The sequence below is a fragment of the Triticum aestivum genome, chromosome 7A, assembly GCF_018294505.1.
Source record: "Triticum aestivum cultivar Chinese Spring chromosome 7A, IWGSC CS RefSeq v2.1, whole genome shotgun sequence".
In the NCBI taxonomy this organism is placed as follows: domain Eukaryota; kingdom Viridiplantae; phylum Streptophyta; class Magnoliopsida; order Poales; family Poaceae; genus Triticum; species Triticum aestivum.
In genome coordinates this window covers 598208989-598281077 of record NC_057812.1, presented here as the reverse complement: position 1 = coordinate 598281077, position 72089 = coordinate 598208989, and the positions used below count along the sequence as shown (strand labels likewise).

At 45.2% G+C, this 72089-nt stretch overlaps 2 protein-coding genes, 1 long non-coding RNA gene and 1 pseudogene across 12 annotated transcripts; 2 read left to right on the top strand and 2 right to left on the bottom strand.

Annotated features, from left to right (window-relative positions):
- Positions 1-18119: 18119 nt before the first annotated feature.
- On the top strand, positions 18120-26875 carry LOC123148522 (uncharacterized). 9 transcript variants are annotated; one of them, XM_044567954.1, is made up of 9 exons: positions 18120-19068; positions 20987-21070; positions 21168-21274; positions 21394-23829; positions 24080-24191; positions 24974-25256; positions 25408-26159; positions 26244-26396; positions 26491-26875. In XM_044567954.1, the coding sequence occupies exons 4-9, from the start codon at positions 23732-23734 to the stop codon at positions 26668-26670; spliced, it is 1578 nt and encodes a 525-aa protein (XP_044423889.1). In that variant the 5' UTR covers positions 18120-19068; positions 20987-21070; positions 21168-21274; positions 21394-23731; the 3' UTR covers positions 26671-26875. The 9 variants fall into 9 exon arrangements, with proteins under 9 accessions (XP_044423889.1, XP_044423888.1, XP_044423887.1 ...); XM_044567953.1 differs by having other exon boundaries at positions 18120-19111; XM_044567952.1 differs by having other exon boundaries at positions 18120-19532.
- A 1231-nt stretch (positions 26876-28106) lies between these two features.
- Positions 28107-31350, bottom strand: LOC123148520 (uncharacterized). 2 transcript variants are annotated; one of them, XM_044567946.1, is made up of 4 exons: positions 30841-31350; positions 28512-30385; positions 28288-28405; positions 28107-28196 (listed from the first exon to the last, which is right to left on the bottom strand). In XM_044567946.1, the coding sequence occupies exons 2-4, from the start codon at positions 30364-30366 to the stop codon at positions 28154-28156; spliced, it is 2016 nt and encodes a 671-aa protein (XP_044423881.1). In that variant the 5' UTR covers positions 30367-30385; positions 30841-31350; the 3' UTR covers positions 28107-28153. The 2 variants fall into 2 exon arrangements, with proteins under 2 accessions (XP_044423881.1, XP_044423882.1); XM_044567947.1 differs by lacking the exon at positions 30841-31350 and having other exon boundaries at positions 28512-30446.
- A 91-nt stretch (positions 31351-31441) lies between these two features.
- On the bottom strand, positions 31442-33402 carry LOC123148521 (receptor-like protein 2; annotated as a pseudogene).
- Positions 33403-35286: 1884 nt separating this feature from the next.
- On the top strand, positions 35287-35982 carry LOC123148519 (uncharacterized). The gene is made up of 2 exons (XR_006473968.1): positions 35287-35682; positions 35779-35982. It is a non-coding gene; the product is annotated as an uncharacterized lncRNA (long non-coding RNA).
- Positions 35983-72089: the final 36107 nt, after the last annotated feature.

Genomic DNA, 72089 nt, shown 5'->3' with positions numbered 1-72089 from the left:
CCTCTAGGGCATATTTCCTTCAAGATCGACATGGCTTCGCCAAAGAGGTTGTACACTTGTTGCATCTCTTTTTTACTCTACATGTTATATATATTGTCCACTAAGCACACGGATTTGTTCCTTTAGTGTCTCCTTTAAAGAAAAAACGTAGGAATTTTAATTTTCACTTGTCCTCCTTTTCAACTTCCTATTCATGAAGCACAAGACTAAGAGATAGTAGCATAATAGCATTATAACCGTACATTTTCTTGTGGTTTGACTTAATCTCACCGTGCTTCTTTGCATCCTGTGATCATCCAATTGTTGTGAATCAAACACCCAGACTGGCAGAAATCCTATGTTTTTAAATTCTCTGTTTTGCATGTGCATTCCTATCCTATTCCTGTCTATTTCCTATCCCTACATTGTTAGAATCCTCTAATTCAAATGAGCCCTTACAGAATTACTTCTCTTATAGATAGTTGTCAAAGAAAACCTTGCGTGGTTTGTCCCGCTCCTGTTGCGCTGTCGTCCAGCCCAGCTCAGCTGCTCCAACGACAGAAGGGTCGAACACAGCAGGGATCCGGCCTCCAGACTGTCTTTCGCCACCTCAGATCTTCTTCCCCGCCGTTGGCAGCCATGAAAACTGCACTACCATCATCAATCGAGCAGATGACCTCGAGGACTACACTGGTCCGCAAGAGAGGTCGCACTCTTTCGTGTTTGCTTACATTATGCATCGCTTAATATTACATGCTACTTTATCATCCTGTTCACCGATTAGACTCTAAGTCAGCTCCAAACTAATGGTCAAACTTGAGTTTTTAAATGGTTGTGGGGTACATATCGGGGCCGCTACCAATAGTATCTATCTACTATCTGTCGGGGAACGTAGCAGAATTTTAAAATTTTCTACGCATCACCAAGATCAATCTATGGAGTCATCTAGCAATGAGGGAGACAGGAGTGCATCTACATATCATTGTAGATCGCGCACGGAAGCGTTCAAGAGAACGGGGTTGATGGAGTCGTACTCGTCGTGATCCAAATCACCGATGACAAAGTGCCGAACGGACGGCACCTCCGCGTTCAACACACGTACGGTTGGGAAGACGTCTCCTCCAACTTGATCCAGCAAGGGGGAAGGAGAGGTTGATGAAGATCCAGCAGCACGACGGCGTGGTGGTGGAAGCAACGGTGATCTCGGCAGGGCTTCGCCAAGCGCAGGGAGACGGAGGAGTGTCACGGGAGGGAGAGGGAGAGGCCAGGGGCTTGGGTGCGGCTGCCCTCCCTCCCCCCCACTATATATAGGGTCCCTAGGGGGGCGCCGGCCCTAGGAGATCCAATCTCCTAGGGGGGCGGCGGCCAAGGGGGGTGGCTTGCCCCCCAAGGCAAGGGTGGCGCCCCCCATCCCTAGGGTTTCCAACCCTAGGCGCAGGGGGAGGCCCAAGGGGGGTGCACCAGCCCACTAGGGGCTGGTTCCCCTCCCCACTTCAGCCCACGGGGCCCTCCGGGATGGGTGGCCCCACCCGGTGTACCCCCGGGACCCATCCGGTGGTCCCGGTACAATACCGGTGACCCCGAATCTTTCCCAATGACCGAAACTGCACTTCATATATATAATTCTTCACCTCCGGACCATTCTGGAACTCCTCGTGACATCCGGGATCTCATCCGGGACTCCGAACAACTTTTGGGTTACCATATACTAATATCTCAACAACCCTAGTGTCACCGAACCTTAAGTGTGTAGACCCTACGGGTTCGGGAGACATGCAGACATGACCGAGACGACTCTCCGGTCAATGACCAACAGCGGGATCTGGATACCCATGTTGGCTCCCACATGCTCCTCAATGATCTCATCGGATGAACCACGATGTCGAGGATTCAATCAATCCGTATACAATTCCCTTTGTCAATCGGTACGTTACTTGCCCGAGACTCGATCGTTGGTATCCCAATACCTCGTTCAATCTCGTTATCGGCAAGTCAATTTACTTGTATCGTAATGCATGATCCCGTGATCAACCACTTGATCACATTGAGCTCATTATGATGATGCATAACCGAGTGGGCCCAGAGATACCTCTCCGTCATGCGGAGTGACAAATCCCAGTCTCGATTCGTGCCAACCCAACAGACACTTTCGGAGATACCTGTAGTGTACCTTTATAGCCACCCACTTACGTTGTGACGTTTGGCACACCCAAAGCACTCCTACGGTATCCGGGAGTTGCACAATCTCATGGGCTAAGGAATGATACTTGACATTCGGAAAAGCTACAACAAACGAACTACACTATCTTTGAGCTATGCTTAGGATTGGGTCTTGTCCATCACATCATTCTCCTAGTGATGTTATCCCGTTATCAATGACATCCAATGTCCATAGTCAGGAAACCATGACTATCTTTTGATCAACGAGCTAGTCAACTAGAGGCTCACTAGGGACGTGTTGTGGTCTATGTATTCACACATGTATTATGATTTTCGGATAACACAATTATAGCATGAATAATAGACAATTATCATGAACAAAGAAATATAATAATAACCATTTTATTATTGCCTCTAGGGCATATTTCCAATAGTGTCCCACTTACACTAGAGTCAATAGTCTAGTTACATTGTGATGAATCGAACACCCATGCAGTTCTGGTGTTGATCATGTTTTGCTCCAGGGAGAGGTTTAGTCAACGGATCTACCACATTCAGGTCCGTATGTACTTTACAAATCTCTATGTCTCCATTTTGAACACTTTCATGAATGGAGTTGAAGCGACGCTTGATATGCCTGGTCTTCCTGTGAAACCTGGGCTCCTTGGCAAGGGTAATAGCTCTAGTGTTGTCACAGAAGAGAGTCATCGGGCCCGACGCATTGGGTATGACTCCTAGGTCGGTAATGAACTCCTTCACCCAGACTGCTTCTTGTGCTGCCTCCGAGGCTGCCATGTACTCCGCTTCACATGTAGATCCCGCCACAATGCTTTGCTTGCAACTGCACCAGCTTACTGCCCAACCATTCAAAATATACACGTATCCGGTTTGTGACTTAGAGTCATCCAGATCTGTATCGAAGCTAGCATCGACGTAACCCTTTACGATGAGCTCTTCGTCACCTCCATAAACGAGAAACATATCCTTAGTCCTTTTCAGGTATTTCAGGATATTCTTGACCACTGTCTAGTGTTCCATGCCGGGATTACTTTGGTACCTTCCTACCAAACTTACGGCAAGGTTTACATCAGGTCTGGTACACAGCATAGCATACATGATAGACCCTATGGCCGAGGCATAGGGGACGACACTCATCTTTTCTCTATCTTCTGTCGTGGTCGGGCATTGAGCCATGCTCAATCTCGTACCTTGCAATACAGGCAAGAACCCCTTCTTTGACTGATCAACTTCTTCAATATCTTGTCAAGGTACGTACTCTGTGAAAGACCAATGAGGCGTCTCGATCTATCTCTATAGATCTTGATGCCTAATATATAAGCAGCTTCTCCAAGATCCTTCATTGAAAAACACTTGTTCAAGTAGGCCTTTATGCTTTCCAAGAATTCTATATCATTTCCCATTAATAGTATGTCATCCACATACAATATGAGAAATGCTACAGAGCTCCCACTCACTTTCTTGTAAATGCAGGCTTCTCCATAAGTCTGCGTAAACCCAAACGCTTTGATCATCTCATCAAAACGAATGTTCCAACTCCGAGATGCTTGCACCAGCCCATAAATCGAGCGTTGGAGCTTGCACACCTTGTCAGCATTCTTAGGATCGACAAAACCTTCCGGCTGCATCATATACAATTCTTCCTTAAGGAAACCATTAAGGAATGCCGTTTTGACATCCATTTGCCATATCTCATAATCATAGAATGCGGCAATTGCTAACATGATTCGGACGGACTTCAGCTTCGCTACGGGTGAGAAAGTCTCATCGTAGTCAACCCCTTGAACTTGTCGATAACCCTTAGCGACAAGCTGAGCTTTATAGATGGTTACATTACCATCCGCGTCTGTCTTCTTCTTAAAGATCCATTTATTTTCTATGGCTCGCCGTTTAACGGGCAAGTCAGTCAAAGTCCATACTTCGTTTTCATACATGGATCCTATCTCGGATTTCATGGCTTCCAGCCATTTATCGGAATCCGGGCCCGCCATCGCTTCTTCATAGTTCGAAGGTTCACCGTTGTCTAACAACATGATTTCCAAGACAGGGTTGCCTTACCACTCTGGTGCGGAACGTGTCCTCGTGGACCTACAAAGTTCAGTAGCAACTTGATCTGAAATTTCATGATCATCATCATCAACTTCCCCTCTAGTCGGTGCTGGCACCTCAGGAACATTTTCTTGAGCTGCGCCACTTACCGGTTCAAGAGGTAATACTTCATCAAGTTCTACTTTCCTCCCACTTATTTCTTTCGAGAGAAACTCTTTCTCTAGAAAGGACCCATTCTTGGCAACAAAGATCTTGCCTTCGGATCTAAGGTAGAAGGTATACCCAATAGTTTCTTTAGGGTATCTTATGAAGACGCATTTTTCCGATTTGGGTTCGAGCTTTTCAGGTTGAAGTTTCTTGACATAAGCATTGCATCCCCAAACTTTTAGAAACGACAGCTTAGGTTTCTTCCCAAACCATAATTCATACGGTGTCGTCTCAACGGATTTCTATGGAGCCCTATTTAAAGTGAATGCGGCAGTCTCTAAAGCATAGCCCCAAAATGACAGCGGTAAATCGGTAAGAGACATCATAGATCACACCATATCCAATAGAGTGCGATTACGATGTTCGGACACACCATTACGCTGAGGTGTTCCAGGCGGCGTGAGTTGTGAAACTATTCCACATTTTCTTAAGTGTGTGCCAAATTCGTGACTCAAGTATTCTCCCCCACGATCTGATCGCAAGAACTTGATTTTCCTGTCACGTTGATTCTCAACCTCACTCTGAAATTCCTTGAACTTTTCAAAGGTCTCAGACTTGTGTTTCATTAAGTAGACATACCCATATCTACTCAAGTCATCAGTGAGGGTGAGAACATAATGATAGCCACCGCGAGCCTCAACACTCATTGGACCGCACACATCAGTATGTATGATTTCCAGTAAGTTGGTTGCTCGCTCCATTGTTCCTAAGAACGGAGTCTTGGTCATTTTCCCCATGAGGCATGGTTCGCATGTGTCAAATGATTCGTAATCAAGAGACTCCAAAAGTCCATCTGCATGGAGCTTCTTCATGCGTTTGACACCTATGTGACCAAGGCGGCAGTGCCACAAGTATGTGGGACTATCATTATCAACCTTACATCTTTTGGTATTCACACTATGAATATGTGTAACATTATGCTCGAGATTCATTAAGAATAAACCATTCACCATCGGAGCATGACCATAAAACATATCTCTCATATAAATAGAACAACCATTATTCTCGAATTTAAATGAGTAGCCATCTCGAATTAAACGAGATCCTGATACAATGTTCATGCTCAAAGCTGGCACTAAATAATAATTATTGAGGTTTAAAACTAATCTCGTAGGTAAATGTAGAGGCACCGTGCCGACAGCGATCACATCGACCTTGGAACCATTCCCGACGCGCATCGTCACCTCGTCCTTCGCCAGTCTCCGCTTATTCCGCAGCTCCTGCTTTGAGTTACAAATGTGAGCAACCGCACCGGTATCAAATACCCAAGAGCTACTACGAGTACTGGTAAGGTACACATCAATTACATGTATATCACATATACCTTTAGTGTTGCTGGCCTTCTAATCCGCCAAGTATTTGGGGCAGTTCCGCTTCTAGTGACCACTTCCCTTGCAATAAAAACACTCAGTCTCGGGCTTGGGTCCATTCTTTGGCTTCTTCCCGGTAGCTTGCTTACCGGGCGCGACAACTCCCTTGCCGTCCTTCTTGAAGTTCTTCTCACCCTTGCCTTTCTTGAACTTAGTGGTTTTATTCACCATCAACACTTGATGTTCCTTTTTGATTTCCACCTCTGCTGATTTCAGCATTGAATATACCTCAGGAATGGTCTTTTCCATCCCCTGCATATTGAAGTTCATCACAAAGCTCTTATAGCTCGGTGGAAGCGACTGAAGGATTCTGACAATGACCGCGTCATCCGGGAGATTAGCTCCCAGCTGAGTCAAGCGGTTATGCAACCCAGACATTTTGAGTATGTGCTCACTGACAGAACTATTTTCCTCCATCTTACAGCTGAAGAACTTGTCGGAGACTTCATATCTCTCGATCCGGGCATGAGCTTGGAAAACCATTTTCAGATCCTCGAACATCTCATATGCTCCGTGTCTCTCAAAACGCTTTTGGAGCCTCGGTTCTAAGCTGTAAAGCATGCCGCACTGAACGAGGGAGTAATCATCAGCACGTGACTGCCAAGCATTCATAACGTCTTGGTTCTCTGGGATGGGTGTGTCACCTAGCGGTGCTTCTAGGACATAATCTTTCTTGGCAGCTATGAGGATGATCCTTCCGAACCCAGTCCGTATAGTTGCTGCCATCATCTTTCAGCTTGATTTTCTCTAGGAACGCGTTGAAGTTGAGGACAACGTGGGCCATTTGATCTACAATACATATTGTAAAGATTTTAGACTAAGTTCATGATAATTAAGTTCATCTTATTACTTAATGAACTCCCACTCAGATAGACATCCCTCTAGTCATCTAAGTGAAACATGATCCGAGTTAACGGCCGTGTCCGATCATCACGTGAGACGGACTAGCCAACATCGGTGAACATCTTCATGTTGATCATATCTTCTATACGACTCATGCTCGACCTTTCGGTCTTCTGTGTTCCGAGGCCATGTCTGTACATGCTAGGCTCGTCAAGTCAACCTAAGTGTATTGCGTGTGTAAATCTAGCTTACACCCATTGTATTCGAACGTTAGAATCTATCACACCCGATCATCACGTGGTGCTTCGAAACAACGAACCTTCGCAATGGTGCACAGTTAGGGGGAACACTTTCTTGAAATTATTATGAGGGATCATCTTATTTAAGCTACCGTCGTTCTAAGAAAATAAGATGTAAAACATGATAAACATCACATGCAATCAAATAGTGACATGATATGGCCAATATCATTTGCTCCTTTTGATCTCCATCTTCGGGGCTCCATGATCATCGTTGTCACCGGCATGACACCATGATGTCCATCATCATGATCTCCATCATCGTGTCTTCTTGAAGTTGTCTCGTCATCTATTACTTCTACTACTATAGCTAACGCTTTAGCAATAACGTAAAGTAATTACATGATGTTTATGTTGACACACAGGTCATAAATAAATAAAGACAACGCCTATGGCTCCTGCCGGTTGTCATACTCATCGACATGCAAGTCGTGATTCCTATTACAAGAACATGATCATCTCATACATCACATATATCATTCATCACATCCTTTGGCCATATCACATCACAAAACACTTGCTGCAAAAACAAGTTAGACATCCTCTAATTGTTGTTGCAAGTTTTTACGTGGCTGCTATAGGTTTCTAGCAAGAACGTTTCTTACCTACGCCAAAACCACAACGTGAATTGCCAATTTCTATTTACCCTTCATAAGGACCCTGTTCATCAAATCCGATCCGACTAAAGTGGGAGAGACGGACACCCGCCAGCCACCTTATGCAACTAGTGCATGTCAGTCGGTGGAACCAGTCTCACGTAAGCGTATGTGTAAGGTCAGTCCGTGCCGCTTCATCCCACAATGCCGCCGAATCAAGATAAGACTAGTAACGACAAGATAATTGACAATATCGACGCCCACAACTGCTTTGTGTTCTACTCGTGCATAGAAACTACGCATAGACCTAGCTCATGATGCCACTGTTGGGGAACGTAGCAGAATTTTAAAATTTTCTACGCATCACCAAGATCAATCTATGGAGTCATCTAGCAACGAGGGAGAGAGGAGTGCATCTACATACCGCGCACGGAAGCGTTCAAGAGAACGGGGTTGATGGAGTCGTACTCGTCGTGATCCAAATCACCGATGACCAAGTGCCGAACGGACGGCACCTCCGCGTTCAACACACGTACGGTTGGGAAGACGTCCCCTCCAACTTGATCCAGCAAGGGGAAGGAGAGGTTGATGAAGATCCGGCAGCACGACGGCGTGGTGGTGGAAGCAACGGTGATCTCGGCAGGGCTTCGCCAAGCGCAGGGAGACAGAGGAGTGTCACGGGAGGGAGAGGGAGAGGCCAGTGGCTTGGGTGCGGCTGCCCTCCCTCCCCCCCACTATATATAGGGTCCCTAGGGGGGCGCCGGCCCTAGGAGATCCAATCTCCTAGGGGGGCCGGTGGCCAAGGGGGGTGGCTTGCCCCCCAAGGCAAGGGTGGCGCCCCCACCCCTAGGGTTTCCAACCCTAGGCGCAGGGGGAGGCCCAAGGGGGGCGCACCAGCCCACTAGGGGCTGGTTCCCCTCCCACTTCAGCCCATGGGGCCCTCCGGGATAGGTGGCCCCACCCGGTGGACCCCCAGGACCCTTCCGGTGGTCTCGGTACAAAACCGATTACCACCGAAACTTTCCCGATGGCCGAAACTTGACTTCCTATATATAAATCTTCACCTTCGGACCATTCCGGAACTCCTCATGACGTCCGGGATCTCATCCAGGACTCTGAACAACTTTTGGGTTACCGTATACTAATATCTCAACAACCCTAGCGTCACCGAACCTTAAGTGTGTAGACCCTACGGGTTCGGGAGACATGCAGACATGACCGAGATGACTCTCCGGTCAATAACCAACAGCGGGATCTGGATACCCATGTTGGCTCCCACATGCTCCTCGATGATCTCATTGGATGAACCACGATGTCGAGGATTCAATCAATCCGTATACAATTCCCTTTGTCAATCGGTACGTTACTTGCCCGAGACTCGATCGTCGGTATCCCAATACCTCGTTCAATCTCGTTACCGGCAAGTCACTTTACTCGTACCGTAATGCATGATCCCGTGATCAACCACTTGATCACATTGAGCTCATTATGATGATGCATTACCGAGTGGGCCCAGAGATACCTCTCCGTCATGCGGAGTGACAAATCCCAGTCTCGATTCGTGCCAACCCAACAGACACTTTCGGAGATACCTGTAGTGTACCTTTATAGTCACCCAGTTACGTTCTAACGTTTGGCACACCCAAAGAACTCCTACGGTATCCGGGAGTTGCACAATCTCATGGTCTAAGGAATGATACTTGACATTCGGAAAAGCTACAGCAAACGAACTACACAATCTTTGAGCTATGCTTAGGATTGGGTCTTGTCCATCACATCATTCTCTTAATGATGTGATCCCATTATCAATGACATCCAATGTCCATAGTCAGGAAACCATGACTATCTTTTGATCAACGAGCTAGTCAACTAGAGGCTCACTAGGGACATGTTGTGGTCTATGTATTCACACATGTATTACGATTTCCGGATAACACAATTATAGCATGAATAATAGACAATTATCATGAACAAAGAAATATAATAATAACCATTTTATTATTGCCTCTAGGGCATATTTCCAACACTATCTGGTTAATCTCCGGTGTCTACTATGAGTTTCATGTTGGGTGGGAAACAAACAGTAAAGAAGCCATTATATGTGTTTTTTAACTAAAGCCATTATATGCCTGCTATTATTGGTTTTGGGTCTATCCACAGGTTGCTACCATAACTCTAGATTTCTGCATGCACTCCTTACATAATCTCACTATGTTTTATTCCTATACATGACAGTTATTGTAAACATTGGAACTGAACATGTAGAGCAAAAGAGACGAGCCTTGTGTGGCAATAAATTTTCATGCAGAAGTCGCTCCATGGTAGGCGCAAAGGCAGCCCCCTCCACACATTTCGGATTGTAATTGAGAGGAAGATATCTGTTCTGAGGGGGATTCAGAAGGAGAAGACAACTCCTATTTACCCCCTGAGGTCTTCGCTCTAACTTGGCATGCTGATGTTGGTTATATTATGCATATGGTGTCTTGCATTGCTTACTTTATACATCAAATATGTCATCTTCTTAGTTTAGACATCCTTTGTGCGAATGTCATCTGTTTAGTTTATTCATCGTTTATGTGAATTATGCAACGCCATCTTGTTTAGCCAGGCATCATATAAGTGAATTTTGCAGTGCCATCCTGCTTAGCCAGTCATCTTATACGTAAATTATATCAGGCCATCCTTTTTTTCGTTACATATTACATTTGTCAATAATGTTATTACATTCATCCGCTCGTCGTGTGCATCAGCCATTTGACACGGTGATGGCAAATTCTGGAGTGAAAACAAGATCTTCAGAGCAGACTATGCTATCTAACGAAGCGCATATCTCGCTGGTTACGGATAGCTCCTCAGAGGAGGATTCAGAGACAGATGACCAGTCCTATTCCCCCCCCCCCCCGCGAGGTGTATGCTCTAACTTGGCAGGGTTATGTTGCTCATATCGTGCGTATGGTGTCTCGCATTGCTATGTCATTTGATTAGTTTAGACATGCTTTGTGTGAATGCCACATGTTCAGTATCTAGTTACCATATATGTGAATTATGCATTGCCATCTTGTTGCAAGACATTATATATGTGAATTATACAATGCTACCTTGTTGCAAAGGCATTATATATGTGAATTATGCAATGTCATGCTGTTTAGCCAATCATCATGTATGTGAATTATATCATGCTATCGTTTTTTGTATTACATGTTCCATTTGTCGACAACCTTTGTATATTCAACTACTCTTCCTGTGCATCAGCCATTTGAAGCGGTGATGGAAGTATCTGGAGTGAAAACAAGGTATTTAGAGCAGACAATGCTACCTGCTGAAGCAGACATCTTGCTGGTTACAGAGAGCTCCTCAGAGGAGGATTCAGAGACTGATGACCAGTCCTATTTTCCCCTTAAGGTCTATGCTCAAACTTGGTAGGGTTATATTACCCATGTCATACATGTTGTCTTGCATTGATTAGTTTTTACATCATATATGGATTGCCATCTGCTTACTTGCTTACTATACAAATTATATATTTGAATTATATCATGCCATCATGTTTACATAGTACATACACATCATCTATCTGAATTATGGCATGGCAACCCATTTAATAAAGACATCATATAGTTATATCATCTCATCCTGTTTAGTGTTTACAGTCATCATATTTTGAATTATGGCATTCTATCCGTGAATGTATGTGAATTATGGCATGCCAACCTATTTAATAAACACATTATATAGTTATGTCATGTCATCCTGTTTACATAGTCTCATATTTTGAACTATGTCTTTCCATCTTTTTTAGTTAGCCATCATAATGTGAAATTGTGTCATGCTATCCTATTTAGTTAGCCATCATATATGTGAAATTGTGTCATGCTATCCTGTTTGGTTAGACAACATAAATATGAATTATTTCATGCCCTCTTTTATTCCCCACTATCCATTGCACCTGTCTATCATACAATGTCTATACTTTCAATTACTTTTCTTGTTTATCAGCCATTTGAATTGGAGAGCATGATGGCAGTATCTAAGGGAGTAACAACACGGTCCTCAGAAAAGATAGTTCTACCAGTTGATGCAGATAGAACCACAGTTGTACTTGCCCAAGGACCAGATCCATCACACATAACTCAGACTCTCGCAGATTGTACCCCTACCCAGTTGGACAGAGAACCAGCTACACCCCTTCTAACCCCAACCCCGACAAATAGTAACCCAGTTCCAGTTGACACATCACCGTCTCCACCACAGAGCACCCAAACACGAGCATTTAGTAAGGGAACTGCAGTGCCCAAAGCACGAGGACCACCACTCCGAATCCCAACTCAACGCTTAAAGGAGAAGAAGATTTGTTCTCAGGTCAGGTTCTGTAGCTATGGTTCATACTCCTTTGCTCTTGCATGACTGTATTTACTCATACCAACTATTTTCAAATTTGAAGGATGGAATTGAAACTCCAATGACGCAACAGGTATGTTTTAAACCCGTTTCTTTAACTGGTTTGCTGTTGTAACCTGCTCTATGTTGATTTCAATTTCAATTGAATAAACAGTTATATTCTCATGTCATGCACTACAAGTGTTGTTATTTCTCTATAGTTACCCACACTTATATTCTGTCTATTCTGCTTTGTCTTGAACAAATATTATTTGAACTGTGTCTCTATCTTGATTTGGCAACAAAAACTAGAATGATATAGACCATAAAGTGACCATGGTACATAGATATATGTTTGTTTCATGCTGTTATCCTGTCCACTTTACTACTGAACTCATTTACCAAAATGAGTTTAGTATACAACATGGTAAACATGTGATGTGTCTTCTTGGTTTTCTTTTAGAATGCGGACAAAATATTGGAGAACAGTACCGCATTATCCAATTGTAAAGGAAGTAATGCAGATAAGGTTCAAGATAGTGAGACATCCCTGTTGGTCTCCAAGAAAGCTAATAAAAACTATCTTGACGACAGTGAGGGAACCCAAAAGTCTTGTCTTGATGTATGTTCGAGTTACTGGCCACTACTGCTGGCACAAGCTCTTCGAACTCGCTACCTGAATCAGTTCGTCTTCTTGAGTCTCAACTTCAAGTTCAAAGACATCGATCAGATGTGCTGCGACAGGAAGCTGAAGGACTGAGGAAGTCCCTGCAGAATTCAGATGCATATTTTCTGGTGCAACAGCAAGCGCTGGAGGATTTAAGCGCCAAACAAGAGAAAGTTAATAAGCTTGCTAAGCATCTTGCCAGCATTATGGGTACCCAGGATATTGTTTCTTGATATCTTCTGAAGTGGTTTAAGTTCTGGATTTTTTTTGCTGCGGCGTTTATTTGCGCTGGTCGCCAACTTTGACAACCAGTGTATATGATATGTTGCTTTGTTCCCTATATTTGCACTGGTGGCGAACTTTGATGACCAGTGGATGTATTATGTGTAATAGCCGTGATAGCCTAGCGTTAGTTTCTTGCTTATTTATTTCCTTGTTGTCTTGTTTATTTGTTTGCTTGTAGTCATTGCAGTTATTTTTCCGCGGTTAGGTAGTGGCTGCAATAACCTATTTTTTAAAACTAGGCCACAATAACCATGGGCTAATATTTACTATAGTGACACTGGGCCTCCTACAGGCCGTAGAAACAGTGGGCCTTCTACGGGCCGTAGAAACAATGGGCCTTCTGCGGGCCGTATAATCAATGGGCCTTATACGGGCCGTATAATCGATTGGCCAAACATGGGCCAAGCAGACCGCATTATGGCCGTAAATGGGCTAGAGTTGGAATCGTCCATTCATGGGCCGACCATAATGGGCCATCGTTAATAGGCCGTATTTGATGACGCTATGAAATCGGCCCAACGTATTAACGGACCACAAACGGGCTGACTGTAACCACGGGCTGAATTTGGCCCACAAGCAGAAAATGACAGTAACGGGCCGTAAGTAAACGAATGCTGGAAATGAGCCCAAGAATAAATGGGCTCTGAGAAGGCTGAAAGATAACATGGGCTGGAAACAGCCCAACGGAATAACAGGCCGTTAATGGGTATAAAGTGATACACTGTTCATTACGGGCCATTTTCACCATGGGCCGTTAATGGGTGTAAAGTGATACACAGTTCATTACGGGCCAGTTTCACCACGGGCCGTTAGTAGGCCAAGAGTTACATAGGGCCTCATATGAGCCGAAAGACGTCATGGGCCATACATGGGCCAGAAGTGAAAATGGGCTGGAATCATATTGGATGGCCTAGATGACGCTACTGGGCCTAATTCGGATAGGGAGTAACGGGCCTTGGGTTAGCAGGCTGTAAATGGGCTATATTCGAACAGGCCGTTAACAGGCTTTCCATGGGCCGACCCGCCAGCTTTTAACCAAGTCAAACGGGCCAGCCTTTTCACAGGAATGGGCCTCTGTTGGGCCGTGCCACGTGTCGACGTATCATAGGCGCCTTCCGTCCAATGAGTGGTTAACATCTGTCCCAACGATGAGCCGACACGTGTTTCCTCCAGCCAATGATGATTTTACACGTGGAAAATCCCCATTGGTCGGGGCTGTTAACGGGTTATCGGATCCAAAACCCAACCCGATAGTTTAACGGCATTTCGTTACGGTGGATGCCACATGTCGGTCACCCTTGATGAAAGCACTTCTGTGACGCGCGATTTATCGTCATGGAAGTGGACACTTCCGTGATGATAATTTTGGTAATGTCATGGAACACTTCTACAACAGCACATGTGTGACTATCTTGATTCTGTCATAAATTTGTCATGGATGTACATGCATGACAGAAAACGTGACCTACTGTGACAAACACATATCATCATGGAAGTGTATTTTTTTGTAGTGGTGGCATCAACGTTTAGGACATCCTTCTTCAGTCATAGTTAAGAAAGTAGTCAATAAAGGCAAACTTTCTTTGTCACATAGTCCTATTAGTGATTCGGTTTGTGAAGCTTGTCAATGTGCCAAGAGTCACCAACTTCCTTATCCTAAGTCTAGTAGTGTTTCTCATGCTCCTTTAGAGCTTATTTTCAGTGATGTATGGGGACATGTCCGAGATTCTTTTGGCAGAAAAAATATTATGTCAGTTTTATCGATGATTACAGCAAGTTTACTTGGATTTTATTTACTTAAGTATAAATCTGAAGTCTTCTCTATATTCCAAGAGTTTCAAAAACTTGTTGAGAGATACTTTGACAGAAAAATCTTGACAGTCCAAAGTGACTGGGGAGGGGAGTATGAGAAGCTCAACTCCTTCTTTCGTAGTATAGGCATTGCACACCATGTGTCTTGTCCCCATGCTCATCAACAGAATGGCTCTGCCGAGCGTAAACATCGCCACATTGTTGAAGTTGGCCTCTCTTGCTCATGCCTCCATGCCTCTTAAATATTGGGATGAAGCTTTCATCACTGCCACATACCTTATTAATCGTTTGCCTAGCAAAGTTATTGGAAATTCTACTCCGTTGGAACGTCTTTATCATCCAAATTGCCTATAGCAATCGTTTGCCACATTTCTAGAGATGTTGTTTTTGATGAAAATCTCTTTCCATTTGCCAAGCTTCATCCAAATGCAGGCGCCCTCCTTCGTGCTGAAATAGCCCTTCTTCCTGATCACGGGGTGAATTAACTAAAGCTGATCATGTGAAAAAATCCACAGAAAATTGTTTTTCTGCAGATTCTGGCCGTCATTTTATGTGTGCAGGTCCGGACGAAAAAGACACAAGATCCAACACTGATTTGGCTGGCAGCAGCGCCGGATCCCATGCTGATCCCCGCGTCAGAGCTGCTGCACCTGACGGCGCGTGATCCCAGGAGGATTGCTCTGCCCCACGTGTATCTCCTCGCGCGCTAGTGGCCGACCGGGTGGACTCCGCATGTCCCGATGCGCGGTTGGCTGAGGCCACCAGCCCAAGCGCGGGTGCACGCGCGCGTGTGGCGGACAGCCCCACCGGGTGGAGCCCACCAGCCCAGGCGCGGGCAGGATTCTATCACCGCGCGCCACTTGTTCGCGGGATGACGAGGCACGGGACACGACGGTTGATTCGGCTGCACCCGAGCCTGCGCCGACAGGATCAGAAGCAGGTGCAGAATCGTCCTTGGATCTGGTGCTGGGATCTTTCGTGGATAATTCTGCATCTCCAAATGCTTTTGGATCTTTTGTGCCTACATCAGCAGTTTGTTCTCAGGCTCCTCGTCGACACACCCGATCACAGTCAGGTATCATCAAAAATAAAGAGTACAATGATGGTACGGTATGATATGATCGTGTCAAACGTGCTTTTCTTAGTAGTGTTGGAGAACCAATTAATTTGCATGATGCTCTAGATCATAAAGAATGGAAAGAGGCTATGGATAATTAATATGATGCACTCATGAAAAATAGAACTTGGCACTTAGTACCCTCAAGGAAGGGCATCAATGTCATAGATTGCAAATGGGTCTATAAGATAAGAAGAAAATCTGATGGAAGCATAGACAGATACAAGGCTAGGTTTGTTGCCAAAGGGTTTAAACAGAGATTTGGTACTGATTATGAAGATGCATTTAGTCCTGTTGTTAAGGCAGCTACCATTCGAATTGTATTGTCTATTGCTATTTCCAGAGGTTGGAGTTTACGACAGATAGATGTTCAGAACGCGTTTCTTCATGGTGTTCTTGAGGAAGAAGTGTTCATGCGGCAGCCACCTGGATATGAGAATCAAAGCATGCCACATCATGTCTGTAAGTTGGATAAAGCTATGTATGGTTTGAAACAGACCCCGAGAGCTTGGTACTCAAGGTTGAGCATGCAGTTACAACAACTTGGGTTTACACCATCTAAAGCAGATACTTCATTGTTCTTTTATCATAAGGGCAATATCACTATTTTTGTGCTTGTTTATGTTGATGATATAATTGTTGCAAGTTCAAGTTCAGATGCTACCACTTGTTTGCTTAAAGATCTCAAGTTGGAGTTTGCTCTCAAAGATTTGGGAGATCTTCACTATTTCCTTGGTATAGAGGTCAAGCATGTTAAGGATGGTATTCTTCTTACTCAGGAAAAGTATACTACTGACATACTCAGAAGAGTAGGACTGCAACATTGTAAGCCTGTAAGTACACCAATTTCAACTTCTGAAAAACTTACACTTGAAAGTGGAGAAGCTCTTGGACCAGAGGATGTAACTAATTACAGAAGTGGTGTGGGTGCTTTGCAATATCTGACTCTTACACGTCCTGATATTTCTTACTCTGTGAATAAGGTATGTCAGTATTTACATGCACCTAGAACAATTCACTGGACTGCAGTCAAAAGGATTTTAAGGTATCTTAAGTTTTCTGAAGGACTTGGACTTCAAATTACCAACTCTCCATCTTTGCTTGTTACTGCTTACTCTGATGCAGACTGGGCTGGATGTGCTGATGATAGAAGATCCACAGGTGGTTTTGCTGTGTTTCTGGGAACTAATCTTATATCCTGGAGTGCAAGAAAACAGGCTACTGTCTCACGATCAAGTACAAAAGCTGAATATAAAGCTTTGGCAAATGCTACAGCTGAAATAATGTGGATACAGGCTTTGCTCTATGAACTTGGAATCAAAGCTCCACAAGCTGCAAGATTATGGTGTGATAATATTGGCGCGACCTATCTTTCAGCCAATCCTGTTTTTCATGCACGCACTAAACATATTGAAATTGATTTCCACTTTGTCAGAGAAAGGGTAGCTCGAAAGCTCTTTGATATTCGGTTTTTACCTACTGGACATCAACTTGTTGATGGCTTCACAAAACCTCTCACCATGAGGAGATTGGACGAGTTCAAGTACAATCTTAACCTTGCAAAAGTTTCTTGAGGTTTAGATTGAGGGGGAGTGTTGAAGATGTTGTATAGGGATAGGAAAGGTGTTTAACTTGTATCTCTTTCTATCTCTTCTTCTGCTCTATCTCCTCGAACCTCTTGCACCGAACGTGATCGATCTCCTCGATCTATTCTTGTAAGCCACGACACACATCATATATATACAACCGCGACCCGAGCAAAGGGTTCAACGTTTCCATCTAGTTTTACAGCTTCTACAGCAGGATGTTCAGTCCGCCGTGCCCGCCCATGTCCGCCAACCAAAGCAGCTTCAACGCGCAGCGCCGCCTTGCTGGCCACGTCCGCTTGGCTGCAACTCGAGCCCAGTCGCTGCGGTCATCGTGCGCAGCGCAGCCTCGTCGGTCGCGAAGTTCCACAACAACCGAGGTAGCCGAGCAGCGCGACACCCCCGTGAAGGAGACCGCCATGGAGGCCGGGAGGATGGGCTGCGCCACCGGTTTTCCCACAACTTGTCAGCGGCGGCCGGGGTGGCACTTGACGAAGCTGGTGACTGCTGCCGACATATGGCTCGTGGTCGACAGAGGGGTTGGGGAACGAGGCAAAGAGCTCCTTCCCCGTGTCCCGGTCAATCATGTGGGGAGGGGCATTCTCGAGATTTAACGTGGGACCCACTTGGCAGGGGGCAAAAAATCAAAGTCCAAAATAACAAGTGGCAAAATATCAAAGGCAAAGTAATAAGTGGCAAAAAAAACCCGTGCTCCCGACCCCGGAACCCCCCCCCCCCCCCCCCCCCCCCCCTCGCTCCCGACCCCGACCCAGCTCTTTTGTCTCGCGCAAACTAGGGTTGAGCGCCGCCGCCGTCTTCCTGGTCGACGGCGAGCTCCCACCTCTCCGCCGGCCGCACCCATCCCCGCTCCCTATCTCTCCACGGGAGCTCGACCCCGTCGCCCTCTCCCTCCGCGGGAGCTCAGCCACAACGACCGTCCGTCGCAGGACACTGGTCCTATCCCATGCCGCCGCCTGGACGCCGCGCGGGAGACTCCCGCGGCCGCCGGGAGCCGGGACGCGTTCCTCCACAACGCCGTGATCCCGGGCTTCGCTGACTCGGGCCTCCCTGGCAGCGCTCTGGCCGCCTACCGCTCCATGCTGGCCGCCGTCGCGCGCCTGACCGCTTCACCTTCCCCGTCCTCCTCAAGTGCTGCGCGCGCCCAGGCTCCTCGATGATGGCCGCGCCGCCGAGTACCAGGCTCGGCATAACTGTCTGATCGCGTTCTACGCCAGGCTAAACACTGTCTCAGCATTGTCGGGGACGCTAAGACGGTGTTCGACGGAATGCCGGCCAGGGACATCGTCATGTGGAAGTCGATCGTGGACGGATTCGTGTCCACTAGGGCACTAGGCTCTCGCGCCGCTGGCCCTGTACTGCTTCAGGGAGATGCACGAGGTGCGGCATGACAGAGTCGGGATTATCCACCACTCTTGCCGTTTGCTTCCTGAAATAGACGTTGATGCAAGGGCATGGGCTGGAGGAAGACGTCAATGTTGGCACCTCTCTTCTTGACATGTACTGCAAGTGTGGTGCCATTGCTTCTGACGAAGGTGGCCGCGATGATTGAGGAGGTAGAGGGGATGCTCGGCATGCCAATGGAGCATCTCTGACGCGCTCCTTGAGCTGGATTATGGTCTGCACAGAGACATCCACTCCAAGCTCAAGATGCTCTTCAGCTACTTCGACAACCTCCCTCTAGTGTAAAGGATGCCATTTCCGATTTTATCCGTTCCGATCTTTATGGTACTTCCAGCACTTGTGTTCTTGGATTTTTTGGATGAAACAACATGGTACCGCAAGTGATGTGGGTGTTTGATGAGTTAGTGGGGCTTCTCATTTGCCAAGCCTAAGTAACAGGCCATTAGTGTGATGTACTAAACAATTTATGGTAGTGGATAGTTCACTCTGGATTACTCCGATTTATCCATTGTCGAACTCATCCTTTCAAAGTACAATTAGTAGAAGTTTATCTCTGTTTTTCCTCTATCGCTGAACTTTATTTTCTAGCTACTTTTTTCTTTGTCTTGACTTAGGATCCTTGTGATGCATTCAAAGATAGTCCATCAGTGAGATGATATTTAGCCAAAACATGTATGAGACAAAGAGTAGGGTTGAGAAGCTTGAGAAATTGTATGCAAACATGGCCTTGCAAAAAGAACCGAAGGTGCGCTTTGCCACTTTCTATGGCAAATTGAAATATTTTTTTCTTGGGTGAAGTCTATATAGTATTTTTTGTTACTGAACCATATATGTTATGTTTATTGTGAAAATAATATAACCAGTTCACATTTTGTGAGTAACCAAAATCTCAAGAAATCTAAGTTTGTAATCTTTATATGAACTGGTTAGACTGTTATGAAACGACTTAGGCCTGGGCGTTCGGTAGAAACCGAAATTTCGGTTTCTGTTGTTCGGTTTTTTCCTAAGTTCGGTTAGTGAAATTAGAAACCGAAATTTACATGCAAAGCCAGCTAACTGAAAAATCGGTTAACCGATTATTCGGTTCGGTTTTCGGTTTAAACCGAATTTGGGCACTACGCCTTCGTTCCTCTCTGCGTGCAGCCATGGATGCGCTCTCCTCCTCTGGTCCTCTCCTTTGCGAGCGGCGATGGAGCGACGACGCGTGGACGGACGAATGCGTGCTCCTCCGCTGATGCGGTGGTCGGAGATGGGGGAGATGTGAGGAGTGCAGCCAAGATGCAGCGGTCGGAGATGGGGAAGATGACAGGCGCCAGCGGCGGGAGTGCAGGAGTGGGATTGCGAGGTGGGTGTCCTTGACAGCCGGCATCAGGGGTGGGGAGAAGAGAAGTTGCGGTGCGCCGGTGGCAGGTCAAGTGAGAATGGCAGCGGCGACGGCTGAGTCTTGCGTCAGGGGTGTGGGAGAAGATGCGTGCAGGCGTGGGTGGGTCCATAGTGGGATCGTGACCCCGTGACCCTTTTTTTGTGCGTTCAGACGTGGGTCATGGCCTCGTGGGAGTGTCACTGTGTGAGTTTTTTAGGGGCTCCGCTCGTGCATGGCCTAATGGCCAGCCTCTTGGCGTTTGTGTCATTGGGCCGGGGAAGCTTGTAGTATGGGCTGGGCTGAGTTCGGTTACTCGGTTAACCGAGTAAAATACTGAAACCGACCGAATTTGGTTCGGTTAGTAGCTTAGCAAACCGAATTTTTTTGTCTTTATTGTAAAAACCGAAAATTTCGTTTATTCGGTGTCGGTTTCGGTTCAGTTTTCGGTTGCTCGGTTTTTATGCCCAGCCCTATGAAACGTTGCCCAAGAGTGTGACTATATATGCTTTTCAGATGCTGTGGTTGACAGGAACTGGTTCTCTTCTACAGCCGCAGTGTAGAAAGATGGAACCCAGGAACCCCATGCCGACAGGAGTTATGTCTTCCCCACATCAAAATCCTTTTGGTCACTGTTAGTTGTGTGAGAAGTGTTTCAGATCCTGTCAGTTAGTTCCAGGAGCATGATTGTTTCTAACTCATGGACTGTAAATTGTGGGACTATTGTTTATTTTTGTGACTTAGTAGTATACAATTGGAATGTGAGTCTAGATCAGGGAGTTACTGCCTTGATTTCCTAGGACCGGAGAATTCAGACTGCCTTTTTTTCTTATCTGCAGGTGAAGAAGTCCGGCAAGAATGAGAAGGCCAACATGTCAGAGTTCACGGCGCAGTCGGACTCCATTGGGTTTAAGATAGTTGAGGTCACTGTGGATGGCAACTGCTTCCTCAGATTTTGTTCAAATACTCATCATCTTGACAAAATAGTGGGATTTTGTGGCTTTCTATGCTGTCTTTTAGGTCATATATGACTAATCATTGTAGTCACTGGGGCAATGGATGACCAGCTGGAGGGCGACAAGGAATGACAAATGAAGTACTGGGAGATGGTCGTGCAGTACATCATGGTATGCAGTGAAACCCCTTTTTTGTGTAGCAAGTTACTCGCGAATTGTAAATCCCAGTTAGGATTTCATCGAGCATATGTTTGACTAATTAGGTGTGTTGCGAATTGTTGATGGTGCAGGTTGCCCATGGGCTATGGCGCTTGCTAATAATCCTTGCCGTGTGCAAGTTGCAGAAACACTGCAAGGAGTTTGAGCCATTCATCGAGAATGAGATGTTATTGAATACTGTGACCGATGAAGAATGGAGTTGCATCAGGCTTCTCTTGTCACGAGAAGAAACGTTCGCATTCACATGGTAATTTTCTGTACAACGATTTCCTTTCTGTACTAGAGGCAGGGTGCCAAGCCTGCTTGCTCCCGGTACATTGTGACATGAAGCGCCGTGAGGAGGGAGGTGCTGAATACAGCTCGTTGACGAACACCAACCGCGGCTGCGCCACTATCGGGTGCTAGATCTTCCACAAGCAGGACCACAATTGCCGTTGCAGTATGCTGCTGCCAAGCCAGGCATACCAGCCCCTGTTACTGCTGACAAGCGGGCGTACAACCTCCTTTCTGTAGGCCACGCGACCGCATGCTCGTGATCCCCCCCCTCCTCACACACACACAGAAACCATTTTGCAGAGAACTGTCAAATTAATTCTTCAAGGTCGGCCAGAGGAACTTTTATCGCTGCTTCTTATGCCTTGCAAAAATATGCAAGCAAGCACATGGAATTGTACTGTACCATTTTAGCTCACAGTGTTTCAGGGTACCATTGTCCTTAAGGAAATGTTGATGAGTAGATATATCAACTTGCCAGACATGTGTAAATAACTTCCCAACTTTTTGACACGACAGAAGTATGACTGGTATATGTGTCTGATCTGATACCCACACACCTGCCCAACATCACTATAAATGATAAAATGTAGGTAGGTAGGTAAAGTCTTGTAGCTAATAGGAGTTATATCCATGAGTGTTTGGCTCATGTTGTAGTGATATGGCGATTCTGTAGTACAAAGTACAAACAACATATTGTTTAGTGTTGGAACTGTCACACAATCATTAACCCACTTACTGGAAACCAACTTGTGTACAGTCTCACCAACTTACTCTAAAAGACAAACTGATGGATGCAGGTTGGGCTTGATCTGAGAAGAGCTCTTGGCTCCCACCTATTACCGTCCACTACTGCATGAGTATATAAATTGCTGCATTTAACTAACACCAGGGTAAGCGTATATACTAAGTCGGTCAAGGATCTTTCCAGTGTGCATGGCTGCATGCCTCAAGATATGCCTAGGGGACCATACAAAAGTATGCCGTGCCTGATCTCACAGTGTCAAGCTAACACTATCCACTAGTAGTGGGAAACTTAACAGTGGGTCCACTTTGATTGCCTATGGCACTGCAGCTCACCCTTATTTTGTCACTGGAGATATCTATACGCTCAGGATAGGCACCACAATCGAGACAATAGTTCAGATACTTGAGCACTCCCTTTGTTTCACTGTAACCATTACATGATTCAAGCATCTTCTTTTCTTAACAATTGTCCATGGAGATAATCATGAGTGTAATCAAATGCAATGTTTCCACTCTCTATTTCTACTTTTAGTGTTTTGGAAGAGCTTAAGTGGTCGTAGCAAGTCATTTTATAGGGGCATGTATCGGTCATTTCTCTTAGGTTAGTACTTCTTGGTCAGTGGGCATGGTGGGATGATGACAAATATAGGGAGGTGAATTTGAATATTACTTTTCAGCTAACCTTTATAATCATTGATATGATCTCTATGAAATAAAGCATCAGATAGAAGTTTTTATAATTAAGTAAAAAGTAAAAGAGTAGTAGTAACTAAATAGTTGTAGGGTTTAACCTTCAAATTTTAAGAAGATGGAAACCCTAAGGAAAGGTCTACTTTGGTGCCTTAACTATTATTGTCTCAGTTTAATTTGCACCGCAGACTCCAAAACCATCTAATGTGCACCCTCAGATATGAACCCTTTCTGATTATATCCCAGGGAAGTATTTGTGCATGGTTTGATGTGGTGTGGCATTCATGTCAAAGTATTTTGCCACCTCATTCCCTGTTAGGTGGTTTTGTGTGACATGGCATCCATGTCAAGCTAGGAACACCAGGAACAAACAGAAGCAGACTGAGGTGGGGGTGGGAGAAAAACAGAGGTTCCATTTTCCCCCAATATTTAATATGTGGGGTCTACTGCTCAGTGGAGAAAGACTTATTGCCAGCCATCTCGCCAAGTAACGCTTGTGAAGCCAAATTTGGAACATCCCGATTATAAGGAAAAGGCGACAAACTAGTGTGAACTGTACGCAATGACCTTTGTAATTTTGCGCTGAGCAATAGCTGTCACTGGCGTTACAACCTTTTGCTATATAATAGTCACATCCATCTCCTTTTCGGACACCGGTCCGGAAGGAAGCCATAGTTCGAAGCTTCGAACCCGGTTGTGATGGAGGTGGTCTTTGATGGAGGAGGAGGTGCTGGCGGTGCCAACAACTGGAGGTCCCAAATCAGGGAAGAGTTTCGCAAGTCTCGTATCTCAGAACTGTGAGCAGTCTCTATCCCCCCCCCTCCCCCTGTTCGTTTGATTTGCTAGTTGTTCGCTATTTCTGTAATTTTGGTTTCTACATGCTACTGAGCGTGATAGATCATAGATGTATGTGGATGTGATGGGTTCAGGTTGCTCACTCGGCTCATATCATATATATTATTACGCTATTTTGGGTGTTACTGTTTGAACTTGAAAGTGCACGAGATGTATCACATATCTCATTACATTTTAATGTTATCTGTACAGATCAGAGGCTCTGATGCAAGCACTGTCGCCAGACGAGCCCGAGACATTGACTGATCTTCTGAATGTTGCTGTCAGATTAGAGAGAATGATTTTCATAGTAGCTGTTAGCGAGGTATATTCCATCTCTGTAACATTTCATTGACTTTTTACGGATCTTGATATGCTGATCGGTATGTTAAAGCTTAGAACAGGAGTACTTCCGGCTACTAGTCTATGAAAGTCTCAAGCTCAGCAGCTTATCATATGATCTGGGCTTCACAGCTTATCCAGGGAAATCTCGGATACCAATAGAGTATACTAGGGCATAACTACCACGAACCAATGGCGATGAGGCATTCTCAGCCTAGTTGGCGGCTTTGGTCCGGGAAGGTCCTGAGGGACACCACACTTAATTGATATTGATGGTTGTGGCAATAATGGAACAACTGCACCTTCAGTGGTTCCCAGCCATTCATCCTCCAGTGCAGACTATCAACGACGATGCATAGGCATGGAGTAGACTGGGGGTGAAAGGGGCGTGCATAGTCCTCCCTGGGGTTTAGTGTGTGCGTGCTACCGCTTGGACGAGCGATCATGTGTGCATTTGTGTGCGCTGATTGTTCTTTATCAACCCTACATAGCAATGAAATGATACACAAACCTTTTGCATTTATACGAAAAATATTTTGAGTACTCGCCATAAGTACAGCTCATTCTTCAGTCAACTATCATTCCATTATGTCTTGTGAATCATAGTATTTAGTATGTTTGCTGCATACCTTGTGAATACTGGTATTGTATTTCACAGGATGGGAGGAAGGTTTATTTCTTTTAATGTTCTTTTCCCCTGAGCTTTTGAAGGAATGTCTATTTAGACTTCAAGCTAAAAGATTTGGTGTGTGTTTTTATTCTCAGGTTGATTATAATTATAAGCTGTATACGAGATTGGATCATTTAGAGGATGATCATTTTGAGGACATATCATCAGATAATCATTTTGAGGACATTTCATCAGATGATCATTTTGAGGACATCTCATCGGATGATCATTTTGAGGAAATTTCATCAGATTATCAAATGCTTGAACCCTCAACTGCGACGCTTCTGCGAGGAATTTTTAGTGATCCACAGAATCAAAGCATTCAGGTACAGAGCAACCTCCAGAGGATGCTATCTGGTGATAATACAAAAGCAACAGGTATGCCCCTTCATGATTTTAGTTGTTGTCATTAGGTCCTTCAAATGCGTTTAAAAAAGGATATTTGTTTCTTGGAGTTGCATGTCGCATCATTCATGCAGCTAATAGCAAACTTGTGATTCATGTCTAATCTACCCTTTTGTTTGACAAGCGCCTATAGGAAATGAAGAGAAGCCTTGCTGTGATGACAATGATAGGATTAGCGTCCTTCATGAGAGCATACTCCATTGTATCATGTCCTTCATGCCAGCACAGGACGTTGTACGCACAAGCATGCTATTCCGAAGATCGCCCCCATTATGGACTTCAGCGCCATGCCTTGATATCGATATTGATCACTTTGATATGGACAGAGTAAAGTTCAACAAGTTTGCAAAAAGTTTGTTTGAGCGGCGGGGTAATGCTAATACATTGGACAAACTCCGCCTTCACTCTTTTGCAATTGATGCAGCCAAGTATTGGATCGGTGATGCTATCAGACTTCATGAAGTTAAATCGATTGATTTCACTGAAAATACAAGATGGGAAGCTTTTTACTTAGATCCTAAAGCTATCAACTTTAGCTCTAAATATCTGCGAACTGTGAAGCTCACTAATGTTATAATAGTTGCATCTGTCTTTGATCAGCTCAGCCGTGAATGCACGTCTTTGGAAAATCTGCAGTTGGCAGACAGCACTCTTTATTGTCCTGAGATTTCATCAAGTTCATTGAAGACTCTGGAAATAATAAACTGCTTAGTTTTGAATCATCTTCTGATTCGTACTGGCAAGCTGGTCTCGCTATGCTTCAAGGACACTCGATGCAGGTGCACTCCAAAATACATAGTTCGAACTACATCAGCAGTAATCCTATGTGATCTTTCAAACGCCAAGAGCATAGAACTGCCAACACCAGTGAGACATGTATGGGTGCTTCTTAATTTTTGTACATGTCTGAAATATTTGTTTCTTTAGAATCTGTTCTTATTTTGTTTGACATATGTGAAGGTCGCATTCGATAGAATGACTCCAAGGTGCTCAATGTTCATCAGTCTGACAAGTCTCATTCTTGGTGAATGGTGTCTTTCCAACAAATTTGCTCCTCTAGCTTGCTTCCTCGAGCACTCTCCTATGCTTGAGAATCTTGATCTGAAGCTCAAGGTGGTTGAAGACACTCAGTGTTTGTCCTTGTCTATTTTCTTCGCTGAAGACAGGAATTCCTATTAACATGTTCTACTCTTATATAAAATTTCAGTTTGACTGTGAAGAGCAAAAGCAGCCGCTTCAAATGGCTGAGGGAATATCATTCCAAGCCAAAAGCCTTAAGAAGGTAACGATCCACTGCGCCGAAGAGGAGGACAGGCTTCCCGTGTTGAAGGCTATACTGCTTGCCAATGCAAGATGTGTCAAGCACATCGATGTCAAGACGTACTAGGATGCTGCGCCAAGCGTTCTTCTGCATATGGAATGCATCTTTGCATAGCGCTTTCGCTGTGTGACATGTGTGAGACCCGATGTAGCTAGAGATTTGGTTGTTGAATGTTGTGTTACATGGACCTGTAAACATTTACCGCTGTGCGACTTGTGGGAAACTTACTTGCTACCATTTATCTAGGTTGATCGATGAACATTACAGCTCATATGATATGTTCCTTTTGTTTTTGTGTTGGGGAAGATTTATTATGTTAGCTGAACTGCAGGGTTGCAGGGTGTTCGTGTTGCAGTTGGAGGAATGTGAGGAATGTGGTTAAGCCAAACCTTTGCTGGCTGTGCATCAGGTAGATGCTTTCCTACAGTTGCCAACTGCCATGATCGCCTCTTGCCTCATAGAGCAGATCTCGGAATCTTTTTTCCAAGGTAATGTGAGTCCTCAGTCGTAAGATGCTATGTTTTTAAGGCGGTAAGGCGAGGCGAGGCGCTGGGGGGGCGCCTCACTGCCTAAGCGCTGAGGCATAAGGCGAGGCGACGCCTTAGAGACTTGTAAGCAACAGAATTAAGTAGAATTTGGTAGGCATTAAGCAACTAGGCATACAGCCATACACACCTTGCAACTGATTGTTGTAGAGCCCCCATCCTCTTTGCACTTGCTTTTCTCCCCAACAGAATTCTGCATCAACATGAAGTCATGAACAAATATGTTAGAATAATGTATCACTTACCAGTGCACATTCCACAAAAAATAGAAATAAAAGTGAGGCAGCAAACAAAAGTGGAAAGAAAGATAGCAAGTATGAGTGCAACTGCAATCTGCAATGGTCCACATAAGACAAACAGAATAATAGATAATTCCACATAAGACAAACAGAATAATAGATAATTCCAGCATAGCAAAAGGGATAAAGGTGGCCAGCTCAGCTCTCTCATGTCTCTCCACTCTCAAAGTCTCAATCAAAAGTCATCATCATCAAACTCATTGGCATTGGTGTTGTCTTCACCATCTTGGTCAACATTAGTTGGCTCTTGATCGTCATTGCTCACATCATCATCATCCTCAACGTAGTCTGAATCCTCCCCCTCCGCATTGGGCATACTTGAGTGTTGCTCTTGCTCCAAGTCCTCCTCTACCTCATCTTCTTCAGGAATTATAGGTCGTGTTGTAGTAGGTCTCTTGCGTGCGTAGTGCAGACGGACATTTGTCTGGCCCCTACGAAGTGTAGTTGCTGTCCTATGCAGATTGCGGCCTCGAAGGTTTGAAGATGCACCAATAGCCACATCAACATCCTCCCATGTAATGTCTTGATTGTCTTCAGGACAACCTCGAGCACCTTGAGGTTGTGATAGTGATGGGTCCACCCACTCATTGCCCCAATCAAAATCCTCAATGACCAAAGCCTCAAAGCTATTCTCGCCCACCTTCTCACGCCTCTTTTGAAACCGTTGCATATTCTTCCGGTTGTATGAAACAAAGACAAGATCATTCAACCTTTTCCATTGTAATCTGTTCCTTTTCTTTGTATGGATCTACAAAGTAGAAACAACAAGTGAAATAAGTAAATAACTTGCTGAAATCATCATTGAACAAACACAAATACTGCTTTACTAGTTGACTTACAAATTCAAACGTGCTCCAATTCCTCTCACAACCAGATGATGAAGCACAAAGACTAACAATGCGCTTTGCAAACCTTTGTAGGTCAATGGCCGACCACCAAATGAACTCCACCAATCAACTAAAATGATAAAAACTGACACATATTAAGAGTTTGTACAGAAATTACATTGCTGGAACTGGAATTAACATGCTGAAATTAACATGATGCATTTAATATGACTTACGAGGGTTTCTTGTGCTCATGGTCTCGAGTGCCAATGGATTAGAAAAGCTTTCTCGCTGTTGCTCATAGAGCACAGATTGTTGATCAATCTTTTTTCGAACATTGGCATCCGGTACCATTTTTGCAAGCACATCATTAAAGCAGCTCCTAAGCTCCCCAACTAAGGCATCATCATTTCTGCTTACAATAGGAAAGAACTTTCCTGGGTTCAAAAATAGAGCAGCCCCATACAATGGATGATCCATTTGATTCTCCCAACGCTTATCAACAATGGCCAAGATCTTCTTGAGCAATGGTTGCTTGTTTTGTTGAGGGAAACCTAGATTGATCCTCTCCTTTGCATAAATCATAAGTGCTTTAATCTCTGGCATGGCAGGCTTCTCATCACCATCTGCTACTCTAAGAACTCTAAGAAGTGGAGTTGAAGCTCTAAGGCAGTCCTCAATTGCGCTCCACCACTCCGTTGAAAGTATAATCTCTTGCACATTCAAGCCAACTTGTGTTTTTGCTAACTTGTTTCCAACCCATTCTTCAGATGTAAATAAACTCCTCAATGCAGCCTTGTTCTTGACCAAACTCCTAAGTGTGAGGATGGCTGTGGCAAAACGAGTGGCTGCTGGTCTCACAAGATCCCCACCCGTGGCCTTCCTCATTAGACTAAGAAGTCTTCCATGTCTATAGATGAAAGTTGTGACACGTCTAGCCCCTGCAATAGGCTTCTTAAATGCCTTCAACTTTCCTATATCTTCCAACATTAGGTCCAAGCAATGACATGCACACGGGCTCCAATATAGAGTAGGCATCCTCTCCATTAGAAGGTGGCCAGCTTTCTTGTAATTAGCACCATTATCGGTGATAACTTGTACCACATTCTCTTTTCCAACATCCAGAATTCTCTTCTCAAGCAAATCAGCTATCATATCACCATCATGACATACACTTGAGGCATCAACCGACTCCAAGAAGAAAGTGCCCTCTGGACTATTAACAAGGAAGTTAATCAAATGGCGTCCTCTTTTATCCGACCAGCCATCCGACATGAGTGTGCATCCATATTTTTTCCATGCTGCCTCGTGTTGCCTCCTCAAAAGTCCTGTTTCCTTCACACAATCATTAAGCAATTTCTCTCTCAGCTCATGTGCACTAGGAGGCTTGTAACCTGACCCATATTGACAAGAGGCTTCAATTGCAACCTCAAACTGCCTACTACTTGCAGCGTTGAATGGAATGCCACACTCGTAAAAGAACAATGCCCACTGCATATTGACATACTGCCTCTCTTCTGGAGTCTTTGTGCTGGACTCCATGGTGCTTTGAGAACACCCAGAGCGTCTTTCATCTACAAGATCCTCGGGTGTTCTTCGTAGCATGGCAACAATTGGCTTGGAACTATTGGCGGCAGACACAACAGAAACAGACTTCTTTTTACCTTGCATGTTGGTGATAAACGCTTTCTTATTCTGTTTGGCTGCTGTCCCTGAGCTTGGCCTTTTAGAGGCGATGTTTGCTCCAACTGAACTCACCTCCACAACCTCCTGAACATCATCTACATCTACTACTCCCTTGATCCTCCTATTTTGCTCCAAATATGTTCCCATTTCTCTCCTCAATTGTGTGGTGGCCTTAGGACAACCAATTGCATCTCCCCCGACGCCCGCAAGATGCTCTTTATGCCTCTTGATCCCTCCAGAAGTTATCTTGCCACAAAGAGCGCACACAACAAGATCCCGATTTGGAGGCTCAGACCAATATCCATAGTTCCATCCCGGATCATTTGACCGTTGTGGCTTCCTTGTTGGATCTTTCATTGGATCGTAGGTGGGCTCACCCCCATCAGCTGCTGCATTTCCATCCATGGTGCTACACTTCTACTACCTGCAGCAAACAACCAAACACAAAGGAATATTAGCATAACTGATAAAAGGGCTGCCATGGCATATGAAAAGGCTGTTGTGGCAGCAACTAAACTACTCTACTCATGCAGATGTAGCAAACAGCGACAATCAACTAGCCATTAAACTAATCAGCATTCAACTAGTCATTAAACTAATCCATTGTTGAGCACAACACATCATGCATCAGTATTCAACTAGCCTTTATTCTAATCCACCCAACAGGCCAACAGCATGCATTATTTTATTCAACCAAGGAGCATCCACTAAGGCACTAACCCCACTATCATTAAACTAATCACTAACATATGCCTGGCCACTAAGGCACTAACCACTATAAGAGACAAGTGAGCAACCACCAACCAGCTAGCACAAAACAGTCCAGCAAAGAAGAAAGAGAGCAGAGGAGGGTGTGGGAGAAGGGAGAGGGAGGTATACCTTACTGTTGCTCTTGCTTGTTGTTGCTGTACTGCAGAGGAGGAGCTGCTGGACAGGAGGATGAGGAGGAGCTGCTAGACAGGAGGAAGAGGAGGAGCTGCTGGAGAGGAGGAACCGTTGGAGAGGAGGGGGAGGAGCTGCTGGAGAGGAGGAGGAACCAGATCTGCTGGAGAGGAGCCACTGAAGAGAAGGAGGGGGAGGAGTGTGTGGATTGGGGGCTGTTTCTCTCTCTCTCTTTCTCCCCTCTTACCTGTTGGCGCCAACATGATTCCAGTTTCCCGCCAAAACTCTGTTTCCCGCCTAAAACAGCTCCCCTGCCTGCCTGGCAAGCTAAGGCGTCCAAAATGGACTAAGGCAACGCCTCGGACGCCTAGGCAGACGCCTCGGACGCCTTATAGCTTAAGGCGGACGCCTTAGACACCCACCTAAGGCGAGGTGGACGCCTTGCCCTCGCAGGGCGCCCTGACGCCTAAGCGTCGCCTAGGCGACGCCTTAGGGACGCCTTGAAAACAGAGGTAAGATGTATGTTGCCAGTATCTTGGAATCTGAGTGCACTGACGGCTTATGGGCCTTTGGATGAGAAAGGGAGGGACATGATTTTGCTACAAGGTATCCGATGGAACATTTACAACCTTGCACTTGATCAGAATCAACCTATCAATCAGCCAAGGACCAAGATCGACACACGCATACACAAGAAATTATGACAAAGAAGTTTAAAATGCAGTTTCCGCCGGGTTACCAGGCTGGCTGGTGCTATTTCACCTGTGAGCTGGTTGTTCGACAGATCAAGAATTTGCAGGTTTGTGAGGTTGCAGATTTCTTGTGGTATTTCACCAGTTAAGCTATTGGAGCTTAAATTCAGGATGTCGAGCATTTGTAGCTGACCAATCTCAGGGGGAATTACACCAGTAAAATTATTGTTGTCCAGACACAATTTGCTGGGAAAAGCACCGTCCGGTATTGACGTGATGGTGTCCAAAATACAGGCAACTCAAGGAACCTTGTGTCCAACTTGGCAGCATTTCTCTCTGATAGTAACATTGGCATCTTTGTCAATGCAGCTGGTATATCCCCTGTAAGTTTGTTGCTTGATATATCTAGAAAGAACAGGAAGCCCAGTTCATCAATCCAGAATTGTATTTGTCCAGTGAGTTGATTTAATGATAAATCTAGCATCTCCAATTTTGCAAGCTTTGATATCCAAAGAGTATTTGTCCAGTCAATGGGCAATTATCTATCGTCAATACCTGAAGATTCTCAAAACCATCAAATGTTTCATCATGTGGTATGGTCTCACCCTTGAAATTGGTTCCCATCATCAGGGAGGTGAGATCCTTGCATCTCTTGAGCATCTGAAGTGTATTTGTGATATTTGTAAAAGAGTTGCCGGTAATTGAGAAGGAGAGGGACCTGAGATTTCCAATGCTTTGGTGAGAACTGGCCATGAAATTTATTGAAAGCCAGGCGTAACGCAACTAGGTTGGTGCATGAGTAGATACTTTCAGGAATTGTACCAGTGAAGTTGTTCAATGAAAAATCAGCTGTCCTCAGATCCAACATGGTGAAATTGACTTTGCTAAGATCCCTGGTAAAACTGTTGTTTCTGAGGGTAATGTATCCGAGATTTGAGCAGTTACCTAGGGCCGATGGCAGTTCACCAGACATATTGTTGTGATCCAACTAGAGTTTCTTTAATCTTCTTAGCTGGCCGACAGAAGCTGGAATCGTGCCACTGAGACCAGCCGATCCAAGATCAAGGACAGTCAGACTGCTTAATTTGAATATATGGGAACCATCAAGAACTCCTTGCAAATCATTGTTTGCTAAAGAGATGTGCTCCAGTGAGGTAGCATTGATGAGTCCGTCAGGGAGAGCTCCAGTAAGGTTGTTGTGGCCAACTTTGAGCACTCTCAGCATAGAGCAACTGCCAAGCCCCAGAGAAATATTGCCGCTGAATTGGTTATATGAGAGATCAAGCATCGCAAATGATGGGGCATTGATGCAGATAGAAGATGGTATTTGTCCTGTAAAGCTGTTATTGCTTGCATTAAGAGCAACCAGATTCTTCGTCACCTTCCATGTTGTTAATGGGAACTGTCCTGTGAAGGAATTGCTTGAGATATTCAGTACCTGAAGAGGAAGGCTGGGGTTTGAGGATTGCATCTCTTGTAGATGACCTTTGAGGTGGTTGAAGCTGACTTCGAGGCCAATAATGCTTCTGGAGAAAACTAATTCTATTGGTAGACTGCCTTCGAGCGAATTATGGGACAGGTTTAGGTGCAACAAGCCTGTAAGATTGACGAGGGATGGCGAGATGCCCCCTTTAAGACCTCTGGCGGCCAGCAAGACATCTGTGACTGTCCCATCGCTGCTGCAGATGATGCCTTCCCATTTGCAGCAGTCTGTACCATTCACCCATGAATCGTTGAGATCACCGTTGCCATCTGGCATGAGCCCATCTAGGAAGTTGATGAGAGAGCTACTCTCCTGCTCCGTGCAGAAGCTGGTAGGAGAGGCAAAGAAGAGTAGGAGGCGAGCAGCAAGTCCAAGGAAAGGCATGGATAAACTTTTCTGTTTCTGGGCGAGGAAGGGTGTTCTCATGAATCTCGCCTGAAAACCATCTGGCTAGTTGTACTGCTCTGAACAATACTAAAAACCGCCTGAGATTTTTAGTACTGAAGCCATGAGGAAAACAGGAATCGGATGATGGTGTGGTACTCAATGGCTCGGCGCCTTATGTAAACTGGATGAACATGTGCAAATAGGTAGCTAAGATTTCCTCTTGTTTTGAGGAAAGCTATACTTTTGGAAGCTGAAGACTGAAGAGGAGCAGTGACTTAGTCTGAAGCCGTGCAAATGGATGCAATCAACTAATTTGAAATTTCTGCAAGTAGTTGAAACTGGGTGTGTACTGCAAATGATAAAATTATAAGTCAACTCTTGAGAGAAGGGTACCTACAAGAATACGCGGGTTGCTGGGTAAGTATGGTTGGTCATGTTGTATTTATTTTATCCTACCACCAGTATGTATTGAAGTACAAGTTTCTCTGCTGTTATAGCAGTCACTGTCAGAAAATAAACAATTTTGGCCATTTTGATTGGAACCATATGTGGAGAGAGCCCTGGTGATATGGACACACTTCAATCTGGGAATGGGGCGGGTTGAACTGGATGTTTTGGTGTGGGTACATGGTCTCGTTTGGATGGGCTGAAATGGTTGCTAAATTTATAATGGGCTGGAGCGGGGTGGACCGAGAAGTTAAGTGGACTGAATCGGGGCGGTTTGGTTTGAGGAGAAAAAAAAGGAAAATGGATTGAAACCGTGGGTTCAACCTGCACCAGGCCCACTCGACCACATGGCAGGCATGAAGGACTGCCATGCCGTGCACGCTCCAATGGAGGCACGGCTGAAGCTCAGCAAGGATAGCTCCGAGAAGGCGGTGGATGCTACACTCTATCGCAGCATCATCGGGAGCCTCAGGTACCTCGTGCACACCCGACCGGACATCACGTTCGTTGTCGGGTACCTGAGTAGGTTCATGGAAGCCCCGGCAAGCGATCATCTCGCTGCCGTCAAGCACCTGCTTCGGTACATCGCGGGTACGCTCACGCATGGATGCGTGTATCGTCGTGGCGACGGCGAGAGCTTGGTCGGGTACAGCGACTCCGACCATGCTGGTGACGTGGACTCCCGAAAGAGCACCTCGGGCATACTGTTCCTTCTCGGGAACAGTCCCGTCAGCTGGCAATCGGTGAGGCAGAAAGTTGTCGACGTATCTTCATGCGAGGCGGAGTACATCGCAGCAGCTACAGCGGCCTGTCAAGGCATTTGGCTTGCTCGCCTTCTTGGCGAGATGCTGAATCAGGACACCGTCCCTGCGCTCATCTTCGTCGACAACAAGTCGGCGATTTCCCTCTGTAAGAATCCAGTGCTTCACGACCGCAGCAAGCACATCGATCTCCACTATCACTTCATACGTGACTGCGTCGAGAAAGGCACGGTGATCGTGGAGTTCATCCGGACTGGTGAGCAGAAGGCAGACATCCTGACGAAGGCACTTGGCCGCGTCCGATTCCAGAATCTGCGCGACAAGGTCGGGATCATCGACACGAAGCTCCTTCGACAAGGTTGAGGGGGAGATTGTTGAGTTAAACCTTGTCTCGGGTAACTTCCATGGAGCGGCAGCAGTAGAAATTACTTAGCCTAGAAGTAAAATGGTACAGTTGCATGTCGGCAGTAGTAACTTAGCTACGAAGTGAAAACAGCAGCAACATAGCCATACACAGCTGCAGGTCGGCAAGTCGGTAAGAAGCCGTAGCTTACTAGTTAAGGTAAGTCTGTGACGTAAGTGCTTAGCTAAGAGCTAGCAGATATTTTAGCCCATAGTCGGTTTATAAGCACTATATAAGAGGCTGCACCCCATCCGGTTGTAGCATTCCATTCCGATCAAATCAAGGAAACAAGCCACTTCAGTTTCCTCCTCTACTCATAAGTGTACCAGCTTCACTACTAGTGTGTGTGTGTGAGCAGCACCATGTGCTCTACTAGTTTACACTAGCTGTAGTTTAGACTTGGTTGATCCTCGGACAACTAGCTACTCGCTAGTTCGGGCCAACACTGACCGTGACCGGATTGTTCATCACCTCCCACGTTGTACAGGGAAGGTACTCCATAGCCTCTAAAGAAGGTACTCCCGGTTTGACGTGCAGTGTGCGGGCTGTCATAGGGTAAGAACTATTATCAGTAGCGTCACACCGACCGCGATGGCTAGTATTTTGAATGTCTTGCTGGAAGTTTTGAAGTATTGATCGGCAAAATGCAATGGATAAAAACCATGGGTAAGCCCTTTCTCTTTTGTTTCAATTATTGATTCTTCTCCTCCGTGCCACTTTGAAGTATTGATTATTCTCCTCCTTGGTCATGTCATTTCCCAGCGTGTCAAAAATGGGCACTCCTGATTTCGCTGCAGGAGGAAAAAAGCTGCGGATGACGCTTGAAGGTGCCGAGGAAGAGGAAGAACTGCAACACCTGTGAATGTTGCCAAAATTTCCCCTTGTAATTGATTGAAGCTGTTACTATAATTTCAGATTATGTATCAGGCATTGTAAATTCCCTTCTAATCCAGTGGGTTTAAGTCAGTGAATATGTGAATTCAGATATTGCCATTGTCGTCAAGTATGCATTTCCTCTATGACGTGACATGTGGTTTGATTTGATACTGGCACCATTTGTGTGGAACGAAATTTGCCAAATTTGGCAAGTATACATGAGTTGCGGCAAGTATTGATTTGCTCTGCAGTGTGACATGAAACTGTTCTGGCATATACAGCAATTGTACTGAACGAAATTTGCAGCAGTTGCAAAATTCAGACAGCAAGTATACATGAGCTGTTGGTAACAGTGATGCATGTATGATTCAGGAAACATGCATTTTGGCGCCTTCTTGATGCGACAAATAAATTGTGCATTGTTGAGGTGTATACTTTTCTCAAGGGAGTAGAGCACACATATCTGTTCCTCTCCTGAAATACAGTCACTTGGAATAGTTCACAAAAGAATTTCTTGGTGGAATCGTGTGCATGCTATTATTCATGGTAATGTTAATAGGAGGAACATACATCAGATGGAAACATAGAAAGAGATCCAATGGCAAATGCTTGCATACATCAGACTGATCAGATCCAATGTTTTTACATGAAACAAAACCCTTGCATTAATTGATCAATTGTGATCATAATGAACACTAATTGATGGCCAAACTAAGAATCTCACTCGCACTACTGAAAAACATGCCAGTGAAATACTCACACTTGCAACCAAGACTACACTAGCACTAGCACTAGCGAGTCTGCTTCCTCTGCTTTGCTCCGCTAAGCAACACTAGCACTGCAGAGTGCAGACTCTGCTTCATCTGCGTTGCTCAGCTATGTAAGACTACCAACAAGGCTGCACCGCTGATGATTTCTTGCTCTGATTCGATCACTTGGCACACATTGTTAGACTGTATAGTCTCTGTAGTTGTATACGTACACATACGTATGATGTAACTTGTACCTCTTCATTATATATATATGAGATAGGCCACCCTAGAGGGTTGAGCCAGTTCCCTCAATTCTATTGTCTTACATGGTATCAGTCTAGGTAAACACGCTTCCGCCTAAAACCCTAACCTAGCCGCCGCGGTTCCTGTCATATGCGCTGCGCCGCCGCTGTCCTTCAGATCGCACCGCCGCCATGTCTTGTTGCGGAGAAGAGCATGATACTCCTGCTCCATAGCCTCTCGCCAATGAAGTATACTCAGAGCAGCCTGATACGTACGAGGCTCAGAGGAAGGATCCGCACGAGCAGCATCCATACAGGCAGCCAACCAAGCAACAGTCCCATCAAGTTGTCGGCAGACAACTACATCTTCTGGTGTGCGCAGGTTCTCCCGCTTCTCGGGAGTCATTATCTCCTGGGCTACGTCGATGGTTCTCTCCCCTGTCCTCCTGCGCTGGTGGATAGCGTGCACGGCCCAGTCTACAATCCGGCACACCGTGTTTGGACAGGGCAGGACCAGGCGAACCTCTCCTCCATCCAGGGGTCGCTCACTCCGGCTGTTGCCGGACTTGTTGTCTTCGCCAAGACGTCTCATGAGGCATGGACCATCCTCGAGCGCTCGTTTGCGGCGCAGTCACAGGCTCGTGTCTCCGCGCTTCATCGCCAGCTTGGTGAGTGTCAAAAGCTGGATTCCATGGCCACCGAGTTCTACAACAAGGTCAAGGGCCTTACCGACACGTTGGCCTCCATCGGACAGCCCCTCACCAACTCCGAGTTTAACTCGTTCATTGTCAATGGTCTCGATGAGGAGTACGACGCCTTGGTCGAGATCATGAACGAGTGGGGCAACTCAAACCCCATGATGGCGCATGAGGTCTTTTTCCGCCTCCTTCTTACGGAACAGCGGGTCGAGTCGCGCCGCTCCAGGGGCAGTGGGGGCTCCCTCTCGGCCAACGCTGCCACCAAGGGTGGCCGCCCTTCTTCATCATCGAGGACTGCTTCGGGGCTGCCATCGCCACCTGCCTCGGCCCCCCTGCTACCGCGACATTACCGGGGGCTGGTGGTAAGCGCGTGTGCCAACTATGTGGCGTTGAGGGGCACTGGTCCTCTAAGTGCCACAAACGCTTTCAGAAGAGCTTTCTGGGTCTTGGCAATGATGGCAAGGACACGCGCAACTTTGCGCGTCAGGTGGCCATGGCGGATCGCCCAGTGTCCACCAAGCAGCAAGGGCACACTCAGTCCTACTCTGTTGATCCCCACTGGTACATGGACTCTGAGGCCACGGAGCATCTGACGAGTGAGATGGGCAAGCTCCATACTCGCGAACCCTACCATGGCTCCGACAAAATCCACACTTCAAATGGAGCAGGTATGCATATATCTCATATTGGTCAAGCATCTCTTCTCACTAGGCATGCAAATAGGAGTCTTCAACTTCGTAATGTGCTTAGAGTTCCCTCTGTGACACGTAATCTTCTTTCTGTTCCTAAACTTACACGTGATAATAATGTGCTTTGTGAATTTCATCATTTTGATCTTTTTATTAAGGATCAGGGCACGAGGGACATTCTTCTTAGCGGGCGGTTGTGCTAGGGACTCTATTGTCTGGAGCATCCTGCAGTCGCTCGCGTGTTCAGTGGAGTTCGGGTATCTTCATCACAGTGGCATGCTCGTCTTGGTCACCCGGCCACACCTATCGTTCGTCATGTTTTGCATCGTCATGAGCTTCCTAGTGTGTCTAGTAATAAAGATGTAGCAGTGTGTGATGCTTGTCAGCAGGGGAAGAGTCATCAACTTCCTTTTTCGGAGTCTAGTCGTGAGGTGAAACATCCTTTAGAACTTGTGTTTTCAGATGTGTGGGGTCCTGCTCAGACTTCTGTCAGTGGTCACAATTATTATATCAGTTTCGTTGATGCTTATAGTCGCTTTACCTGGCTTTATCTTATTAAACGCAAATCTGATGTGTTTGACATTGTTGTTCAGTTTCAAAAACATGTTGAACGTCTTCTCAAGCACAAAATTGTTCATGTTCAGTCCGATTGGGGGGGGTGTGAATATCGCAACCTCAACTCCTTCTTTCAGTCGCTTGGGATAGTTCACCGTTTAGCATGTCCACATACACATCAACAGAATGGTTCTGTCGAACGTAAGCATCGTCACATCGTTGAAACTGGTCTTACTCTTTTGGCCCATGCATCGGTTCCGTTTCAGTTCTGGAGTGATGCTTTCAGCACTGCATGTTTTCTCATAAACCGTACTCCCACTCGTGTTTTGAATATGAAGACTCCCATTGAGGTTCTCCTTAATGAACAACCTGATTATACCCTTTTTAAGGTCTTTGGGTGCGCTTGCTGGCCACATCTCCGCTCGTATAACAAGCGCAAGCTTGAGTTTCGCTCCAAAAAGTGTGTCTTTCTGGGCTATAGCTCTCTTCATAAAGGATACAAATGTCTTCATGTTCCCACCAATCGTGTCTATATATCTCGGGATGTCGTGTTTGATGAGCATGTTTTTCCCTTTGCCAAGCTTCCTGTGTCCACTGTTGAACCACCCTCTTTGCATTCATCCTCTGTTGCAGCTGACCAATTTGATGATGTTGCATACTCTCCTATATTGTTGCCTAACCATGGTGCAGGCCCTGGACGTGGGGCTCGTTTGGAAATTTTAGAGGCGCCGTCGCCTCCTTCGTCGGCATCACCAGCGGCTTACGACGATCATGTTGAGCCTTTGCATGGCCTCGGCTCCCGTGCCCATGCACGTCCGGTCGATACCCTAGCGACGCATGCTTCTACGCCCCTGGCCTCTGGGCCGGTCTCGCTGCTTTGGCCTGCCATGACTCCCTTGCCAGTGGATTCTAGGCCGGCATTGCCCGGGCTGGTTCCCTCGCCATGCAGCCCGGCGCTGCATGGCTCCGGCTCATCGATGCGCCTGGCTCCGCTGGCCTCGGTGCCCCTGGCTCCTGAGCCGGCCTCGCCGCTTCGCTCGGCCACACCGGTCTCGTCGCCTCCTCGGCCTTCCTCGCCGGTTTCGCCTGGGCCGAGCTCACCGGCTTCCGGTGTGCTCTCACCGGTCCTCTCTGAGGCCTCTCCGTCGCCAGCCGAGTCGTCCTCGCCCTCGCCGCCTTCATCACCAGAGTCCTCTCCGGCTCCTGTGCCTACTGTGGTCCCTCAACGACCACATACACGGAGTCGCAGTGGTGTTTTCCAGCCCAAACAACGACATGATGGGACTGTTGCTTGGTTGGCTGCCTGTATGGCTGCTGCTCATGCGGATCCTTCCTCTGAGCCTCGTACGTATGAGGCTGCTTTGAGTATACCTCATTGGCGAGAGGCTATGGAGCAGGAGTATCATGCTCTTCTCCGCAACAAGACATGGACTCTTGTTCCGCCTGTTGGGTTTCGTAGTAATTTCAAAAAATTTCCTACGCACACGCAAGATCATGTGATGCATAGCAACGAGGGGAAGAGTATTGTCTACGTACCCTACGCAGACCGACTGCGGAAGCGATGACACGACGTAGAGGAAGTAGTCGTACGTCTTCACGATCCAACCGATCAAGCACCGAAACTACGGCACCTCCGAGTTCGAGCACACGTTCAGCTCGATGACGATCCCCGGACTCCGATCCAGCAAAGTGTCGGGGAAGAGTTCCGTCAGCACGACGGCATGGTGACGATCTTGATGAACTACAGCAGCAGGGCTTCGCCTAAACTCCGCTACAGTATTATCGAGGAATATGGTGGCAGGGGGCACCGCACACGGCTAAGGAATCGATCACGTGGATCAACTTGTGTCAACTTGTGTGTTTAGAGGTGCCCCTGCCTCCGTATATAAAGGAGGAGAGGAGGGGAGGCTGGCCGGCCAAGGGGGGGAGGCGCAGGAGAGTCCTACTCCTTCTGGGAGTAGGATTCCCCCTCCAATCCTAGTCCAACTAGGATTCCTCGGAGGGGAAAAGAGGAGGAGGGGGCCGGCCACCTCTCCTAGTCCTAATAGGACTAGGGGAAGGGGGGGGGCGCAGCCCATCTAGGGCAGCCCCTTCTCTTTTCCACTAAGGCCCACTATGGCCCAAATAGCTCCCGGGGGGTTCCGGTAACCCTCTCGGTAACCCGGTAAAATCCCGATTTCACCCGGAACACTTCCGATGTCCAAACATAGGCTTCCAATATATCAATCTTTATGTCTCGACCATTTCGAGACTCCTCGTCATGTCCGTGATCACATCCGGGACTCCGAACAACCTTCGGTACATCAAAATGCATAAACTCATAATATAACTGTCATCGTAACCTTAAGCGTGCGGACCCTACGGGTTCGAGAACAATGTAGACATGACCGAGACACGTCTCCGGTCAATAACCAATAGCGGGACCTGGATGCCCATATTGGCTCCTACATATTCTACGAAGATCTTTATCGGTCAGACCGCATAACAACATACGTTGTTCCCTTTGTCATCGGTATGTTACTTGCCCGAGATTCGATCGTCGGTATCCAATACCTAGTTCAATCTCGTTACCGGCAAGTCTCTTTACTCGTTCCGTAATACATCATCTCACAACTAACATATTAGTTGTAATGCTTGCAAGGCTTATGTGATGTGTATTACCGAGAGGGCCCAGAGATACCTCTCCGACAATCGGAGTGACAAATCCTAATCTCGAAATACGCCAACCCAACATCGACCATTGGAGACACCTGTAGTACTCCTTTATAATCACCCAGTTACGTTGTGACGTTTGGTAGTACCCAAAGTGTTCCTCCGGTAAACGGGAGTTGCATAATCTCATAGTCATAGGAACATGTATAAGTCATGAAGAAAGCAATAGCAACATACTAAACGATCGGGTGCTAAGCTAATGGAATGGGTCATGTCAATCAGATCATTCTACTAATGATGTGACCTCGTTAATCAAATAACAACTCTTTGTTCATGGTTAGGAAACATAACCATCTTTGATTAACGAGCTAGTCAAGTAGAGGCATACTAGTGACACTATGTTTGTCTATGTATTCACACATGTATTATGTTTCCGGTAAATACAATTTTAGCATGAATAATAAACATTTATCATGATTATAAGGAAATAAATAATAACTTTATTATTGCCTCTAGGGCATATTTCCTTCAGTCTCCCACTTGCACTAGAGTCAATAATCTAGATTACACTGTAATGATTCTAACACCCATGGAGCCTTGGTGCTGATCATGTTTTGCTCGTGGAAGAGGCTTAGTCAACGGGTCTGCAACATTCAGATCCGTATGTATCTTGCAAATCTCTATGTCTCCCACCTGGACTAGATCCCGGATGGAGTTGAAGCGTCTCTTGATGTGTTTGGTCCTTTTGTGAAATCTGGATTCCTTTGCTAAGGCAATTGCACCAGTATTGTCACAAAAGATTTTCATTGGACCCGATGCACTAGGTATGACACCTAGATCGGATATGAACTCCTTCATCCAGACTCCTTCATTTGCTGCTTCCGAAGCAGCTATGTATTCCGCTTCACATGTAGATCCCGCTACGACGCTTTGTTTAGAACTGCACCAACTGACAGCTCCTCCGTTTAATGTAAACACGTATCCGGTTTGCGATTTAGAATCGTCCGGATCAGTGTCAAAGCTTGCATCAACGTAACCTTTTACGATGAGCTCTTTGTCACCTCCATATACGAGAAACATATCCTTAGTCCTTTTCAGGTATTTCAGGATGTTCTTGACCGCTGTCCAGTGATCCACTCCTGGATTACTTTGGTACCTCCCTGCTAAACTTATAGCAAGGCATACATCAGGTCTGGTACACAGCATTGCATACATGATAGATCCTATGGCTGATGCATAGGGAACATCTCTCATATTCTCTCTATCTTCTGCAGTGGTCGGGCATTGAGTCTTACTCAATTTCACACCTTGTAACACAGGCAAAAACCCTTTCTTTGCTTGATCCATTTTGAACTTCTTCAAAATTTTGTCAAGGTATGTGCTTTGTGAAAGTCCAATTAAGTGTTTTGATCTATCTCTATAGATCTTAATGCCTAATATGTAAGCAGCTTCACCGAGGTCTTTCATTGAAAAACTTTTATTCAAGTACCCCTTTATGCTATCCAGAAATTCTATATCATTTCCAATCAGTAATATGTCATCCACATATAATATCAGAAATGCTACAAAGCTCCCACTCACTTTCTTGTAAATACAGGCTTCTCCCGAAAGTCTGTATAAAGCCAAATGCTTTGATCACACTATCAAAACGTTTATTCCAACTCCGAGAGGCTTGCACCAGTCCATAAATGGATCGCTGGAGCTTGCACACTTTGTTAGCTTCCTTTGGATCGACAAAACCTTCCGGTTGCATCATATACAACTCTTCTTCCAGAAATCCATTCAGGAATGCAGTTTTGACATCCATCTGCCAAATTTCATAATCATAAAATGCGGCAATCGCTAACATGATTCGGACGGACTTAAGCATCGCTACGGGTGAGAAGGTCTCATCGTAGTCAATCCCTTGAACTTGTCGAAAACCTTTTGCGACAAGTCGAGCTTTGTAGACAGTAACATTACCATCAGCGTCAGTCTTCTTCTTAAAGATCCATTTATTCTCAATTGCTTGCCGATCATCGGGCAAGTCAACCAAAGTCCATACTTTGTTCTCATACATGGATCCCATCTCAGATTTCATGGCTTCAAGCCACTTTGCGGAATCTGGGCTCACCATCGCTTCTTCATAGTTCGTAGGTTCATCATGATCTAGTAGCATGACTTCCAGAACAGGATTTCCGTACCACTCTGGCGCGGATCTTACTCTGGTTGATCTACGTGGTTCAGTAGTATCTTGATCTGAAGTTTCATGATCATTATCATTGGCTTCCTCACTAACCGGTGTAGGTGTCACTGAAACAGTTTTCTGTGATGAACTACTCTCCAGTAAGGGAGCAGGTACAGTTACCTCGTCAAGTTCTACTTTCCTCCCACTCACTTCTTTCGAGAGAAACTCCTTCTCTAGAAATGATCCATTCTTAGCAACGAATGTTTTGCCTTCGGATCTGTGATAGAAGGTGTACCCAACAGTTTCCTTTGGGTATCCTATGAATACACATTTCTCCGATTTGGGTTCGAGCTTATCAGGTTGAAGCTTTTTCACATAAGCATCGCAGCCCCAAACTTTAAGAAACGACAACTTTGGTTTCTTGCCAAACCATAGTTCATAAGGCGTCGTCTCAACGGATTTTGATGGTGCCCTATTTAACGTGAATGCGGCCGTCTCTAAAGCATAACCCCAAAATGATAGCGGTAAATCTGTAAGAGACATCATAGATCGCACCATATCTAGTAAAGTACGATTACGACGTTCGGACACACCATTGCGCTGTGGTGTTCCGGGTGGCGTGAGTTGTGAAACTATTCCACAGTTTTTCAAATGTACACCAAACTCGTAACTCAAATATTCTCCTCCACGATCAGATCGTAGAAACTTTATTTTCTTGTTACGATGATTTTCAACTTCACTCTGAAATTCTTTGAACTTTTCAAATGTTTCAGACTTATGCTTCATTAAGTAGATATATCCATATCTGCTCAAATCATCTATGAAGGTGAGAAAATAACGATATCCGCCACGAGCCTCAATATTCATCGGACCACATACATCGGTATGTATGATTTCCAACAAATCTGTTGCTCTCTCCATAGTACCGGAGAACGGTGTTTTAGTCATCTTGCCCATGAGGCACGGTTCGCAAGTACCAAGTGATTCATAATCAAGTGGTTCCAAAAGTCCATTAGTATGGAGTTTCTTCATGCGTTTTACACCGATATGACCTAAACGACAGTGCCACAAATAAGTTGCACTTTCATTATCAACTCTGCATCTTTTGGTTTCAACATTATGAATATGTGTATTACTACTATCGAGATTTAGTAAGAATAGACCACTCTTCAAGGGTGCATGACCATAAAAGATATTACTCATATAAATAGAACAACCATTATTCTCTGATTTAAATGAATAACCGTCTCGCATTAAACAAGATCCAGATATAATGTTCATGCTCAACGCTGGCACCAAATAACAATTATTTAGGTCTAATATTAATCCCGAAGGTAGATGTAGAGGTAGCGTGCCGACCGCGATCACATCGACTTTGGAACCGTTTCCCACGCGCATCGTCACCTCGTCCTTTGCCAGTGCCCGCTTATTCTGTAGTCCCTGTTTCGAGTTGCAAATATTAGCAACAGAACCAGTATCAAATACCCAGGTGCTACTGCGAGCTCTAGTAAGGTACACATCAATAACATGTATATCATATATACCTTTGTTCACCTTGCCATCCTTCTTATCCGCCAAATACTTGGGGCAGTTCCGCTTCCAGTGACCAGTCTGCTTGCAGTAGAAGCACTCAGTTTCAGGCTTAGGTCCAGACTTGGGTTTCTTATCTTGAGCAGCAACTGGCTTGCTGTTCTTCTTGAAGTTCCCTTTCTTCTTTCCTTTGCCCTTTTTCTTGAAACTAGTGGTTTTGTTAACCATCAACACTTGATGCTCCTTTTTGATTTCTACCTCCGCAGCTTTCAGCATTGCGAAGAGCTCGGGAATAGTCTTGTTCATCCCTTGCATATTATAGTTCATCACGAAGCTCTTGTAGCTTGGTGGCAGTGATTGGAGAATTCTGTCGATGACGCAATCATCCGGAAGATTAACTCCCAATTGAATCAAGTGATTATTATACCCAGACATTTTGAGTATATGCTCACTGACAGAACTGTTCTCCTCCATCTTGCAGCTATAGAACTTATTGGAGACTTCATATCTCTCAATCCGGGCATTTGCTTGAAATATTAACTTCAACTCCTGGAACATCTCATATGCTCCATGACGTTCAAAACGTCGTTGAAGTCCCGATTCTAAGCCGTAAAGCATGGCACACTGAACTATTGAGTAGTCATCAGCTTTGCTCTGCCAGACGTTCATAACATCTGGCGTTGCTCCAGCAGCAGGCCTGGCACCCAGCGGTGCTTCCAGGACGTAATTCTTCTGTGCAGCAATGAGGATAATCCTCAAGTTACGGACCCAGTCCGTGTAATTGCTACCATCATCTTTCAACTTTGCTTTCTCAAGGAACGCATTAAAATTTAACGGAACAACAGCACGAGCCATCTATCTACAATCAACATAAACAAGCAAGATACTATCAGGGACTAAGTTCATGATAAATTTTAAGTTCAATTAATCATATTACTAAAGAACTCCCACTTAGATAGACATCCCTCTAATCCTCTAAGTGATCACGTGATCCAAATCAACTAAACCATAACCGATCATCACGTGAGATGGAGTAGTTTTCAATGGTGAACATCGTTATGTTGATCATATCTACTATATGATTCACGCTCGACCTTTCGGTCTCCGTGTTCCGAGGCCATATCTGCATATGCTAGGCTCGTCAAGTTTAACCTGAGTATTCTGCGTGTGCAAAACTGGCTTGCACCCGTTGTAGATGGACGTAGAGCTTATCACACCCGATCATCACGTGGTGTCTGGGCACGACGAACTTTGGCAACGGTGCATACTCAGGGAGAACACTTCTTGATAATTTAGTGAGAGATCATCTTATAATGCTACCGTCAATCAAAGCAAGATAAGATGCATAAAAAGATAAACATCACATGCAATCAATATAAGTGATATGATATGGCCATCATCATCTTGTGCTTGTGATCTCCATCTCCGAAGCACCGTCATGATCACCATCGTCACCGGCGCGACACCTTGATCTCCATCGTAGCATCGTTGTCGTCTCGCCAATCTTATGCTTCCACGACTATCACTACCGTTTAGTAATAAAGTAAAGCATTACATCGCGATTGCATTGCATACAATAAAGCGACAACCATATGGCTCCTGCCAGTTGCCGATAACTTGTTTACAAAACATGATCATCTCATACAATAAAATTCAGCATCATGCCTTGACCATATCACATCACAACATGCCCTGCAAAAACAAGTTAGACGTCCTCTACTTTGTTGTTGCATGTTTTACGTGGCTGCTACGGGCTTAAGTAAGAACCAATCTCACCTACGCATCAAAACCACAACGATAGTTTGTCAAATAGACTCCGTTTTAACCTTCGCAAGGACCGGGCGTAGCCATACTTGGTTCAACTAAAGTTGGAGAGGCAGTCGCCCGCAAGCCATCTCTGTGCAAAGCACGTCGAGGGAACCGGTCTCGCGTAAGCGTACGCGTAAGGTTGGTCCGGGTCGTCTCGTCCAACAATACCGCCGAACCAAAGTATGACATGCTGGTAGGCAGTATGACTTGTATCGTCCACAACTTACTTGTGTTCTACTCGTGCATATAACATCAACATCAATAACCTAGGCTCGGATGCCACTGTTGGGTTTCGTAGTAATTTCAAAAAATTTCCTACGCACACGCAAGATCATGTGATGCATAGCAACGAGGGGAAGAGTATTGTCTACGTACCCTACGCAGACCGACTGCGGAAGCGATGACACGACGTAGAGGAAGTAGTCGTACGTCTTCACGATCCAACCGATCAAGCACCGAAACTACGGCACCTCCGAGTTCGAGCACACGTTCAGCTCGATGACGATCCCCGGACTCCGATCCAGCAAAGTGTCGGGGAAGAGTTCCGTCAGCACGACGGCGTGGTGACGATCTTGATGAACTACAGCAGCAGGGCTTCGCCTAAACTCCGCTACAGTATTATCGAGGAATATGGTGGCAGGGGGCACCGCACACGGCTAAGGAATCGATCACGTGGATCAACTTGTGTCAACTTGTGTGTTTAGAGGTGCCCCTGCCTCCGTATATAAAGGAGGAGAGGAGGGGAGGCTGGCCGGCCAAGGGGGGAGGCGCAGGAGAGTCCTACTCCTTCTGGGAGTAGGATTCCCCCTCCAATCCTAGTCCAACTAGGATTCCTCGGAGGGGAAAAGAGGAGGAGGGGGCCGGCCACCTCTCCTAGTCCTAATAGGACTAGGGGAAGGGGGGGCGCGCAGCCCATCTAGGGCAGCCCCTTCTCTTTTCCACTAAGGCCCACTATGGCCCAAATAGCTCCCGGGGGGTTCCGGTAACCCTCTCGGTAACCCGGTAAAATCCCGATTTCACCCGGAACACTTCCGATGTCCAAACATAGGCTTCCAATATATCAATCTTTATGTCTCGACCATTTCGAGACTCCTCGTCATGTCCGTGATCACATCCGGGACTCCGAACAACCTTCGGTACATCAAAATGCATAAACTCATAATATAACTGTCATCGTAACCTTAAGCGTGCGGACCCTACGGGTTCGAGAACAATGTAGACATGACCGAGACACGTCTCCGGTCAATAACCAATAGCGGGACCTGGATGCCCATATTGGCTCCTACATATTCTACGAAGATCTTTATCGGTCAGACCGCATAACAACATACGTTGTTCCCTTTGTCATCGGTATGTTACTTGCCCGAGATTCGATCGTCGGTATCCAATACCTAGTTCAATCTCGTTACCGGCAAGTCTCTTTACTCGTTCCGTAATACATCATCTCACAACTAACATATTAGTTGTAATGCTTGCAAGGCTTATGTGATGTGTATTACCGAGAGGGCCCAGAGATACCTCTCCGACAATCGGAGTGACAAATCCTAATCTCGAAATACGCCAACCCAACATCGACCATTGGAGACACCTGTAGTACTCCTTTATAATCACCCAGTTACGTTGTGACGTTTGGTAGTACCCAAAGTGTTCCTCCGGTAAACGGGAGTTGCATAATCTCATAGTCATAGGAACATGTATAAGTCATGAAGAAAGCAATAGCAACATACTAAACGATCGGGTGCTAAGCTAATGGAATGGGTCATGTCAATCAGATCATTCTACTAATGATGTGACCTCGTTAATCAAATAACAACTCTTTGTTCATGGTTAGGAAACATAACCATCTTTGATTAACGAGCTAGTCAAGTAGAGGCATACTAGTGACACTATGTTTGTCTATGTATTCACACATGTATTATGTTTCCGGTAAATACAATTTTAGCATGAATAATAAACATTTATCATGATTATAAGGAAATAAATAATAACTTTATTATTGCCTCTAGGGCATATTTCCTTCACCGCCACCACCCCGTGTGAATGTCATTGATTCCAAATGGGTTTTCAAAGTGAAGAAGCATTCAGATGGTTCTATTAAGCGCTACAAGGCGCGGCTGGTTGCTAGAGGTTTTCGGCAGCGTTATGGTCTTGATTATGAAGACACCTTCAGTCCAGTGGTTAAACCTACTACTATCAGGCTTCTTCTTTCTCTTGCAGTTACTCGGAGTTGGTCTCTTCGTCAGTTGGATGTGCAGAATGCTTTTCTCCATGGTGTTCTGGAAGAGGAGGTATATATGCGGCAGCCTCCAGGGTTTTCTGATCCTGGTCATCCTGATTATCTGTGTCGGCTCACTAAAGCACTCTATGGTCTGAAGCAAGCTCCTCGTGCTTGGCATGCTCGTCTTGCGACGGCCCTTCGTGCTCATGGATTTGCATCATCATCTGCTGACTCCTCATTATTTCTTCTCCAGAGGCCTGAAGTCACCATGTATCTGCTTGTTTATGTGGATGATATTATCCTTGTCAGTTCCTCTCAGTCGGCTGCTGCTGCTCTTGTTCGATCTCTTGGTGCTGATTTTGCGGTCAAAGATCTTGGGCAGCTTCACTACTTCCTTGGTGTCGAGGTTGCTTCTGTTTCCAGTGGTCTTGTTATGACACAAAAGAAGTACTCTTTGGATCTGTTGCAGCGGGCTAGGATGCTTAAGTGCAAAACGACTACTACTCCTATGTCTACTACTGACAGGATTACTGCTGTCGATGGTGACCTCCTGCCTTCTACTGATGCGACACAGTACAGGAGTATTGTTGGTGGGTTGCAGTACCTGACGATCACACGTCCTGATATCTCTTTTGCTATCAACAGAGTATGTCAGTATCTTCAGGCACCTCGTGATACTCATTGGTCTGCGGTGAAGCGCATCTTGCGCTACATTCGTTTCCGTTGTCCTATGGTTTGCACATTCGACCGAATCCCTCTGGGGTCATCTCGGCGTATTCTGATGCGGATTGGGCTGGCAGTCCGGATGACAGGCGATCCACGGGGGGCTATGCTGTGTTCTTTGATTCTACCTTGATCGCCTGGAGTGCTCGGAAACAGGCTACTGTTTCACGTAGCAGTACTGAAGCTGAGTATAAGGCTGTGGCTAATGCAACTGCAGAAGTTATCTGGATACAGTCTTTGCTTCAGGAGTTGGCAATATCTCAATCACAGCCTCCTATTCTTTGGTGTGATAACATCGGTTCTACATACCTATCTGCTAATCCGGTATTCCATTCCCGAACGAAACACATTGAAGTGGACTATCATTTTGTACGGGAACGGGTATCTCAGAAGCAACTACAGATCAAGTTCATCTCTTCCAAGGATCAACTTGCAGACATCTTCACCAAGCCATTACCTCTTCCACAGTTCGAGACTTGTAGGCACAATCTTACTCTTCTAGATTCTTTAGGAAGTGACTAAGATTGAGGGAGGGTGTTAGACTGTATAGTCTCTGTAGTTGTATACGTACACATATGTATGATGTAACTTGTACCCCTTCATTATATATATATATATATATATATATATATATATATATATATATATATATATATATATATATATATATATGAGACAGGCCACCCTTAGAGGGTTGAGCCGGTTCCCCTAATTCTATTGTCTTACACACATTGGTGGATTTATATCGCTTGAGCATAGCCCCGTCGACGAGCCATCTCGATGAGGTGAGCTTGATAACGCCATGCTTGCTGTCTTGCTTGGAGAAGCTCCTCAGGGGACTTGGTCACGTCGAAGTGATGGATCCAGGGGTCGCTGAACTGCACGGTGTTCGCCATCTGCTCCACCTTTCGTCGGGCCTCCGCTCTGCTGCGCTGGATCTCGCGCCGACGGGTGGCCTCTTCTTGGGAGGCAGAGCGAGCCTTGTCGAGGAGAGCCATGGTGAGGCGAGCTTTCTCGATCAGTTCTCGCATGCTGATCTGCGGCTTCGATTGCGTTGCGCTCGCCGGAGATTCGGCGACCTGGTTCTTGATCCCGGAAGGGTGGAGGCACGTCGGACTCTTCGGATCCTTGCCGCTGCTGGGACACGGAAGCTTGCTGCTCTTGATGTTGGCGGTGGCGGTGACCGCGGCATGGAGCTCGCCTCCCGAGCAGGCACCACGTACGTGCTTCGCCCGCGGTTGCTCGTCGCGCACGGATCCGGGGCGCTTTGGCTTCTTGGCAGCCGCGGGGTTCGCCATCAAGGCGGGATGCACGCGCACGCGGGAGGAGTAGGAGTGCAGGTCGGCGGCGGCGGCGGCGCTACGGCGCGGGAGCATAGACGACGGGAGCACCATGGTGCCGCCCATGGTCGCGGCCGTGCAATCGCGAGAGCAATGATCCGACGTTGGGAGGGAGAGGAAGATGGATGGAGGGAGGCTGACCGGAGGGCGACGTGAGATGGATCGGGATTTGGGGAAACGGGGGCGAGCAAGAAAAGAAAACAGGGACGCGGAAGACAGAGAGGTGGCGGCAAGGAATTTGAATCCGAGTCGGCCCAGGAAGAGCTAAAACGCGCACTTTCGTTTTTGAATCCGAGTCCAAGACCAGGTTGTCTAACATGACATGTTGGAAGCTCAGGGATAATGGCTTCCGATTACTACGTGTAGTCGCTCGCTCTGTTAACTTTCTACCTTCAATTCAGAGTTTTTTTTTTTGAGGGAAAAGCCTTGTGGCATTTTATTTAATTTGGGAAAGTGTTACATCAAAGATTACATGAGGTAATAAGAAAGAAGGCATCTCATCTAACCACTCTTCACATATTTTTGAATCATAGCATCGCCTAGCTAGAAAATGTGCAACTCTGTTTGCTTCTCTCGGACAATGAGCAAAAGAAATATTCGGGATGTCATGGGCAGATGAAAACAATCAGCAAGGGTAGCTGAGTAGGGGCTCCAAATTTCTGTCTCTCCATTACATGCATGTACCAGTTCTTCACAGTCTGATTCTACTTCAACATTCCTGCACCTCACTGCATAAACCAGTCGTAGCCGAAAGCGAAGAGCAATTGCTTCAGCTGATTGTGCACTAAGAGTGTTATACCTTCAATTCAGAGTTAAGCATCTTAACCGGTAGGGCGCGACATACTTGAGACGAAATGGTTTTCCTTTTTCCGGGTTTTTTTTGTTTTCCTAAACCGGGTTTTGTTCTGTTTTATTATAATTTTTTCCTTGTTTCTTTTTCCTTTTTTCTGTTTTTTCAAATGCGTGAACTTTTTACAATAAAAAAACAAATTCGTGAAATTTATCTTGAATTTGAGAATCTTTTTCAATTTCTCAAACTATTGTTGTAGCTTTTTCATGAATATTTTTTAAAAATGTGTGAAAATTTTCAAATCCATGAACATATTTTTTTCAAAACCGATAAACTTTTTTTAGTCTGTGAACACTTGGGCCGGCCCCATAGGCGCCCGCCATGAGCGATGTTGTCGCCTAATTCAGGCAAGGCCTAAGCATTTTTTTATTTTCTATTGTTTTGTTTTTCTTCTCTTTTTTTGTTAATTCATTTTTCTCCTTTTTAAAATTTATTATTATTTTTTAAACCTGTTCAAAAAATTAAAATAATTATTTGGAATACCAAAAAATGTTCTTGTTTTCAAATATTGTTTATAATTTAAAAAATATTCTAGAATTTCATAAATGTTCCTGTTTCCATTTTTTTCCCACCAAGCCGAGGAATGTTTCATTTATAACATTATTTTTAATGTACATTGTTTGCTATTTTTGTTTAAAATTTTCATGGATTGATGAGAATTTGTTAGCAATTTTGAAAAGAATGTTCACGTTTGTAAAATTTGCATACACAATTTTAAAGAAAACGTTGACAAATTTCAAAAAACGGTTAGGACATAAGAAAATGTTCATGTTGATTGATAATGACAAAAATTACAAATAACAGAAGCATTCAAATTAGGAAAAACTACATGCTCACATATGCACATGTCTAGCACACTCTTCTCAACTGGTGTTTTTTTTGGACTATGAATAAATAAATGACCCCAACTTCTTGCAATAGTCTGGCACGAACATATCATCCATGACAGATTTAAACAACTTCCGACAACGTTTATACATTGTGACATGCCCGACCGTTTATATGCCCCTTTTCACCAAAAAAACCACATACAATGCAAAACTTGTCAAAAATCTAAACAACTTAGTATGATGTCTTGAAGTGGTCATATAAGCTGGTGGAAAAAACCGAAGGCCATCTAATAGATGTCGAAAAACAACTAGTTTTGAAGTGGACCCTTAAACAACTAGTTTTGAAGTGGACCCTTCTGGCCTAACCGAACACCCTCTGTTAAACATGGTATATTTTTGGACATTCTTGAAATGACTTCAACTTTTGCAGGTAGGTTTGGACGACTTTCGACACTGTTAAATTTAGTGTCAGATGTGTGCATTAATCAGGTCCAACGCTATTAAATTTACCAAAATCCCTTGCATTAAAGGATCAACTGTTATTAGGAGGGAACATACAACAGATGAAAACATAGAAATAGAGCTGGTGGCAGATGCTTGCATACATCAGATCCAATGCTTTTACTATCGGAGAACACCCCCCGCGTCGCCCCGCTCGGGCGACTCGGGCGGGATCGCAACCCTAGCCGCCGGGGGCTCCCCGTCCTTCCATTCCTCCCTCCGCCGCCATCGAAGGACGCCGCCGACCTATAGCCTGGGGGCTGACGGTGGTGGCGGGGTCCTTCCCTCTCTCTTGCGCCATGGGGGTGGTGCGGAGCCCCACGACATGTGGTGGAACGGCCGATCTAGCCTTGGCGTGGCGTGGCGGGCCTGCTTTCCAGCGGCGGCCGCCTTAGCCTAGGCGGCGATGGTGGCGGGTGCGGCAGCCGGCTCTGCTTCGGGCAACAGCCTTGGCTGCGTTCGGCGACGGTGGCAGGGTTTGCGGCGACAGACCATCTGACCTCGGATTGGCGGTGGCGGCATGGAGGGCCTGGTGGTTGGGTTGGCGTCATGCGTGGTTTGCCCTCCGGACAGATCGGATCTGGCCGGTGCGGCCTGCTCGATGTTCGGCGGCTCAGATCGGCGGCGACCCGTGCACACGATGCTTGATGGAAGTTTTTTGAGCAGATCTGGGTGAAAACCTCGTTCTCGTCTTGATGCCAAGACCGACGTTGGCGGCACTCTTTTGTGTATTACCTTCTTGAAGGCATCGCCGTGGAGAAGCTCCAGACCTCTATCCGCTACCTCCGGGGGAAACCCTAGATCAGTAGATCGGATGACGGCGGCACATTGGTGTCGCTTCCTCCTTGGGGGCGTCATTCTTGGAGGCGTACACGGGATAGAGGGACCAGTGGGCGGCTTTTTTGGTGGAGCGGTGCTTCATCCTACACATTGATGATGACGAATCTCGGCGGTGTGGCGCAGTGGAGACTCGGCGCCCGATGTGCAGTGATGGACTCGCGCAGGAGGAGGTAGTTGTCTGGCGTCATGGTGGCGTCGATGGCAGAGTGTCCTGACAAGGCACAAGCATGAATGTCTGCTCTGAAGACGGACCTGTGAAAGATGGCGGCGATGACATATGTGAGTGCGTCAGACCAGTTTATGCCCCAGACCCGGTATGTGGCTCGGGTGGGGCTTCTGGCTTTTGATGATAGGCTATGGTGAGTGGTCTGGGTATTTGGCCCAGCTATAGGAGTAGTGGCATATGTTGTCAAGACGACGAATTCAGACATATTGTTGTAATACTTTGTAAGATCCTCAAGAATAATCAATAAAGTGAGCGCATGCATCTCCCAGATGTAGAGGCCGGGGGTCATCCTCCTTTTCTAAAAAAATGCTTTTACTATCTAAAACGGTCCCTTGCATTAATTGATCAATTGTGATCATAATGCACACTAATTAATGGCCAAATTCAGAATCTTACTCGCACTACTGGAAAACTTGTAGCTACACACTTGCGACTAGATTACATAGTTGAGAACTTGTATCTTATCCATCCCTTCCTTTGCTTCCTCTGATTTTCTCAGCTACTGGAAAACCGTTGACTCTGCTTCCTCTGATGTAAGACTACCACCAAGAAGCTTGCACTGCTGATGATCTCTTCCTCTGCTTCGATCACCTGAGCACTCATCCATGGAATTTGCATCCGTGGATCTGTCCAGTAGTACAACATATTCGTTCCGATGGACGGGAAAGGTTTCCCCTTCTCGGCGGCTGCCATGCGTCATTGGTTGGGGGGCTCCCGGTTCTTCTCTTCAGTGGTCGATGTGTCTGCCTCATCTCTCCTCTATCTTTTTGTTGGCGTGCCGCCCCGTACCTTGCAGCTATACCCGGTGGCTTTCCCGCTACGCTCTGGTGTCCAAGATCTTTGGCGATGTGGTCGAGCTGGCATGCTCTCTTTGTCAAGGTGATCGCTCTCTAGGGCTACTCCGGGTCTTCAACACCTCTCTTTCTCTCGGGTGAGCATTCCTCATGTCTGACGGTTCGGCGCCTTTTGAGCCAAAGCGAGAGGGTAGGGTCCGTATGCGACATGAGTACATAAAGGTGTCGCCGATCTTCCTTTCCCGGATGTCACCCTGATCAATACCGCATCTATGTTTCCTAGGCAATGCTTCTTCGTGCCTCCTTTGCTCAAATTTCTCGTGCCAAGTGTAGCAGTCTTCGCTTTGCTAGTAGTGATTTCATTCCTTTTATGTTTAGTGCTAGTTTTAGTGTAGATTTAGAGCAACTCCAACCGGGCGACCCATTTCGTCCGCCCATGTCTGTTTGGGTCGCCGCGGATAAAAACGATGGCCCAATGCGCCGACCCATTCCCAAAACCCATCCGCTTCGCGTACCTGTGGACCCATTTCCAACCCAAATTTGGGCTTGAAATGCGTCGGCGCGGACCACTCATCCCCTCGTTGTCCGCCGCGGCCCCACATGTCGGCGGACCAACAACCCCAAGTGGTCACAATTAATGCGACCACCTACCGAGGGCCCACCTGGCAGTGTGTGGAAGTGTCATATGCCCGTCCTTTTTAATGGTCGTGTGCGGCGGGGCCGGCCTCATACACTCCCCGTCCACATCTAGCCACCTTTGCTCCCTTGCCGGCGACCAAAAAACCCTAGCCAGCTAGCCAGCCAAAAACCCTAGCAAAGACATGGGCATTTTCAGCAGGAAGGGAGGGAGGAAGGGGAGGTTCAAAGCCAGAGCGAGCTCTTCCCACGGGCTCCCTCCTCCACCTCCGTGCGGCTAGAAGCGGCACGCCACCGCGGGAGCGAGAGCGGTTGTACATCCCAGTCCACCAGGCGCTGGCACTAGGAGTACCGCCAACCCCTACCGTATCCGGATGTGAACTTGCCGCACGGCTGGCATCTGGACCCGTGTCACATCCCCATCCCGGCGGCTCCGCGGTCTACGCGGGCGCACATAGAGGAGGTTTCCTGGTGGCGCAAGCTCCTTACGCCGGAGCAGCGCGCCATGCATGCCTACGCGCCAGACTCTCCCAACTGGGAGCGCTGGTTTGTGCTAGAGCACGATGAGGAGCGCCGCCTCGGCGCCAACATCGACCACGACGTTCCACCACCGCGAGTAAAGCCAGAGGAAGAGCAGGCGGAGGTGGAGTACCAAGCCGCCCTTGAGAAGGCCCAGCAGCACGCGCTGGAGGTGAGCCGGCTCGAGGAGGATGCCCATTGGGATGGGCTGGAGCAAGCCCTTGCTTTTTCCGCGACGGGGGACTCCATGCACACACCCCTGTTCGTGCCGCCACCGCTGCCGGCGCTGCCCCTCGTCGAGCCCAAGGTCAAGCCGGAGCCGGAGCCGAAGCGCGAGCCAACGCCCACACAGAAGCGGTCGCCGCCGCCCCCCACTTGGCCCGAGGAGTCCTACTCGTGGACCAGCGAGCTTCGCGAGTGGGTGAGCGTGCCTCCCTGCTACTTCACCTCCACAGCGGCCCACCTTGAGCGTGGGAAGGTGCATTGGATCGCGAAGGAGGGGCCCGACGCCGAGCAGTAGATGTGCCAGGAGCAGCAGCTGCGTCGCGAGGAGGAGAAGGAGCGCACCCGCCTCGCCGCAATGCCGCCGCCGCAACAGACACCGGAGGAGGCTGCCCTGGAGGCCTATCAAGCCGCGTTCGATTGGGCTGGGCCGCCTCCCGTCTTCATCGACCTCACCGGCGGCTACGACGATGACAAGGGCAAGGGCAAGGGCAATGTGGTATACTAGGGCAGCGTGCGGGCGTTTATTAGAGTTTTTAAATGTTTACTTGTGCTGAAATGGACTTTGGCCGGCGTTTGACCGACCATTTATGTATAATTATGCTTAATTAAAGCCAGTTTTGTCGACGTCGGCAAAAATGGGCATGCCTCCCATTAGGTGCACCTACCATCCCAAACGGAAAACACATGTTCACCTGGCCGATCCAAACAGAAGAAAAGCAGACAACGCGTGCGTCTGTTTGGGTCAGCACGCTAGAGTTGCTCTTATAAGCTTCTCAGGGTGTCCTCTTGTATCCTTCGACTGTTTGTTGTCTTTTTCAGTGCTTGCAATGATGGCTTTCGGTGATCTCTGACGGGTTGATGGTTTCATTAATTCAAAGCCATGCTTTTCTTTACCTTATTTGTAAAAGAAAGGAAAACACACCTCCTCCCGCCAAGTCCCATCACCCTGCCATGCCACCAATCCACGCCACCCATCCTCCCCACTCACAGCCATTCATCTCCCATCTGACGGCTCACGTTCGCATCACACGGATGACGCCCCTCTTCTCCCCGGAAACCTCGCAGCCATAAATCCCCCACAAGCCACCACCATCGACAACACCACACGACCGCATCAGCCACCGCCAGACCAACAACGTGCACACACACACCAGCCAAGCGAAGCTTGCCGGAGAAAGAAGCGTCGAAGATGTTCGACCGCGGCAAGGGAGGGAAGGGTCCAGGCAAGGGCGGCGCAAAGCGCCACCGGAAGGTGCCGCACGACAACATCCAGGGCATCACCAAGCCGGCCATCCGCCGTATGGCTCGCTGATAATCCCCAAGTGCAGGGAATCATCACAGCAATTTCCAAAGGTGGAAGTGATAAGTATGGAGTGTCGAACCCACAAGGAGCTAAAGGTAAGATCAATATTCTCTCAAGCCCTATCTGCCACTAATACGACTCTACGTACACCGAACGTTTGCTTCCAACTAGCAATGAGAAATAAAACTATGTTGTGGGTATGAAGTGGATAACTTTGCATGATATCGAAGAGCTAAAATATGAAAGTAGGTGCTGTTATCATAAAGTTAGAATATATTACAAAATATTTTAAATAGCGAGTGTGGAATAATGGTGGATCGGTGTGCGGAATTGTCTTAGGCAATTGTTAACAAGACTGGTAGTCGTCATTGCAATTTCACATGAGGGAGAGGCATAAGCTAACATACTTTCTCTTCTTGGATCATATACACTTATGATTGGAACTCTAGCAAGCATCCGCAACTACTAAAGATCATTAAGGTAAAAACCAACCATAGCATTAAAGCATCAAGTCCCCTTTATCCCATACGCAACAATCCCCTTATTCGGGTTTATGCTTCTGTCACTCACGCAACCCACTATAAGCGAATCATGAACGTATTGCAACACCCTACAATGGGAATCCCTCACGCTTGCACGACACGGAGGGCACAATAGGACAGCACCAAAATAAAACATACAACTCGTACCAATCTAGATCATCAATCAACCCAAAGACAAAGGATATCTACTCAAAACATCATAGGATGGCAACACATCATTGGATCATAATATGTGGCATAAAGCACCATGTTCAAGTAGGGATTACAGCGGGGTGCGGGAGAGTGGACCGCGTAAAAGAGATGAGGATGGTGACGATGATGGTCATGTTTGATGAAGACGATCACCGCAGCGATGATTCCCCTCCCGATGGCACTCCGGTGCCACCGAGAAAGAAGAGGAGAGGTTCTCCCCCTTGTGCTTCCTCCTCCATGGCCTCCCCCCTGGATGGGGAGAGGTTCTCCCTCTGGTCCTTGGCCTTCATGACGATAATGGCCCCCTCCGGGATCCTCTTTCATGCCCTCCGGTGATGATGCCCTCCTCCGGCAGGGTGCCAGAGAGGGCCTAGATTGATTTCTCATGGCTACAGAGGCTTGCGGCGGCGGAACTTCCGATCTAGGTTAAGTTTCGAAGGTTTCTGTATTTATAGGAGAAGTTGGCGTTGATTTCACGTCAGGGGGCCCTCGGGGAGTCCACGAGGCAGGGGGTCGCGCCCCCACCCTCGTGGCCCCCCCATGACTCCCCTCCGGTAGATTTTCTTCCAGTATTTTTCATATTTTCCAGAAAAAATCTCCGTTGATTTTCATCGCATTCCGAGAACTTATATTTCTGCATAAAAACAATACTCCCTCCGTTCCTTGATATATGGTGTATAGATTTTTGAGAAAAAAATCCGAAATATAAGGTGTATTGCGTTGCACCACAAGTTTGGATAATTTTTTTCGGGATTTGATTACATTTCCTTATATTAGGCAATCTCCTCTATTTTCTCATGCCAATTAGTCAGGTGTAATCTCGCCCAAAAGTTGTGAAAATTTTCCTCCATGTGCGTTCTTTAATTTCCGTGCCAAAAACTATACACCCTATATATAGGAACGGAGGGAGTACCACGGTAGTTCTGCTTAAAACAACGTCAGTCCGGGTTAGTTCTAATCAAATCATATACCAAAATCATATAAAATATTGTAAACATGGCATGACTACTTCATAAATTATAGATACGTTGGAGACGTATCAGCATCCCCAAGCTTAATTCCTCCTCGTCCTCGAGTAGGTATATGATAAAAGAAATAATTTATGAAGTGTGAATGCTAGCAAGTTCATAAGTTTCATCAATGATAGTTCCAATCACTTTTTATAGCATCATTATATATCATAACAGTAGCTCATCCTCATAAAACTTTTCATGATCAAGTAACAAGCTATTCACATGTTAAAGTATAGATCATAAACTTTCTTGAAACTAACAAACTACATTCTCAGTCATCAAAAAATCGCAATTCATCTTATTTTCAGGAAGGGTCTATGTCAGAGATTTGATTTAGCAAACTCCACATACTCAACTATCATTTAACCTTTTACAATTGCTAACACTCACGTTATATTTATGGGTTCAAAGTTTTAATCGGATACAGAGAAAGATTGGGGCTTATAGATTCGCCTCCCAACCTTTTACCTCAAGGGTAATGTCAACAATCATAGTTCATGATAACTTACATCCAATTGGATATACATAGGACAACACTATTCTAATCATGGTATTAGAATAACTATTCTGATCATAGCAGCCCTATATAGGGCCCGACAGGCCCTCCCGAACTTTCCCGTTCGCACTCGTCTCTAACCTCCCCCGATTACAGTCGCCGCTTCCTCCCTCGCCCCATCACCAACCTCCACCCACGCCCCATCGTTGACCCACGCTTCCTCCCTCACCGTCGCGGTGTTTCCTCCCCCGCCGCCCGGTGCTTCCTTCCCCACTACTATGGCCCTTCCTCCCCCGCACCCCCACCATCGCGGCATCCTCGCTCCCCCGCACCACCATCGCCGCGGCAACCACCCTAGATCCCTACCGCCGCCACGGCCGCACCCCGCCTCCTCCACCCTCCTCAGAGTTCCACCTCCCCATCCGCCAAAGCGCCACCTCCCAAGGCGCCTTTCTCCTCCAGCCCTGACGTGCGCGACCCACTGGGCGCCGCACCTGCATCTTCGCTGCTCTGCTCCCCGTCTGCCGGCGAGCCATCCGCCACGCTTCCCCGACACCAGCGAGCCATCTGCCCCGGCCCGGTCCCCAGTCGAAACCCAGGACCCCTCGTTTCTCCTCCCTCCATTCGGCCTTCCATCTGCTCGTGGCCGGGCGCCTCTGTCCTCCTGTCCGGCTGCTGTAGGTGAGAAAAACGGGGTTATCTTCTTATCTCCTCCCCGACGGCTGTACAGAAGCAGAGAAACACATTCTTTCTATCTACTTCTCTTAATTTTATTGGGACGTTCGGATAGTACTCATCATGTAGGTCAAACAAAATACTCGTGGAAGGTCCAACAAGATGGTTAGAATTCCTCTTGCTTTTTAAGAACAGCTTCAGTTTGATCATATGTGTGCGTGCTCATGTGTGTTCGTATGTGTGTGTGCGCCCGCCTGCTCCGCTTGCAGAGGCATGCATATCATCATCCTCCCGCTGCAGTCCAGATTTGGGTGCAAGCACCGTCCAAGTAAGAACATTATTGCAAACTCTATTATTCAATGCTCTGTAATTACCATATGGCCATAATCCTAGGTTTTGATCAGATTATTTCTCTAGTATGTTTATTTTGATGATATGCAGTACAAGTGATGTGGTCGCTTATTCCTTGTGCTTCTCTTCCAGACAAATACTATATTGGTACCATGTGGCATGTGCTGATCATTGCACCAGAGCTAAAATGGTCACATTAGTCTGGAAGAAATTGATGGTTTTGCTCTCTCTTGCCCTTTCCTGAAAAAGCTACAACTTACCAAAAAAATCCGGCTCGAGGAGTTTCTGAAATGAATGAAACTTGATGGTAGCTAGCTATATGGTGAGCACTAGTTTTTCTTAACCTTTTCAATTATGTACTGGGAATTACCTGAAGCTCATCCACATGATACATTGGGTTGTACATGAGAGCCACTGATTTTATCGAACTACTGGTTTTAATATTTCTTCTTAGTGGCCACATATTGTGTTTCTTTTTGTAAAAGTGTGTATTCCAAATATTAAAAAAGTAGAGAAGTTTGATGGTGGAGGGGTGCGCCTCCCCTTTCCTCCACATGCTCCTCTCTCTCTCATCTCATTCTCCTATCCTCAAGAGAGGCGCAGAGATACAGAGAGATCGGTGTCGAGAATAAGATCCTGATGGATGCCAAGTTCGACCAGAGCGACTGTTGCAGTTCCCCGTACTTAACAAAAGGCATTTAAAGGAGATGATGTTGTGTAGTCAATGTTTTCTTTGTTGTTATACTCCACCAGTACTAGCTTGAATCTGAAAATTTTCATACAAATGGTCATTTGCAGGTTACCGAGCATGTCTTTCTCTCCTCATGCCCATGCTGCAGTCCCTGTCCTTTTTTGGACGAGTTTGGTGATAATTTCTGCAGCTACATACACGACGCTTCCGTGACCTGCTGCACACCTGGAGTTGTATCTAGTAACGTCTTCGGCAGTCATGCTCGCTAGCACACGGAGGTGCTACTGCATGTTAGTGCTACAAGCACACAACGTGAAGGCTATGGGAAAATTAGAAAACAACAAAGCTTCCCTATTCTTTCTCCACGTGCGACCTTCCCTGGCTCCTCTCTCTGACCTTCCACCAAGCCTTTCCAGCAGCCACGCTTGGCGGCTTCCCTGGAACCTGCAGTTCTGTTGTGCTTGTACTAATGCTTGATTTATTTGGCTTAAAAAATTTGTTTTTGCGAAGGTCAAGATGTTATGTTGCAGAAGGTCAGGTGTGTATTGTGTGTGTGTGTGTTTTATTAAAAATGCATACCTTCATTGCAAAACAATATGTTCATTCTTTGATGTGAGGATGGTTCCCGTGCTGAATCAGATAGGTAAACTTCTACAGCTGATGTCTCTTCTTCAATTTCCATCGTCAGAGAGGATCTGTAGGCAGCGGTGTCCTTATCAGTGACACCACCTGATTGCAAAATGAAAAATCTCATCAGTTTCATTTAAAAAGAGCAGCCCTTCCTATTATGTCGAGCAATTCACTAGTTGTCAAAATTTTGTATCCATATTTTGGGGCCTCATGATGCCCAGTAGTTTGCATTATTCACTGATGCACCGCTCTTCTCTGGAGTAGAAAGACAGAAGTCCATCTTGACAACCTATATGGTTCAATGTGTATATTAAATGAAGGAAAAAAGCAATAGTAGGTGTCCAGCAGCATCAGTGTGTGGCTGCCTATAATTCTTCTATGTGCGCACGCATGCTGTGCACATGACCTATAATTCTTCTATGTGCGGACGCATGCTGTGCACATGAGCATTAGTATGAGGAAAATGTAGACCGGTCAGCGCAATAAGTTCAAAAAAATGAGCAATAAGTTCACATAAAAAAGTACCTCAAAACCATTATAAAAATGGATTTTCATCGTTTGTAAAAAGACGGAGAAGTCCAAATTAAAAAGAGGAACATTTCAAAAGAATTTATGAAAAAACCCCATTATAAAAAACTAGAAGTTCAAATTAGAATAAAAGGAAGAAGTAAAAAAGTTTTAAAAAAATCCTGTTTCTTAAAAAACTAGAAGTTCAGATTTAAGTAACGGAGCAGGAAAGTTGTGTCTTTTCAATAGCTTATTCATGTGCAGCAGAAGTTCAAGTCAAATTAATGGGGTGATTCAGCGCTTATTCTTGAGAAAGTGGAGAAAATTATACATACTCTGTAGGTCAAAAGTTTGGCTTTAATTTATGTTTTGCGAAGGTCAAAATGTTGTGTTCGAGAAGGTCAAGTGTGTTATCTCAGCAAGTTCAAAATAAATTTAAACATGCAAGAAAACAAAAAGGGAGAAGTTCAATTTCTAAAGATGATGCGGTTCAACGTGTAAACCAATGTTGAAAGAAAATGAGAAGTTCAATTTCTAAAGATGAAGCGGTTCGACGTGCAACCCAATGTTGAAAGAAAACAAAAAGAAAGGAGAAGTTCAATTTCTAAGGATGACGTGGTTCGATGTGCTAAACAATGTTGAAAGAAAATAAAAAGAAAAGAAGAAGTTCAATTTCTAACGATCACGCGGTTTGATGTGCAAACCAATGCAAAAACACAGACAAAAATGTTGTTTTGGTTTCTTAAAATATTTTTATTCATAAAAAATGATTAAGAAATAAAACCAAGAAGGCCATATTAAAAAGATGGAGAGGTTCGATGATTATATAAAACTCAGATTTTCCTCATTATTAAAAATACGTCAGAGTGAAAACAGCAAGAAGTTCAACGTGAAAACAGCAGGAAGTTCAATTACAACACTGAATGAATTTCAGATGAAAAACTTTTAAAATTGCCGCGAGTATGAAAAAATGATCAACACGGGAAAGTTGCGTGTTTATAGCAGCTTTCCATCGGTATATCACTTGCTCAATTCCGGTGAGTGGATGGAGAGTTACGAGCAGTGGATGGAGACCTACGAGCAAAAAAATCACGTGAAAAACAGAGTGAAGTTCATGTACACGCGCCGATAAGTTTAGGTTCTTCACGCGGTGCATTTTTGAAGAATATGTTTCACGATAAAGGCAGAACGCATGATCCCGTCGTTTTCGAAATTACTTGAAAACGGCTAGGAATCAGAGAAAACCATCAACATGAAAAAGATTCGCATTTTCTGTAGCTTTTCAGTGGTATATTATTTGCCCCATTCCGATAAAGTTTGTAGAAATTACGACAAAAATATGTTTTTGCCATTTTCGAAACTGACTTAAAACCGTAAAGAATTGGGAGAAACAATACATACCAAAAAGTTTCGCATTTGTTCAAGCTTTCCAACGCCATATCATTTGCTGCATTTGGAGGAATGGTTAAAAAATTAGCTTGAAAATACGAACTCGGTAGGACTTGGACCATTTTCTAAATTACTCTTAAACCATTCAAAATTAGAAAAAAAACTTTCAAGATGAAAAAGTAGCGCATTTTCATAAGCTTTCCAACACCGTATCATATGCCTCCATTGGACTAGCCGTTTAGAAATGACATCGAAAAAACGAACTCAGCTGTTCGGTTTACGAAATTTTTCGTTTTTTCAAATTACTCTTTAACCATAGGGAATTAGAGAAGACATTCAACATGTGTAAGGAACAGTTTTGCAGCAGCTTTCCAACGCCATATTATATGACTCATTCCGATAAACGGTTTAGAAATGCGATCGAAAATACGATTCATGTTTTTTGTGCGAAGAAAAAACGGTTTTCAAAACTGCTCTTAAACCGCTTATATTTTGCCAAAAATTTAAGGTGGGTCATGATATTGGTGTCCATAGGTTTCCAACGGTATATGGCAAGCCCCATTTGGGCAATGTTGGCGGAAGTTTAACCTAGTTCACATGGAAGTTCAACGTACTACTAGCGGGGCAGGTCAGGTTGTGATCAGAATATTATTCTGATCCCGTATATATATCGGGATCTTTCCAACATAATGTGCTTGCCAAAGGATAAAATGTAAAAAGGAAAGGTGAAGATCATCATGACTCTTGCATAAGGGTAGAAGATAAAAGTAAAAGATAGGCCCTTCGTAGAGGGAAGCAGAGGTTGTCATGCGCTTTTATGGTTGGATGTACAAAATCTTAATGCAAAATAATGTCACTTTATATTGCCACTTGTGATATGGACCTTTATTATGCAGTCCATCGCTTTTATTTCTTCCACATCACAAGATTGTATAAAGCTTATTTTCTCCACATTAATAGATCATACATATTTAGAGGGCAATTTTTATTGCAAGCACCAATGACAACTTACTTGAAGGATCTTACTCAATCCATAGGTAGGTATGGTGGACTCTCATGGAAAAACTAGTTTAAGGAATGTTTGGAAGCACAAGTAGTATCTCTACTCGGTGCAAAGAATTTGGCTAGCATGAGGGGGAAAAGCAAGCTCAACATGTTGGATGATCCAAGACAATATACTTTATTTTAGATATAAGAAAACACAACTCATTACATTGTCTTCCCTGTCCGACATCAACCTTTTAGCATGCCATATTTTAATGAGCACTCACAATTACAAAAGATGTCCAAGATAGTATATTTATATGTGAAATCTCTCTTCCTTCAATATTCTTTCATGAATTGTTCAAGTGACCAATTCTATGTTTGCTAACTTTCAATAAGTTTACTACCTATACTTATTCTGTGTGAAGTCATTACTCCCCATGGTATAAGCATATGAAACATATATAAATTCATATTTATGATATTCAATTCATTCAACCATTTACTCATAGGATATATGTGAAGCACGTGAGTAAATGACAAACTACCCCAAAAAGATATAAGTGAAGGGCACTGAGTAGTCAAATAATTAACTAGCCATGGGAGGATTCTTTTTCATTCAAGATTTCAGATCCAATGATTTTATTCAAACATCAAGTAAAATTGAAAATATGCTCCAAGCAAAACACATATCATGTGACGAATAAAAATATAGCTCCGAGTAAGGTATACCGATAATTTTGAAGACGAAAGAGGGGATGCCTTCCGGGGCATCCCTAAACTTAGGCACTTGAGTCTTCCTTGAATATTAACTTGGGGTGCCTTGGGCATCCCCAAGCTTAGGGTCTCTCCACTCCTTATTCTCTTCATATTGATATCTCACCCAAAGCTTGAAAACTTCAATCACACAAAACTTAACGGAACTTCGTGAGATAGGTTAGTATGATAAAGAGTAAACCATTCACTTTGGTACTGTCAAATACAAGACTCATAATTCTTATCACACAATGCCTACTGTACCATATCATTTCTACAATTTATATTGAGAAATATAAGCCATAGAAACTTGAAAACAAGCAAACTATGCAATGAAAACAGAATCTGTCAGAAACAGAACAGTCTGTAATGATCTGAACACCAACCATACTTCTGCTACTCCAAAAATTCTGAAATAAATTGGTGGACGTGAGGAATTTGTATATTAATCTTCTGAAAAAAGAATCAAATCAATCGCACTCTTCTGTAAAAAATGGCAGCTAATCTCGTGAGCGCAAAGTTTCTGTTTTTTACAGCAAGATCACATTAACTTTCACCCAAGTCTTCCCAAAGGTCTTACTTGGCACTTTATTGAAATAAAAGCTATAAAACATGATTAATACAGTAGCTTAATCACGAGAACACACAAAAACAGTAAGGGTAAATACTAGCTTGTCTCCCAACAAGCGCTTTTTCTTTAATGCTCTTTAGCTAGGCATGATGATTTCAATGATGCTCACATAAAAGATAAGAATTGAAACATAAAAGAGCATCATGAAGAATATGACTAGCACATTTCAACCTAACCGGCTTCCTATGCCTAGGGATTTTGTGAGCACACAATTTATGGGAACAAGAATCAACTAGCATAGGAAGGCAAAACAAGTATAACTTCAAAACTTGAAGCACATAGAGAGGAAACTTGATATTATTGCAACTCCTACAAGCATGTATTCCTCCCTCATAATAATTTTCAGTAGCATCATGAATGAGTTCAACAATATTACCATCACATAAAGCATTCTTTTCATGATCTACGAGCATAGAAATTTTACTGCTCTTCACATAAGCAAAATTTTCCTCATTCAGAATGGTGGGATCACTAGTTCCTAAAGTTGACACTCTTCCAAACCCGCTTTAGATGATAGTATTATTCATACTCCAAAAGATATAAGTGAAGTTCATGGAGCATTCTTCAATTAATATAGACTAACCAATATCCAAGCTCAAAATGTATAAGTGAAGCACACGAAGCATTCTATAAAGCCATACTCAAAAAATTTAAGTGAAGCACAAAGAGCAATTCTATAAGATCATACTTAAAAGATATAAGTGAAGCACATGAAGCATTCTATAAATAAATGAAGGGCTATATCATACTAGCATGGTTCTTAAAGAAAAAGAAAAACACAAAGGACACAAATCATGTGAACAAAACAAAAACCAAGGTATACCGATAATTGTTGAAGAAGAAAGATGGGATGCCAACCGAGGCATCCCCAAGCTTAGATGCTTGAGTATCCTTAGAATATTTACTTGGGGTGCCTCAGGCATCCACAAGCTTGAGCTCTTGCCTCTCTTTATTCTTCTCACATCGGTAACTCCTCGTTCTTCGAACACTTCATCCACACAAAACTTTAACCAAAACTTTGTGAGATCCGTTAGTATAATAAAGCAAATCACTACCTTTAGGTACTGTTTCAAACTCATTCCAATTTCATATTAGAACTATATCTACTGTATTCCAACTTCTCTATGGTTCATACCCTCCGATACTAGCCATAGATGCATCAAAATAAGCAAACAAAACATGAAAAACAGAATCTGTCTAAAACAGGACAGTCTCTAGTAATCTGGAGGTTTAGTAAACTTCTATAACTCCAAAAATTATGAAATAAATTTGAAAATTTGAAAAATTTGTACAGAAGTAAAGTTAAAAAAGTTTCAGACCCATTTTACTTTCCAGTAAAAAATGTAAAATCACGCGCTACAGCCAAAGTTTCTGTTTTTTGTTCTGCACATAGTAAACAAGCAACCTAATCATCCTAAAACCAAAGCTTGGCACATTATTTTTATAATACAATGGATATATGTAAGGGTATAATTATTTATAGAGAAACTTCCATGAAAATTCTACATTGTTTCCCTGAGCATGAACACGAGTGCTCAAGGTCGACCCTCACTTCTTCAATGCATAATCTTCCAATCACTTCTCTTTTTGAAAAACTTTTTAGGCATGAGAGGCAAGTAACTTTTTTTTGTATTTTCATTATTTTAATTTTTTTGTATGTTTCACCCACAACTAAACAGAAACAAAAAAGGAAAAACAAAATCTACTTAGTGAAGAAAGCAAACAAGCACACACAAGAATATCAACCCCAAACTATTGCTCCCCGGCAACAGCGCCAGAAAAGAGCTTGATAATCCCCAAGTGCAGGGAATCATCGTACAAATTTACAAAGGTGGAAGTGATAATTATGGAGTGTCAAACCCATAAGGACCTAAAGGTAAGATCAATATTCTCTCAAGCCCTATCTGCCACTAATACGACTCTACGTACACCGAACGTTTGCTTCCAACTAGCAATGAGAAATAAAACTATGTTGTGGATATGAAGTGGATAACTTTGCATGATATCGGAGAGCTAACATATGAAAGTAGGTGCTGTTATCATAAAGTTAGAATATATTACTAAATATTTTAAATAGCGAGTGTGGAATAATGGTGGATCGATGTGCAGAATTGTCTTAGGCAATTGTTAATAAGACCGATAATCGTCATTGCAATTTCATATGAGGGAGAGGCATAAGCTAACATACTTTATCTTCTTGGATCATATGCACTTATGATTGAAACTCTAGCAAGCATCTGCAAATACTAAATATCATTAAGGCAAAACCCAACCATAGCAATAAAGCATCAAGTCCCCTTTATCCCGTACGCAACAATCCCCTTACTCGAGTTTATGCTTCTGTCACTCACGCAACCCACTATAAGCGAATCATGAACGTATTGCAACACCCTACAGTGGAAATCCCTCATGCTTGCGCGACACAGAGGGCACAATAGGACAACACCAAAATAAAACATACAACTCATACCAATCTAGAACATCAATCAACCAAAGACAAAGGATATCTACTCAAAACATCATAGGATGGCAACACATCATTGGATCATAATATGTGGCATAAAGCACCATGTTCAAGTAGGAATTACAGCAGGGTGCGGGAGAGTGGACCACATAAAAGAGATGAGGATGGTGACGATGATGGTGATGTTTGATGAAGACGATCACCGCGGCGATGATTCCCTTCCGATGGCACTCCGGTGCCACCGAGAAAGAGGAGGAGAGGTTCTCCCCCTTGTGCTTCCTCCTCCATGGCCTTCCCTCTGGATGGGGAGAGGTTCTCCCTCTGGTCCTTGGCCTTCATGACGATAATGGCCCCCTCCGGGATCCTCTTTCATGCCCTCCGGTGATGATGGCCCCCTCCGGCAGGGTGCCAGAGAGGGCCTAGATTGATTTCTCATGGCTACAGAGGCTTGCGGCGGCAGAGCTTCCGATCTAGGTTAATTTTGGAGGTTTCTGTATTTATAGGAGAAGTTGGTGTTGATTTCACGTCAGGGGGCCCTTGGGGAGTCCACGAGGCAGGGGCGCGCCCCCACCCTTGTGGGGCCCCCGTGAGTCCCCTCCGGTAGATTTTCGTTCCAGTATTTTTCATATTTTCCAGAAAAAATCTCCGTTGATTTTCATCGCATTTCGAGAACTTTTATTTCTGCACAAAAACAACACCATGGTAGTTCTGCTGAAAACAGCGTCAGTCCGGGTTAGTTCTAATCAAATCATACCAAAATCATATAAAAATATTGTAAACATGGCATGAATACTTAATAAATTATAGATACGTTGGAGACATATCACTCGCAGGGGCAGCGTGAAGCACATCTCGGGGCTCCTCTACGAGGAGACCCGCAGCATGCTCAAGATCTTTCTCAAGAATGTCATCCGCGACGCCGTCACCTACACCGAGCACGCCTGCCGCAAGACCGTCATCGCCATGGACATCGTCTACGCGCTCAAGCGCCAGGGCCGCACCCTCTACGGCTTCGGCGGCTAGGCCGCGCCGGTCCTCTCGAATCCACCTCCACCTTGCGCCGCCAGATTCGTAGTATAGCTAGCTATGGTTGTTTAGTGTTCAATTTCACTATTGTTGTTCAGTATTTGGATGTACTATGATAGAATGGAAACCGCAACATTTTACCCTCGAATTCTTCTGCAATATCTTGCTCTGTTTTTCGTTTGTGAGAAATCTTGCTCTCTTGTTGTGTGCTTGTGCGCTTTGTTAAAACTTATCAGTGTGTTCGCCCATTCCCATTCTGTGGCTGTAGTTTTCTGCCCCCAATCGATCGAGTTGGCTTTAGTGTGCAGTAGATTCCAACCATCCCTACATTTTTGTCTGTGCAGTGTGATGAACACAGCGATGATTTATCAAACTTGATGGTTCATATAAGACACGCTTCAATTTTACAACCAATTATTACAGATCGCCCATCAAACTACTTCAATTAAAACTTTTCCAATGTACACTACTATCTGCAGATGTTCAATATGCCAGTATATACACGTATAATAATACAGTCCAGATGGACTATGGAAGCAGTATAAATGAACATTAGGAAACACCCTGCATGAGCATAACCTTTTTACTTCGAGTGGATCAACATTGTCAAGACTCAGGAGTGTCTTTGCTTTGAGTGCCAAGGGAGTGTACAGAGCTAACCTTTATTAGTAGTAAGATTCAAAGAAACGAACTAATGGCCTTTATTACCGAGTAGGAGTATTTAAAAAGAGCAACAAAAACATGTACAGAGCTAACCTTTCCATTTGAGTGTCAAAGTGCCTACTCCTGGTTTCCCCCTCTCCATCTCCGGTTCATGATCTATCTCACTTAATATGTGAATTCATCAACCAAAAAATAATAATATGTGTATTCGATGAAGTAAACACCATTGTTCTCAAGTATTGATTGTCTCTGCAATGTGACATGAAATTGGTTTAACATCGACACCAATTGTATTGAATGAATATTGCAGCAGTTGCAAAATTCAGAGAGCAAGTGCACATGTGCTGATATGACAAAAAATTCTGCATTGTTGAGATGTAAACCTTTTCTTCTGAAAAACAAGAGTCTCTTGGAACAGTTCGAGCGCAAAAGTAATCTTGGTGTAATCGTGTGCCTGATATTATTCATGAAAAAAATGTTAATAGGAGGGAGAATACATCAAATGAAAACATAGAAAGAGATCTAGTGGCAGATGTGCATTAATCAGATCCAACGCTTTTACATTTACCAATAACCCTTGTATTGATGGATCAATTGTGAGGATAATCCCCTAATACTCCCTCCGTTTCTACCTACCAAAGAATTCTGGTTCAAAAAAACTGCAGCGTTGCACGAACGAAGTCAAAGCCTGGTTTTACGCACTGGTCAGTTCCTTGTCCCGTGAATTTCGCAAAAAAATTCTATGAGACCAGGTCTTACGGTTTAGCAGGTGAGACCCATCTTGATGGATGACACGTGACATTTACAAATCACAAAGCATCTACCCCACCCCTCACCTGAAATTAGGGGGGGAGAGATTAGATGCTTTGTGATTTGTGAATGCCACATATCATCCATCAGGACGGGTCTCACCTGGTTTATATGAGACCTGGTCTCATATAATTTTTTTCCGTGAATTTCACCTGAATTTTGCTGAAATTGCGGGGGAAACATACAGTTCAGTTTTGGGGAGGATCGGGAAGACCGAGTCAACTTGCGCAACAGCTCGTGTTCCTTCGGCCATCTTCACTTTCCAAGTAGTAGCGCGG

Bases quoted from the DNA above. Each gene is read 5' to 3' on its own strand.
- LOC123148520 (XM_044567946.1), bottom strand. From the start codon at position 30,366: ATGGATGGAAATGCAGCAGCTGATGGGGGTGAGCCCACCTACGATCCA. The intron at 28,406-28,511 runs GTAAGTCATATT...TTATCATTTTAG, and splicing joins CATGAGCACAAGAAACCCTC to TTGATTGGTGGAGTTCATTT. The intron at 28,197-28,287 runs GTAAGTCAACTA...TCTACTTTGTAG, and splicing joins ATTGGAGCACGTTTGAATTT to ATCCATACAAAGAAAAGGAA.
- LOC123148522 (XM_044567954.1), top strand. From the start codon at position 23,732: ATGGAGGTGGTCTTTGATGGAGGAGGAGGTGCTGGCGGTGCCAACAAC. The intron at 23,830-24,079 runs GTGAGCAGTCTC...TTATCTGTACAG, and splicing joins AAGTCTCGTATCTCAGAACT to ATCAGAGGCTCTGATGCAAG. The intron at 26,160-26,243 runs GTATGGGTGCTT...ACATATGTGAAG, and splicing joins TGCCAACACCAGTGAGACAT to GTCGCATTCGATAGAATGAC.